Genomic DNA, 50,999 nt, shown 5'->3' on the forward strand with positions numbered 1-50,999 from the left:
AAAACTCTGGAGGAATGGCATGAAAAGAGGTTGAACAACAGGTTCAGCAACTGAGGCCAAGGCCCACTATGGCCTGAAGAAATTTACTCGTAGATGTTAGTTTTGATTGAAGATAACTATATGTAAGTTAGCATCTGGAGGTAATACTAGTAATTTACTAAAGTGCCGGTTGATCAATGGAAAGTTGCAACATGTAACTAAATGAAGCACCTAACTACTAGGACGCAAATATTTTTCATAAGCAAAAAACCAGTCTGCTGGAGCATGACAGCACATCTACTTGTCTAGTTTTTTCTTTCCAATTTAGATAATATAAAAAGAAGACGCGCCGGTGCACTCCTCTCCTCTCATCTTCTCCCCCGCCGCATCAACACATCAAAGAATATACGATTCTCGTTGGGATTTTTTTGATCAAAACTTTAGATTGAATTGAAATACCGCGTCCAAAATCGCATGTACAAGTAGCAGCACAGTCAACAATAATGACACTGCATCGGATTCCTCTTTATTAGCATGGGCAGGATTGATTTGGATTCCCAAGAAGAATGTCTCCTGTTGCTGCGACAGAACTTGCTTGCTTGCCCAGTTGGCAGCAATGGCGACCAGCCATCGATCCTTCCCTTCCTGCAGGCTACTGCTAGTAGATGCTCTCTGCTACGGCTGCCGTACGTACGTATACGGTATGGTGTACGTGTATGTGTCAGAATCTTGAGGAGCGGAGGCCGATGGCTGCGGCTGCTTCCCGTGTCCGGAGGAGATGGTCGGCGGCGAGCTGCAGGGAGAAGAGGGAGTTGACGGGGCGGTGGTCGGAGAATCGCGACTCCCCCCGCGCGTACCGCAGCTGCTCCATCCCGGACCCGCGCCACAGTATTCGGTCACACCTGCAATGTCCAATACTCCAATCCATCACACCGTCAACGTCAACTAACCTAATTAACCTGACTTATTCTCTCCTGTTCCATTTTACAATATATTCAACCATATTTTTAATAAGACAAATGATTAAACATAAATTTAAAAGTTAATAACATTACATAAAAAAGTAATCGAATGTAGTGTTATACGTGTCCAGATTCAATTTGAATCGGATAGGAACACAACAGAGGTAATACCATTCTTAACTTAATTGACTGGCATCTGCAACAGTGACACAAGGACTGCTCACCATGGGCTCTTTGCTACTCGATCCCCACTCTCATCAGTTAATTACTGGAACTTAAACTAATGCTACTAGTAATATACTCTATTACTGTCACATCTATTCAAAATACAACCATTTCTTCGCCGTTTAGCACAGAATAAGAAAATGTTAAAATGTTCTCTTTTAAGTCGCTTCAGTTGTCTACTTTTTAAATTTTGAACTAAATTGATTATCTTTCTAAGTATCTGATTGCCTCTAAAATCGTTGAAATGATTAAAGTTATATGAATCGATGTAGAAATACTTATATTATGATATAAAATTTAAATCCTAAAAATACTTATATTTTGGGACAGAGGGATAGTGTGTTACTCAAATTCAGTTCAATGCAGAGCATAATCTATCCTATCCAGTAGTCCTGAATATTCCCAGTTCTGTACTGAATAGGAATATTGTTTGGCCTCAGTTTGTAGAATGTTTATTCTTAAAGTACTATAATAATTTCGAGAAGAGACTTAATTAAGGTGTTGCAATAGTGACCAAAACATGCATGTCTATCGTAGTACTATATAAATGGGATGGATTAAGTCAAAACCGTGCATGATCTAGCTACAAACAACAAATACACTGTAGGAATCAATCAGGATATGCATGTGCCTGCAGGCTACATCAGACAGTCACATGAACGGCTGAATGATGCATTGCATTCAGCCCAGCCCTAGTGGTAGCTGATCATCTCAATGCATGCATCTTAGTTCTTCTCATGCATGTTTGGATCGTACGTGATCGACCATGTGATCTCTAGCTAACTCCTAACTGATCGCTACATTACCTAGCTGCATGTCTCCTAGGCAAGGGTGATTGTTTGGATTTTGTAGGAAAGATAATTTTTATATATGTGTTTTTAGCGATCTAAAAACAATCTATAATAAAAAAAAACCATAAAATCAACTATAAATTTAAAATTTAAAATTTAGCTTATAAGTATAAGTAGAACGGAAAAGACGAGGCTGTTAGTCTCTTGTCCGAAGAGTAATTTGTTTCCTAGTATAGGAGTATTTACATACCATGCCGGGGTGCGTTTCTTGTCACGATGAGACTTGCCGGAGGCGAAGGTGACGGCGGCGGCGTAGGTGTCGGAGTCGGCGAGGTACTTGTACGTCGGCGGGAAGCTGATGCGCCCTTCCTCCCATCCGCCGAACACGCGCCCTTCTCTCTGCTCCACTCTCAGCTGCACCATATCCATATGCAACCACCACAAATCTCTGAATTTTGCACACATCACATCTGAACTTTTGTGTTCTTGGCGTATGCCTCTGATCGATCTAACTGTTCATTACAGAAAAAAGAAGGAGAGATTTTGCACCTGATCTTTCTCCAGCAATGCTTGCCAGTCGTTCCGGTCGAGCAGCTCCTGCGTGCCGCCGCAGCCACTGCCCGTCAGCCGGTAATTCAGGTCCCCGAGCCATATGATCTTGCTGCAATCACGCGGTTAAAAATCATTCAGAAAACGAAAATCATGCATGATCATGTCAGAGAAGCAAGTATAGTTTCTGTCAGACGCGCGCCGACGTCTCTTACTCGTGCTCCAAGATGGTCTCCGGCGGCGACAGCCGGTGGTGCGGCCGCCGCGTGAACCGCGTCCTCCGGAGGATCTCCACCACGTCGCTGTTCCTCCGCACCTCGTCACCGTCCTTCTCGCCGGACGCCAGGTGCGTGCACACGAAGCACATCGTCGTGCTCCCTTGCAGCGTCAGGCTTATCGAGATGGACCCCTTCACAAACCATGTGTGCAAATTCGATCATGTCTATGAACTAGTCTGCAATAAATTGCAATTTGCAGCTCGTAATCTGATTTACCTTGTTCCCCATGTACCCCATGATGCCCCTGCCAACACAAGACACCCTGAGGCTTGTGATGCATGGCATGAGGTCAGCCCGGACCCACACGCAGAGGAAGATGCCCACCATCTGCTTGCTGGCAGCTAGCCGGTAGCCATGGCTCGCCGGCCTCCGGTGGGCTGCGGCATCGCCCATCTCCTCCTCGCTGCTCGATTCCGGGTTCGAGGTTGACGGTTCGCTGTCATCGTCAAGCTCTGATACCATGCTAAGTCTGTCCTCCATTGCTAGCAAGTCCGAGAAGCTGACCCTGTCCTTCTGGGTCAGCTCGGGGCTTGCTCCGGTGGCATACCGGTAATTGTTGGGGAAACTATGGCTTGTTGCGGAGGAGGAATGGTTCAGAGTTTGGCGAATGAGGTCGAGCCACTTGTCAGCGGGCCCCTTGTCCTCTGCCCCAAGGACATTTCCGGCATTCAATGGCACTATTTCCTGAAAGCTGTGGCGTGATGGTAAAGAAATTTTAGGATAATCAAGCTTCAGGGTTACTACATAGACATGCTAATTAGTAAAATCCTTTCAGTGTCATAGCTGTTGGTCAAATGGAAATGCATCATTATGTCACTGTTTCATGGAGCAGTTTCAGCTTGTTTAAGTTGATCAAGGCATATGTCAGGGCTTTGAAGGAAGCAAATTACTCCTACTAGTAATAGTTTTTGTATATTTACATCTCCAATGTACTGCACTCATGGGCTCTGAACTATGAAGAAGGTGAATAGGTGATGGAATAACCATGATTAGGTCCAGAAATCCAAACACTGAAACCCATGGCCATAGCTGAAGCTATGCTAACCTACAGCTCCAGGTGACCGCTCCTACAACACCATGCCATAATTCTGCTCAGTGCAGTACAGTATGGGTTTACACTGAAATCCATACCACTCTACCAAACTCCTATGACCTGCTAGCACACTTCAAGCAGTATTGCATTGCACTCCCATCTTCAGAAGTCAGTACTGCATCACAATTTGTCCTAGCAGTTTCAGAAAACAGTGTGCTGCATCTAGAACCCAAGGTGACTAAACAAACTTATTTGCAGTGAATTAGGAATTTTGGATTGCAGACAAGATATCTCTGATATATACAGCTAGGTGAGTGAATACCCAAGAACGTAGATGTGAGCAGGGGAGGATGCAGGGTGCTGGTCCAGGAGCCAGTTTGAGATGTCCAGCCCTTGATGCGGTGTTCGTCCTCCCACGTTCCACGTCCCCACAAACATCCTGCATATTTATACGTACATTTAGACATAATTGGTCGCATCCGTATTAGTATATGCGATGTACAAGTAGAGTACAATACACGCATGCAGCACCATCATTAAGACATTAACTAGACTAGACTGATCAGCTAATAGCTTGAGTTGGAGTACAAAACTGTCCACTGATGCAGCTAGCTAGCCACTGTGTACTGTCCCCAGATTAAACAACCAAGAAAGCCACGAGTTGCCAGCCCCAAAATATTCCCAATGTTATCCACTAATTCGAGCTAGTTAACCGATCGATTGGTTTGGACTGAACTCGATCGACATACAGTCTCTGAACAAGTAGCAGTATGTATTCGTGCTAGTCGGCTCACCTAAGCTCCTTGGGAGGTTGACACGACGAACATGGCGGGTGTGAGCCATACCGGGCAGGAGGTCTCAGATTTTCAGAGCTCTCCACCAGCCAACCACCTGTACATGAACCAGCAAAAAGATCACTAAAAAAACCGAGAGAAAGAAAAAGAAACAAACCAAATTGAACCTCAGTGACAGACATATGATTTTCTTTTCATCTTAATTTTACTCCATCCTAAGACTTTCAGAGAGGTTGCAAGCTGTGCGTGCAGATGCTCTGCAAAAGCTCAGAGTTGGACTCGTGAAGCAGACGTGGAGAAACAGTAACTATGCCGTCTCTTTTTGACACTTTTGGAACACAAAGATTATTAAAGAGGAGAGCAGTTCTGAAGTTGTTATTGTACTAGCAAAGCAGCAGCAGCAGCAGTTGTGTAGTACTGCTTGCAAAGTTGCAATGTACCTGACAAATCTCTTCCAGACAGAAGGCTGCCATCTTTGTCCGAGCAGCTCTTTCTCCTCTCTTGCCTCCCTTGGCCAAAGCTCTCCTCTGAATGAACCCATCAGATTAGCACTGAATTTTCAGAGGGAAGATGATGGTTAATAGTTTATGGATCTTTGTTTCGGAGATGACAGCTTACTGATGCAGCAGTCTGAATGGAACTTCTCGTTCTTCAGGTTGAGCCATTTCTTCACCACCGTCTTCGTCCTTGGCCACGACGATGACTGCGCCAAAATATGAAATAGAAACCGCTGTAAATTTTTTTCTCCGAGGAGAAAGATGAAGGAACTGATGCTGCAATTGATCAAAGCTCCAACCTTTGGGAATCTTGCATTGCCTTTCCTCATGTTTCTTCTCTCTCCCTGCCAGACGCGGACACGAGACACACATACACAGATAAGCTAAAGAGAAGGAGGGTCATGTGAAATGACGAGGGGCTTGTCTGAATAAAATAGTGCAGACAAGCATAAATAAAAGAGTTAGATCTCCCCATTGATCGCTCTTTAGTTGTAAAGTATAGTACTCATGTTATAAAGTGTTTGGTTGTTATATCAGCAGTAATCTATTCAATGCAGGGGAAGTAATGCTAATAACTAAACCAGCAGCTTCATTGAAAAAAATATAACTAAATTAAGCACCTTGCTCAGCTGGAACTCGAAGACTAAGTTAGGCTCAGCTCAAGAAGAAGAGAAGAGAAGAGAAGCAAAGAGAAAAGGAAGAAGAGAACTGAAACGGACGGTGCAGCAGTGCACATCTGCCAATCAGAAATGGGAGCTGAAATCTGCATGGCATTAAGAAACTAAGCATGAGAAGAGAGGGTCAAAAGGCAAGTAGGCAGGCATCTGTATTCTGTGCCCATTGATAGATAGGTGCCTGCCCGACTCCAAACTCCTCGTGGGAGAAACCAAGATTGCGACTTTGCGAGGAGAAAAGGAAGCCAAAAAGGACGCATCTTTTTGCAGTTTGCACGATGATCTGCGCGATAATCCTACGAGGCTATAGCTAGCTCATGGATAGGTATGCTGATTATTGCAGCATGACAACGAAAGAAGAAGATGAGATACAGAGAAAGGCAGGAACAACTGTTAATGGCGCAAGAAATAGTGTGACACTTACTCGGAGTACGGCAAACGAATTAAGCAGCAACAGCAGCTAGCAGTTGTTCTTAATTAGTTTCCTTGAGTCCCTGAGCTCGCATCAATGGCGGAAGAGAGAGTAGAGAGGTTAGTGAGCTTTTTGTTGATTGGTAATGGGGGTTGGGAGAATGAAGAAGGGTGGCTTGGCTTAGGAGAAGATGGGTTGATGGTTAGGAAGAGGAACGGTGGTGACAACTAGAGTGGGGGTGGGGAACTGCCTTCTGCCTTTGTAGGTAGGGTGTGCCTTGCCTGCCATCCGGGCCCACGCTGTTCTTGGTCTCCTCTTTGTCTCTCTGCTGGATGGGCCCACCACAGAATACTGTGGTCAAAGAAAAAGTTCCCAACCAAAAAAAAATTTGTGCTCTTCTTGTTAAGTTGACACTCTGAACATTGGTAGGACTTGTGAAGACAAAAATGTAAATAGCATTGTCGCCTCTCCAAACTGTTGCAATCTGAAGCTCATTTTCAATGTATGATTGTATGACCTTTGCCGGGATTTTGGTAAGAATTTGACCATCGGTTTGGAGGATCTTCGAAGAAAAATTTGAAGAGATTGAATTGTTTCCTTAAAAAATGTATACAATTCATGCGAAGAGCGCCTTAGTTTAGGTTTTGCTAAAATCTCTCTTAAAAGAAAGAATCTTTTGGGGAGGAGGGATAAATCCGCTTACAAGTTGTCAGATAAATGCCACATATTTAATAACATATATTTTATTCAGTTTTTTTATTTGATGTCTTTGATTTTTTATTTGCATATGATCTTTTATGTTATTAAATCATAAAAAATAGTTATAGAACTATAGAATTTTTTTTAAATAAAATGAAAGATCGTCAACGGTGCCCAGTTAAAAAAAGTGGAGGAAGTATAAACCAAAAATAGAGCTTTTTTTCCACCCTTAAGGAAGTAACATGATGTAACATTTTTTTCTATGGTAAAAATACTCCCAAAAATAAGAAAAGGAAAACAAACTCATCTATCGAAAATTCAGGTTTAACAGTAATTAACATGCAGAGTCGGGTCGTGAGAGTTGCTTGCAATTTGCAGGCACAGAGCTAGTCAGCGTACAGGCTTGCATGCCGACGTACGCAGGCAGCGTTGACCGGTCAGGCTACGGACACGGGACACGTCACTTTTTATCATCCAGCGTGGCACGCGACGTTGACTGTACCTGCCTTGTTTTAATTTTGCAATGGGTCTGGCTATATGTCAGTGGAATAATTTTTTTATTGTACACTGTCATAATGCAAACCCACCTAAAAAAAGTCAATCTTACTGAATGTTTTGCAATTCAATCCATGCATCATACTACTTGCTGCTGTCCGGCTTCGATTCAAACTTTGCAAACCGCTTTTCATCACAGTTTATTTATAATTTAAGAACCTTCTCCAAACAAACCTATACCAGCTAGGTTTTACTGAATTTGAAAACTAAAACCCATTTTTACCATGTGACTGGGGGTGAAGGGATCGAATATATACTTATTTTGCTCATCTAGTTTTCTAACTTGAGAATAAATATGGATAAACTATGACTACTAGCTAGCCACTTATGGTCAGTCGATTCGATGACAGCTAATTCATCTCTGCCTAAATATGATGCATGTGAGGTCACTGATCTGTGATCAGCTCGATCGATAATATCAGTGATTGATCAAAGTCAGACGAGCTAAGCTACCTCGTATCAGTTGGTAGTGAGGCAGTAGTAGCCTAGTAGCATTAGACTAGTTAGTAGCGACGTGCTTGCCACTAATACCGCATAACACATCATGTCTGCTTAGTACAATTAGGCCTGATTCAATTTCCAAAAATTTTCACATTTACCCGTCACGTCAAATCTTTTAACATATATATAGAGCATCAAATACAGTTTAAAAATATCTAATTGCACAGTTTCAAAGAAATTTACAAGACAAACATTTTGAGTCTAATTAGTTCACGATTAACCATCACTGCTACAACAACTTACATATGCTAATGCTAATGATAGATCAATTAGGCTTAAAAAACTCGTGTCGTGATTTGCTGACGCCCTGCGTAATTAGTCATCGAAATAGTCTTCTGACATTCGGTTAAACATCCAATGTGACAATTAACCTAAAAATTTTCGCGAACTAAACACGCCCTTAATAAGTTTCTTAATATGGTCATTAGATCAGATGAAATTGACATTACAGATTCATTAACCTCTCAGACGGCCGTCTCGCTGAATATAATTACTTAGTAATTTACACCCCTCTTAATCAGGATTCAGGAAAGATATACACTACATACTGAACTTTCAGATATATCTTTTAGCTGACGATCGATATGAATGGTGCTTTTTTCTTCAGTTCGTGTCCCTCTTTGCAGCACTTTTACATTAGTTAAAACGTTGGGGAGGCTGTGGCGCTCAACTCCGTGCCAACATGATGATAACATACATTAACAGAACTTGTTTAATTAATTACTAGAGGAGTATAATTAAGACCAGATTCATGTCATCAAGCAGGTAAGTATATTCCTTTGTGCTATAGCTAGCTAGCATGCTTGGTTCATGTTCATCGATCGATTGGTCGTGCAGAGGAGCTGTGCAGTGCCTGCGTCCGGAATTGATCTGCCGGTAGGGACGCCGTGGAACACCATCTGCATGCATGCATAGCCGGATGATGGATTATCACCACATCTCTGATGCCTTGTCGATGACAATTGACAGCATATAAAAGTAACAGATGTAAAAATTTAGTATCTCGAGATACGGTGTACTTATAAGGTACTATAATTTTACACTAAAATTTTTAATACTTTAAGTTATTTTTCAAAAATAATAAAAAACAATCACTGGTTAAGGAGACTCGTTCTCGTTTCAATACAAGTATAGCATATCAATGTATCAACAATCATTGATTGGCTAGGACACGGGTTAGTCATCCATCATCTATGTTACGGTTACCATGTGGTTATAACATATTGTGTCTCCTTATTAAAAGAGTTTTTTTATCCTACTTATAAAAATACATCAAGATTACATATTTTCAGGGTAAAAAATTAGTATCTTAAGGTATCGTAATTTTGTATTAAATTTTTTTACCTAAAAGTATTTTTCAAGGATGGTAAAAAAGTCAGTGCATTAGGATTAAACCTTTGAATCAACGCTGTTAATAAATATCATGACTCCGTATCATCGTCATGTTTGGATTTTCTATCGCGTGCTTTCTTATTTGTAATCAATGTTAAATATAGGGCCGATTTCATAACGCGATATTCGGGAGCCGGCCGGTCGGCAATATAAACCGTATGCTGAACTTCAAAAGGAAAAAAAAAACTGCATGCTGCTCGGTGGATCGACCAATTCAGACGACATTGCTGTACTGTAATCCTAGTTATAACGATAGGTGGTGGACAGAATGATACACAAGTAACCGCGATCAATCAATCTCACCTGACCTGTATCGAGATGCAGAGTCGACTTGACTGTATTGACAGCAGCACAATACAATCGAGTAGTATATGTACTGATTTTGAGCAAAGCTATGGCTGTGTTTTACGACCGAAACATAGCAACTTTTTACTGATTGAAATGGCATCTCCTGCTCACTTTAGAATGTCTGAAACCTCACACTCCTGTGTGACAGGAGGGAGCAGCTGCTCTTGGCGTACAAAAGCATGAACACCTTCTCTACCGTGTTGCTGTCAGTACATACAGTGCACCATCTTTCAGACAGTTGACAACTTCACGTGATGTTCACCGAAAAGCTTAGCAGATCACATCGCACAAACCATGCCCAGAACGCATGATGCATGCAAACGACGAACACGCAGGAAAGGCTGATCTCGCGTATCAGAGATAATGCCCTTTTTAATCTGCTTCGTCCTCTGGGGGATTAAGAAACAGATTAGGCTCTGCCACGTGCCAACGCCGTGCTTAATTGAAGGATTAGGTGGCTAATACCCCCTCTTTATTCCTAGTTAATTAAGTACTCATTAGTAGTATCAGCTAGCCAGCTTCTCCTCAACCACACTGACCAAATCACCTGCATTTTGCTGGTGATGGGTCATGCTATTGCTGCTGCCTTTCGTCAATTCTTCATGCCAATTGCTTGTTAGTTTGCTAGTCACTAATCCATATGCATAAATCAACAAACTATAGTGTTAATCCCCATTACTTTAGTTTGCATCACTCATGTGGGCTAATGATAGGGAATGTAGCAGCAGTGTAATGTGTCCTTATGGCACAAATCTGCAGAAAAGGAAGAAAAGGATGTTTTGAGTGTGCAGACAACAACTTGTTTTCAGTTCAGTGATTAGTTGTCAACTCATGGCACCCCAGGGCAAATGCCCCCACAACTAATGATCCTTTTTTTTTTCTTCTCAGTGGTGTTGATGAGTTCTTCTAACCATCATTTGAAATGACAGCCTATGTGGGAGGAACTTTTCAGAGAAAGCTGGGAATCAAATGCTCCATCAGTTACTAGTCAATTATATATTTTTAAATATGGGCGTTTTACTTGTAGTATTACACTACCAGTAGAAAAATGATATTTTTGTAATTTGTTAATTACTTGATTAGCAGTATTTTGTAATTTTGTTTGTTTGCAATAAAGATTACAATAAAAAAGGACAATATTGCCCCTTTAAATTTCTACTACACCTAATATTATTGATAGTATAATTTAATCACAACCGTCAGATAAAAATAGAACAACAGTATGGATTAAATTTTACTACCAATAAAATACACCCGAGTCCACCACTTTAAATGTATATATGTGGAACATGAAAACTACCCAACAAGCTCCATGACAAGAAGGTTTCTGGATGATGGCGACCACATTATTCAGTGGAAAACATACATAGCTACCACCACTCCCAAGTCCCAACCCATTTAGTGGACTTTAATGGGAAACTGATGGGAAATTAACTACTTCTTTCTAATGATTAGTGCAACTAATTAAGGAGCCCAATACATGGTACATGACTGCTAGCTAGTAATTCATCAGCAGTCACCCTTCATTAATTTCAGCATGCAACTAATTGTTAAGTTGCATGCAGTGTGCTACAATTATTTCTATTTAATTGCACGAAGATTCGAGCTCAATACCTCTAGTTTTGATACCATGTTATAAGTTTTATGTATTAATCAATTGTATAAAAAACCTAAGCTGATAGGGAAAGATGAACGATTCACTTTATACACTTTAACACTGGACCAGTGTGCCATCGGAAGAATGTACAGGTTCATTGGCTGATGGTGCTGATATACACATAGCTAGATAGCTGACACATGCATACATTTAATCCGAAGTAATAATATAGAAAAGCAGGCAGTCCAGGGTCCAGGTAATTTGGAGGTGGTGGCTGGCTTCCAAGAAACCAGCAAACAAATCATGCATGATTTGTTAATAAACAGATATCAGATGGAGTCATCAGCTAGTTATTAATTCATTAATTAACTGCTAGCGACTGTGCTGTAATGTGAAACTATACAACGGCTTTCAATAATGAATTGGCCGGCTCACATGCTAATCAACTTTTGCGATGGCGAGTTGTGCTGCTTAATTAATTAGCTGCAGGGTTTAAATTAGCTTAATTAACCATGCATGGCGATACATGAACACCTGATCATCAAGGTAGCATGCATGATAGCTGGTCGGCGTGGTGCACGCGGGCGGTGTGTTAAAATAAATCTCTGAATGTTTCAGTCATCTTCGTCACTACTCTTGTTTCTTATTAACTAATTAATAACTAGCTACTTAATTATCGATCTGTCCTGATTTGCCTTTTCAGTTTGTAATTAAGGTTAGCCTTTTGCTATGAAAAAGATGAGCTGAAGAGATCGATCGGGGTTGGTTAGTTGAGCATTTGATTAATCTTGATCCTCTTGCTGTGTCCATCGGAAGCATCGACACATCTCCCAGCAGCAATATATATCTGAACATGTGAGCATCGTGTCGCAATTATTCCCCTGTCGCCTGAGTTTGTACTTACAGAATTAGCATGTCTTCAGACATTCTATATAATGTAATTTTCGACTACACAGATACATACACATATATGTGTTTGAGCAAATTATACTTTGCACCATGTTTCATTACATGTTAAACCTTCATTTCGATAAATCTGTAGACTATACATAAGTAGAGTTGAGTGGTGTGTTTGGGATCATTGATGTATACTTACAAAATCGTTCGGCATGATCTAAATCATAACGATATGAAAATAAAAAAAGGTTTAAATGTGGTAAAAGTAAAACTGCAGTAATTAAATGCTATCCAAACTATAATTTTATGTTTTATTTTTATCGGTTGCACGAGAGATGGACAATGACATCACCGTGCATGCACACCCCACACGTATGCCGCTCAAGCAGGCGTCTAGCAACAGTAAATATGTGATCTCACTAAAATACTTATTAACAACGCGACCACATACTCGTAATATTTATAGACACGAGTATTTAAATGCTGATAGATCCATACACTTGTCACATTAGTTAGGAACAAATGTTTACTAGTATAACGCAAAATTTTCAGCTCAAACTTGAGAACATGAAATCCTACGACGAAGTTCTTGGAAATACGGGCACTATTAGTATGTTTTTTTATAATTTCCCTTAACGTGCTAAAATGAGCCATTGTAATTTCTACCACGAGTAGCAGGAGATAGGAATATAAAATAAAAAAAGAATGGAAGAAAAAAAAAGAATAAAATAGGAAGGCCAAGGCCTGGGCCTGAATCTGGACTAAAGCAGTAAAGGAGCAGGGTGATCCAGCCTATATAAGGAATAAGTCCACTTGAGATCCCTCAACTTATCATCCAGTCTATTTTTCATCCTTGGATCGCAAAACCGGATATAATCGATCCTTGAACTATCAAAACCGGCGCAGAAGAGGTCCCTTAGCGGTTTTGAAGGTGGTTTTGGCTGACTTGGCGCCTATATGGCTAGTTTGATTAAGTTTCTGTCCCACGTGGCATTGACATGACACTTACGTGGCAATTATATATAAAAAAACAGTGGGCCCACCTGTCAGCTACACACAAAAAATAATTTAAAAATGACAGGCCCACGTATGCCCACAGTTAGCTACCCAAAAGAAATAAATATCGTGAGGCCCACGTGGGCCCCACATGTTATTCCTTCTCCCCTCTCAGCTGACAGTTGGGCTAACTATATTTTTGATATATAATTTTCACGTAAGCGTCATGTCAATACGACGTGGAATGGAGAGCTAATCAAACTAGCCATATTAGCGCCAAGTCAGCCAAAACTACCTTCAAAACCATCGAGGGACCTATTTTTACCGGTTTTGATAGTTCAGGGACCAGTTGTATCCGGTTTTACGGTCCAAGGACGAAAAACAGACTACGCGATAAGTTGAGGGACCTTGGACTTATTCCCTATATAATATTCTCGGCCCATTTGTTCTGGCTTCTATGTTGGGCCGAAAAGTCCGACAAAAGGGGCTACATGAGCCCATTATTTTGGCCCATGTAGGTGCCAAACAGTAGTTGGGTCAATTGAGATGATGGGCTGGTAGCACCGACGGGAAGCCAAGATGGGCTTTAAAAGCCCAATTTGGATCTTTTTTTTTTAATAAAAAACTTACAAGAGCCCTGGTTTTTATGAATATTTTTGAATTTTGAATTTTATTTATTAAATAATTTATAAATTTAATTTTGTATTTCAAAAATCATAAAATTAACCTCCTGCAGCCCTCTAGAAGGACGGAAAGCTGGCGTGGCAAATGGTCACTCGACCACAAGGGATGGCCAGCAACGACGGGCGGAAATGGGCTGCAAAAATGTCGCGCGCATCTGGGAATTTTTCGATTAAACCCCAGTTTCAAAACTACAGTAGCTGTTAACAAAGCTGAAGCTTGAGGGAAAAAAACAGATTTGCACTTTTACTTCACATATTTCATGGTTACGAGGGGAAATCGATTCTAATTCATCGAAGGACTGTTAAAAAAAATCATCGAGGGGGTGTCCACTTGTTTTCGCATGTTATCTAAATTATTATGATTCTTTTTAAAAAATTAACAAGCTATATTAATATGTGATATATCTCTTCACAACCATACACAAACAAAATCATACTCTATAGGAGTAATTTTCTTGTATTGCATGCATGCACAAGAACAATGTACATTTGGTACTACTTCCCTTTGTTGGTTAATGTATTTATGGTAGGAAAGAAAATACTTTTTTGAAAAAAATAATCTATGAAAATTGAATGGCTAGGATTTGTCATAGTTGAGGTAATTAAGATGGAGCAGTGGAGCACCCCAAAACATTCAGGTCAAAGACGACGCGCCCGGTGCATCCTGGTCTTGCATGCACTCCGGCGAGGCGGCGAGGAGGCATCAACCCAAGACGCATCCTGGTCAAAGACGCACGCTGTTCAGCCAAATATGTGATTAATTAATCTGCTCGATCTACCCAGGGATATTCGTAAAGATTCTTGATTTGGATTCTCACACAGCCTCGTTTATAGAGACGAATTGATGCATGCATGAACATGAGTGATTGCCAGTGTGCATTAGGGTTAAGAGTGAGATCAATGAGCTCTAAATCAACTTGTATTAAGTTAATTACTCCCAAGCAGTAATTAATTAACGCCTCAAAGTTGCCAGCTTTAGGGTTAGCTAGGGGCGGTTCAATGGGAGGCTGGATACCATCATATCATATTCTTCTCTAGCTAGCTAGCTAGTTGATTACACTAGCTAACTGCTGTTCCATTTCTTACTACCGTACTAATTAACACGCTGACCCCCTCCTGCAAAAAACGGCGACGAAACTAGCATATTATGTTCAGTACGCTCTGCATATAAAAATATGCGATAAATTTCATTAGTTTGACTTTTGAGTACTGACACAAACTTTCAAAATTAAATAATATTTAAGCTGCTTTTCTAATCACACAGTTTTGAGCACTGAATTAACATATATACTTATGGGGTATGGGATGCACGCATTCAGATTCACCAGAGCACCTAGAGAGTATATATGCAGCTATGTTTATCTGAAAATCTACGTGCTGAGAACACTGATTCTATAGGCGCTGATCGATGATTGCATCTAATTAAGTGCATGCATATCTATATGCTTCAGCTTAATCTTGGTGCTCTAATTAATTAACGTTCCCTTTGCTTCACCAATAATTCTACACATATCATATCATTTGCTCTCTGATGTGAGCAAACGATCATTTGATAAGAGCAACTTGTTCTTGTACTATACTTACTGCAATAACCAAGAACACATCAGACACATGGGATTAAATAAATATAGGTTTAGTCTTTTGATCTTTTTTGTCTCTGCGTGTGATACTGACTTGGCAAAGCTAGCTAGCTAGCTTAGCAACCCAGCCGCTGCAGTTTTCCTCATATACATGCCGTGTGGATGATGATACTAATTAATCTAGAATATATAAGTACTACACACTGCATAGTATATAGCAAGAGAGTTTCATTGGAATTTTGCTTCTGGATTAACGCTTGTTTTCAGCAAGAGGTGATTATACACATGACAACCACCACCGTTTAATTTACAATTCAAGCTTGCAGATTCGCTCTGGTAGTGCTCCTGATTGGAGGTGAATGACACAGAATCGCTGCTTCTATTAATCAATAGAGTTTTGCTGCTTCAGAAAATTAACAAAGGATGCTAGCTAACTTTAATTGCATGTCAAAGATGTGCTCAACTTACCTCATCAATCAATCATACATCTGTATATATGTAAACACCCTTTTAATACATGCAGTTAGCTAGCTATAGGAATAAGTAACTTCCAAAGTACAGTATAAAATTCTTCTAAATAATAAGTACAATGTGTGGAAGTAATTAAATCTCCTACATGATTTCCTTAATTAATTGAAAGTTTAGGTTCTAGACAAACTAAATGAATGCATAATTGACAAAATAAAGAAAAAAAATGAACGCTCTAATTAATGCAGAAATGACTAAAATAAGATGAAACTTATGATTATATATGTAAATACATCCACGGTTGAGAATGTCGTCATAGTTTGATACCATCGGCGAGTAGCTGCGTATATGCACTGGTGTCATCAATATACATGAATCTTCAACGCAAAATGCAGCTGATCACAAGTTGCAGATTTTATAAGAACAAAATCGTTTTGTTTTTTGTTACAGTCCTAATCGCCACATAAGACAGTTGCTGTATTATTGAATTGATGTGCAGATCGAGTTTAACTTAACCATGAGAACAGCTACAAGTCCGCAACTGCTGCGCCTGCAAAGTGACGACCTAACTGCTTAGCTAGTCTACTAGTAGTAGCTTGTGTGATTGCCTCACCTGAACCCAATTTGGTGATTAAGAAAAATGCCATTCTGCCGTCCAATACACTGACACCACATGTAATGTCCTTGATCCAATCTTTTATTTCTGTTTGACAAAATTGTATATATGCACAAGTACTGAGCAGTTTATAGGAAGATCAGTTTAGAGATGAATCTAGGGTGCATTGACCCACTGCTATTCTGTTCCTGTCTAGGTTCAGAGATGAATTTTAGCCTTCATTAGGATTCACATGGACCAATAATATACTTTGTTTTTTGGGCAAGTGTGTATACCCCTGTTGCTCAATATAAGGATGGGGAGCAACATTATCTCCATTTCAAGTGGTCATATCATGGCTGAGGTTTGGCAATGCAATTATAAGATCAAGCTTATGGTTCTTTTCAAGTCCAGTTGGAGTATTTATATTTAGCTACAGTAATCATTGTTAAATTGTTGGAGAAAACAACATGTATCTAAATGTTGTCAGTGAGAATATACAGTATATGGGATAGGTGAATCACTACCTTAACTAATCTGCTTACAGTCTCTACAAGTAAAGTTTCTTTGTTAACAGGAAACAATTTTAAACTCCTAAGGGGATGTTCCTTCGTCTATTACATGCTATCTAAATAGTTATAATATTTTAAAATAGAAAAAATAGATTAATATGAGACATGTCGCTCCATAAAATGGCAAGTTCAAATATGACTCCAACAAATTATAACACAAATAAAAAATATTTCTGTGAATATGTTTATACTATTCAGAGTTCACTTGTTATTTTTAATTACAAATTATAGAAGTCATATTTGAATTTTGGGTGATATATCTCGTATTTTTTAAAAATATTTTAAGGACTACTTCAATAATACCCACTCATTTCCTAAATGTTTGACGCCATTGACTTTTTTATACATGTTTTACTATTCGTCTTATTCAAAAAATTTACATAATTATTAATTATTTTTATATCATTTCATTTATATTTAAATATACTTTTATGCATATATATAGCTTTACATATTTGACAAAATTTTTTGAATAAGACGGATAGTCAAATGTTTATAAAAAAATCAACGATGTCAAATATTTAGAAATGGGATAATATGTAATAGATGAGACAACGTCCTTTGTGAGTTTATAATCCACTCCCCTTAGTTGATGACAACTACATGGAAAAAATATATAAGTACTGTAGCCTTTTTCATGAGAAAGCTATTCTAAAAAGTAGATATGTATATCTTCGATGGTGACGTCAAGCATCAGAATTTCCTTCCTCTTGGCAACATTATACTTAGAATCTACACTTGGCTATGTAAATTAGCTTGGACAAGAATATACCACTACTAGAATTAAGGGTCAACATGACATGCATGGAGTGAGTAGACACTGAAAAAGTGAAAACCACAAGCTCTATACATAGCTTACTCATATCAGATAGTTAATTACATTAGGCCACTTGGTCAAAGGGTTTTGATCACAAATGGCAGGAACCAGGAGGTAAATTATCTCGATGTAATCCCCTCCAAATTAACCCCAAAGCACAGCATCTGATCATTGGCACCCAAAACGTGTGCCATGCTCTGTGTTTTGTTGCATTAGGCATTAATCTACCGCTACAAAATGTGGATTTCTCAACCAGAAAAAGCAAAATGAAAAGAGAAAAAAGTAGTAAAAGAAACTGCACCAAGATGAATTGGTGCATAGGTATTGTACTATTATGTATCCGGCAAAAATCCGGCAAGAAGAGTTGGATCGGATCGAGCTAGTAGCCGACGCAGTCAACGGCCATGGCTCCGGTATCCAAGAACTGGTGGAACGTGATCCCGGCGGTGACATTGTGGCCGCACTCGGAGTCGTCGTCGCCGGCGTCATCGCACGGTGGGTGGTTCAGGTCGAGCCAGAGGCCGCGCTTGATGCCGCTGCCGTCGTCGTCGCTGTGGTCGTCGGGCTTCTTGTCGACGGCGATCGCCCGCGGCATGCCGCCCGTCATGGCGCGGTGGCGCCTCATGTGGCCTCCGAGAGCCTGGCCAATGGCGAACTCGAGGCCGCAGATGGAGCAGCCGTGCAGCTTGGGCTTGGCGAGCGAGAGGTCGCCGTCGGCGCCGTCCAGCCTCGGCTTCTTGTGGCTGGCGCGGTGGCCGCCGAGCGCCTGGAACGACGGGAACACGCGGTTGCACGTCTTGCAGACGAACGCGCGCTCCGGCGCGCGGTCACTGCGCACGGCGGCGGCGGCGGCGGCGAGCGGCAGCTGCACCGGCAGCGGCAGAGCCACCGCCTGCTCCTGATGCTGCCCGTGCGACATGAGCATCAGCACGCGCGCCATCTCGCCGTCATCGAATGCAAACCGCTTCATGATCCAACCAACAAAATATTTTTACTTAACTTACTTACTGTACGTATCCGATCGATCTCTGAAGCAAGCAAGCAAGCTGAGATGTATGATTCTCCAATGGAGGAGAAGAACATCAAGGTGCAGTATTTATAGGCTGGATGGATATCTCTCTCACTGTGATGAATATTGCAAACATAAACTAATTGACCAATGGCAGTAGTAACCAGTTGCAGACTAAACAAATCACAAGTTGCCCCTTGTGAGAAGCCAAGAACCGGTTTACCTTTTGCTTTGATTCGTTGCAGGGAAAGAGTCAGTAGTCAGTGAGAGGAATATCATACTAAACTATGCTAATGCCACACTGATCCTGATCCTGAAATGCAAAGTGCAATGCATATAGGACTAGGAGTATGCATCATCTGCTGCACGGGGGTGAGGAAGATCATTGGACAAGCAGGAGACCGTAGACGGCGTCGAGTTTTCGCCGTGCCGACAGCTGTTGCTTGGATCGATGCAGGCGTCGGACTCACCTCGGGATCGGACAGTTTTTTCGGGTCGTTTCAGAGCCTCGTTGACTTGATTTATGCGTCCCTTGGTTCATGGAGGACAAAAAGAAAAAAGTCTGACCTGTTCATGCATGCAGTTCATCAGTGTCTGTACTTTGTAGATTCTGGGTGGTCAACTTCTGAATTCTTTTCTGAAGGAAACACTGTCTTGTCAAGATTCAAGATGCAGAAAGTTGGTAGAACTAGATCAAGTAGTAAGCACATGTTTCTAATATAGTCCCACAAACGCATGCGAGTTTCGGTAATTAGCAGTAGAATCTTACATAAAGCGTGGTAGACTGTCAACAAGACAACAGTAGCTACATTTCAGAAAGCAAAACAGACGGCGTTAGGAGTTCAGGATGATGGTAAAACTGATTAAGCCACCATTTGAAATATTTGACAGTGGTAGAATCTGACAGGAGTAGTACTAAGATAAGATATATTTAGATAATGATACATGCAGTGCTTTGTTTGTGCCTTGTGAGGATATCTTCTTTTTTTCCCATCAACTGTATTTTTATACGATGGTCCATTGGACTACTTGTTGAAATCCTGCAGAGCTTACCTCTGACAGTTCAGTTTGATTACAGTTTTTCTCTTGTACTTGGAAAGTAGAGGTGTTTTTGGTGCTAATCAGGACCGTACTTTGCAAGGACCAGAGATAAACTCGTTTGATTATGGCTAGACAATGCATCTTCGTGATGATGATAACCTAACCTGCTTGCTTGTTGAAATGATTTTTTTAGACAATGTTTGCTTGATGAATGATGATGAGCTCATGAAACGTCTCATGGCTAATCCAAATGGCGCCCGGAACAGTATCTTGCATCTAATCCGATACCTTTTGCACCTTGCTCACTGTGCTGCTGCTGATGGCAGTATCAGGATTCAGAAATGACTCTTCCTATTTGCAGCTGATTGATACTTCGTCAGCTCGAACAGCCAGCTTAAACAAACATCCAGTAGTGGTAGATGAAGCTGAAACTCGACGAAGACAATACCTGTTCAATAAGAAAATTATGCATGTTAAATATAAACAGTTCCTGTCTATAATTGGTTAGGCATTGCTTGCATAGGCACTGCACTTGTCTACTGGACTGAACTGATCAATTATTGCTGCTTGATGTAAGCAGAAAAGGAAGTTGGGGGCAAGTTATTGCATTGTTTACTTCTGCTTTCTGCAACTTGCATCAGAAGTGCTTGCTGTTTAATGATGGATTATGGTTTAGAAGAGTTTATGTCTTCTAAAATTGTTCCACACAATGGCAGCGTTTGATGGGGATCAAATGGAATCTTGCTACTGTACTGTTGACATTTACATGAAAAAAAAAATCAGACAGGAGAGAATATTAGGTCAAGATCCCGGTTAATTGGATCAAACTCCATGTGTGTATCTGACTGCAACTCTGAGCTCTACAAGAAGTATCACTTGAAGCTTAGATTAAAAATGTCTCAATGGCAAGCATGTCAGTAGAGACTGGAACATTCAGAAAACTTACTAGTAGTTACATAGAGATGAGAAAAAAAAAAGGCTCATCAGTTTGCTGCATCTCATCATGTTAGCTGATCATACAAGGAGAACAAACAATTTGCAAAGGCCGGCCAGTTGGCCAAGGTGGTCCTTTGTGCAGCCTGAAGCAACATAATCCTTTCTGTTCGCGGCGATACGATCAAGCCAATATAGAAAACAGGAGGAACAACTGTTCAGTCAGTTGCTCTAAAAGATTCATGGAGCTTGGTGTGCACAGATTGACCCACAGCATGATGTCCTTTGGCCAGAGACACAGTTGAACAATTTGCAGTTTTTGCCAAGAACCTACCATCCAGCAACTGCAGATGATTGGTGCTTGGGAGTTCAACTTGTCCCAGCAACTTCATCTCATTGGTGCAGCAACCCTAATCAGTATGAACTTATCAGAGGGGACAAGTCATGAGCATGACTCATAAGCATGATTATAAGTAGCCTTTGTGTCACTTTCACTCCGACGCTGCATCTTGCCTTGCGCCTGCCATTCTCCGCATAAAAGATCAAGAATAGAAGTTTGCTTCATTGTTTGCCTGGAGATTCAGCAACAGTTGCATCAGGAATCTCAAAAACCTGCCGTCATGTCAAACCTATGCAAAGATTATTTATCCTTGCATAGGCTTTGCTACCCAATACTCAGTTCTTGCTTGTATTGACTTACTTGCTAGTTATTTATGCGTGCTTCTTGCTACTACAGTATCAAAGCACAAGTCTGATTCCTTGTGCAGCTTGTTTCTTTTATCACTTCCTGAATCATGCTGAGCACAGCACATCTTTAAATTACCCATTAGAGAAGCAATTAACACTACATCAAACATGTCAACCATCATTTCTGAAGGAGAAAAATATCCCTGAGAGATGGTAAGAAACTGCCAACCTGTTTCGGTTTGCTGCATCTTCTTTCTGTATATCTTTTATCTGCATATGCGGTGTGCCGTCCACCGAATGCACGGGAGGGAATCTCTGAGGGAACACTATTTAGCTAATGCTGATTCAAAAGTTTATTAGTGACATGATATCATATTAGGAGCTTTCGTCAGAGTGTTGAAACTACGATTTCAGTTTTCCAAAAGGCAGTATATTCATTCATCTTTGGTGATTCAGGGGGCAGATTATGCATCTCATGCTGCTTAAGAGCCAGCATCTATAGCTTAATTAATTTTATACCAGAAGAGGAGATTAGAAACCAGGACACCTACTCCTGAATTTCTAGAACTCAACAGCTGATTTCCAGATGTCCTGAAAAATAAAGAACTCATGCGAAAACGCAAACCAGAAAACAATGACCAGTAATCAGTTGACACTGGTTATGATTCAGCTTTGCTTGCCATGTTTTATCCACTTGTCTCTTGTGGTGCGGTTCTAGGTTGCTCCAAATATAAAAGAAGAGTGGAATAAATTCTAAAGCAATCGTGAATGCTGTAATTTAGTGGTGCTAGTAGAGCATAGTGCTGTGACGCTGCTACCCATCAATGCAATATACAGCTTTATGATCCGTTGGAAATATCTGATTAGTACTAACCACAATTGTAATGGAGAGGAAAGATCTGCAAGTGGATCATTACAGGAGTAGATGACAGTAGTGAGCAATGACGGAAGAATTTTGCATTCAGTACCTGGACAGAGCAGTATTCTTGCTCCATGATATAAACCCTCTTTCTGAAAATTTTGCACCTTTGATCTTTGACATCGGAATCCCTCTCTGTACGAAACAAAACTGCAGAAATTTCATCGCAGCAGGTTTAGGTTCATCAATTCATGACAACAGCAAGAAGAAATCGTGTGATCATTTGTCATTGTTTTTGCTTCTTCCTTGCCATGATTAAACAACCTGCATGCAGCTGTCACAGGTCATCACGAAAATGGATGAAGCAAAGCCTGCTTTTGAGAAAGAGTTAAGTCACTGTCAGAGACAAAGAACACGAACGGGTTGCTGCGTTCAGTGATGGAACTCACCAGTGCAGTTGGGATCTCGGAGGTAATCAGCTTGCTTCGGCGAGCAACCAGCCGGCTTTGCATCTGTGTATTCGTGCATGCACCTCTGGATTTCTTTAGGGTTTTGGTCGCATTCTCCACGTAGGTCGCCACCACTCTGACGCAGACTGCTCTGGACTGAATCTTAATGAATTCAGGATCTGGCTCTCAATCAGTAGCAGACAATGAATCCAAAGTGCAGTAGCAGTAGTGCTACAGGATGTCAGCACACACACACACACACAAAAAGAGCTAGTGCTGATCGAATCAGATTGGTAGTGAGCTGGGGACAAGATGTTGCTAGCATTTTAGCAGGGTGAATCTTAAGGGTTACTATAATAATGTAGTATATTACTAAAAATTTCTATTCTTCTATAATAATTGGGCAGCACTAGTAAGTTTGCTGTGCTGACATGGAATTCTGATTATACTAGAGAAATTGGGGCTGGGCTGCACTGTTTACCTGGCCTGGGATGAGTAGTATGAACTGGCTCCATATCTGGCTTATTTTCTTTTTGATATAATTCATAACTTGCACAGTTGGTCATGTTTATTCAATGGCACAGATAATTCTTGGGACAAAGCTGGGATTAAAAAAAAATGCAGAGCACATAGATTGAATGATGATTGATTCATTTTCTCTATAGGATATCAGAATTCAATTTTAACAAAGGTAAAAGAAGGATGAAAATAAGTGTCTATTGCATACTGAATTGCCTGCAAAAATGTTTCTGAATCACATCCTCTATTGCTTCCATGAATATAACTCAGGTCCAATGAAGGACGCTTAACTATTGCTACAAAGTTCCATACAGGAACAAAATCATTTGATCTAGGTAGTTTTGTTTGGGCATTCCGATGAGAGATGGCCAGCGATGCCACATACATAACATGTCCGCCTCTTCTTTTTCTTTGCAGGCACAGATTTTGAGTCATCACTAGCCTTATTTCCATCGGATGGAGCTGAAGGAACAGCACTTGAACCCTCATAAGGTTTCTCCATGTCAGAATTGACTACAGCAACTTTGTTGGGGCAAGCTGATGAGAGATGACCAGGACTGCCGCATTCATAGCATTTCCGCCTCTTCTTGGAGGTTGCTGAATTTGATTCTTCACCTATTTTATTTTCCTCAGGCGTGATAGATGGTGCAGACTTTGTCTCATCATCAGCCCCCTTGTCAATAGAAACAGCATCTTCAGCCTTCTTGTTTGGGCAAGCCGATGAGAGATGGCCAGGAATGCCACATTCATAGCATGTCCGTCTTTTCTTTGACGATAATGTGGCTGAGTCAACATTAGCCTTCTTTCCATCAGAAATGGCTTCAGAGGCGCTCTTATTAGGGCAAAAAGAAGAGATATGACCAGGCGCGCCACATTCATAACATGTCCGTATCTTATTCTTTGATGAATCTGGATTTGCATTGCCATTGAGCTTCTGATTGTCCTTCTTGGGAACAGCACATCTAATTCTGACTGGCCGTCCCTTAATTGCCATCTGATCAAGCTTCATGGCAACAGCAAGAGATGTACCATCAGAAAAATCCACATGTGCATAGCCTTTGAAATCACCTGTCTCCTTGTCTATTCCGAATCGGATGGATGAGATTTTGCAATCAGAAAAGAACCTCTTCAGGTCATCTTCTGTTATGTCCCATGCCAGGTTTCCAACATAAACTCTATTGTATCCTTCTATCATCTTTGGAGCAAAATCTTCCTTTTCACGGTTAGATTTGTAAGGTTGAATTTTCAAATAAAATCCTCCCCTGAAGTAGTCAACAAGAATGTCATCGCTTATGGTGAAAACAAAAGGAAAGAGAAAAGTTCAGAAGGAAATGCGCTTACATATCTGCACCATCAAGAGCCAATGCCCGATGTGCAGCAGCATCAGTCTGAAAAAGGATAATCAGTCAGGTTAAAATACAGAGAAAATGGCAAAAGCATGCTGCCACAGAAGTCATGTGCATGATTGGCAGTAACAGATTTCAAGGAGCACCCAGTGCTTTCATTAAGATGGTTTTGATCCATCATATGAAATTAAACTAAAACAGCATATTTGGCCTAAAACAATGTTATAAGATGACAATGAGATGCAATGGTACCATATTAGTTACTACAAGAATACAGAGAGGAATTCCTTACATGATTCTGAAACAAATTAAGAATGTCTACACCAGTGCTACAAGCAAGTGAAATTGCATTGGAATGTAGTTAGTTTGAGCAAACTCTCCCACTACCATCATAACTATGTGCATTGAGAATTCACCGAATTAGCAATTATCTTAAGTTCTCTGTTACATTCGTGAGTTGACATCATTACTAGAACATGAAAAAATGGACTAAATAAAACAAGACAGGTTTTGGAGCTGACCTTAAATGTGAGAATGGCAATGCCCCTGAATTTCCCACTCTTGGGAAATGTCATACAGTCCAGTGCTGTGATGCTGCCACATGCTTCAAAGAAGCTTCTTATGTCATCCTCAGAAGAATAGTATGGGATGCCACCAACATACACCTTCTTTGCATTTTCCTCACTAAAACAAGGGTGTAATACATTACACAGCTAATTTGAAAAAGTCCAAAAAACAGCAAGCAGTAAAATAGGACGATCTCATTTCATAAAAAAGTGATGACAATACCACCGCAAAGCAAGTACCTTTTAAACTCCATAGCAAGCAATTTACAGCTCTGTTTCAGAGTTAAAAAAGAAAAGGGCTGGGCTTTTTAAAGTATCTACTTTATAAACAGACTGGTTTGATGATAACCAATCCAAATGGCCACATTATTTCTTCTGAATTGTGAAACTGCCTATACTGAAGTCATGACAAATCAAAACAACGCAAAACAAGGTAGAACCACTAGATCTCCACATAAACTTGTATACCATTCTATGCAAACAATCACATCATATCAACATGTTATGTTACTATCTTACGTTTCCACAAGAACGATATATTAACTATTAACAACACTCCTATTAGACTGTACACATGCTCACATTCACATCCGACCGACATGCTATCCTATCTTCTCTTAAATTTTTGACGAGAACGGCATCTTACTATCAACATTAGGGCCTCATCCTTTCGCTTTTACTTACGCTTACAAGCCAAAATTTGAATTTTGGGTTTTTTATCGTAGTTTATTTTTAAGTCTTTGCTTTTAGATTGCTACGAACACATATATAAAATTGTTATTCAGAATTTATTTTGCTTTTGCATCGAATATGCAGATGACCCTGTTAATCTACATTACATGTCACAAATCAAAGAATGAACTGGAATACGAAAGCACCAGTCTTTGAAGCACCGATTACTCACCTCTCCTGTGCCAAGAAGGGATCGTCAGATCGAACTGCATGGTCACCTACTTGCTGCAGCTCCTGGTTCTTCACCTTGGGCTTGCGTTTCTCAACCACCTTTTGGTTCTTCGCCTTGGTCGCTCCGTCTGGTCCCGGAGCCTGCTCCCCCTCCGCCACCGCGGCCTCTTCCTCACCCTCTGCTTCCGCCTCCTCACACTCCGGTTCCACCTGTACTTTGCCCGCCGCCGCCGCCGCCTCCATCAATCTCCTAATCCTCCTCTTCTCCTTCTTCTCCTTCCTCCTCTCCTCCCTCCTCAGATCCACCTCCCTCCTGAACTGCTCCTCCGACTGCCTTTTCCGCCTCTGCACAGGCTCCTTCACCTTCTTGGGGCGCTTCGGGCGGGGCCGCTTGGACTTGGAGGAGACGAGCCCATCCTCTGGGGACCCCACCTCCGCCACCGCCTCAGCATCTCCTCCGGGAACGACCTTGCGGAGCTTCTGCTTCAGCTTCTTGCGCGCGAGCACCATGGCTGCTGCTGCGGCGGCGGCGGCGGCGGCGGTTGCGAGGTTTTCTCCTCTGCCTCTCTGCTTCTAATGGGCCGAGGCCTTACGCTGCCGATTTGATACCTGAGGCCCATAATATTTGAGCCGGCACAGTATTTGTATGCGGCCCATTAAAGTTGGCCCGGAGATGAAACTGGCCTTCCTAGTTGGGCCTAAACTGTGAGGCCCATTTAGGTTGGGCCGGAAGTTTTGTGGCCCATCGTTCGGGTCCGGTGAAGCGTAGCGTCGCCGCCATCGAAGCGCCACGGAGCGGCAAAACCCTAGGGCGGGGGGACGATGGCCGGGAAGGCGGCGGCGACGGCGGCGGCGGAGACGGCGGCGAGGGTTTACCCGTGGAGGGACAAGCTTGCCAAGTACAAGGGGGAGCTGACCAAGGGGGTGTGGGGGTACTGGGAGCTCGGCGCCTGGAAGCCGCTCGGTATCAGCGCCCGCAAGCGCGCGCGCCTCCGCAAGGAGGTCCTCCTCGCCGGCGAGGACTGGACCTACGACCCTCCCCGCGGCGAGATGCGCACCAAGCGCAAGGGCCACAAGTGCGACCGCATCGCCGCCGAGAAGTACGCGCGCATCCCCCTGGATCCCTCCTCTCCAGTTGCTTGGTTGCGCTCTCTGCTCATGCTTAAATTTTGTTGTTTTTTTCCAGGCGTGCCAACACGGTTGAGCTCATGAAGAAGATGCCCCAGATGCTCCTTGACTACAAGGTTTGCTTCCTCGTCTTACCTGTTCATTTCATTCTGCACACAACGCATTGCTGTTAGCAATCCCCATGTATAGCTCTGCGTGCATTGCCCAGCTGATGGCTGCAGTTTTGGTGTATTGTTTTATCCTCCAATTTGTTGCTCGCGGTATTTGTCATAATCTTTTTATGTACAAAGATATAACCTCGATACTGTCTCAGTGTCAGCCTCGATCGCAATACCACAAAGTACAAATTAATTCCTTGGGGTTCTTTCATCTAATATAAGCTAGATATGAGATTCATTGTTCGAGTACCTGTTATGTATGGTTTGTCTAACATCAGGGCCTCCTTATTTTCTTGTATAACCACATGATGTTAATTGCTTCTGACCTATACACTGTATTGAGATGCTGTTTGGTATGGTTTGTCTTAGATAAAGGCCTGCCAGGCCTAGCTTGATTTCTCAATTTGTCTTAAATGCAAAAATTGTTTGGGGTCTGATTTTAGACCTTACAAAAGAAACCTAGAGATTGTTTTGTAATAATAACTAGCTTGTATTAGCATAACGAAACACAATTACTGTTATTTTTGTGCCTGATCAGTTGTAAGCGTAACCAGAAGAACCTGGACACAAAAAATTTCAATCTTTTACAGTAAAAGGCTATCTATTTATGCACTAACCCAGAAGGCTCCTCAGACCCCTAGGGTGCAGCTGCAGCTGCAGCTGGGTCATGCAGATCCTTGATACCTGGCTTATCATCTATCATAATACTTGATACTCCACAGACCTGGCTTATCATCTACTCCATCTCCAAATACTTAAGTTAAGCATAGGCTCCATCTCCGAATTTTTTTTAAAAAAACATTTAATATCAGATCAGCATAGTTCAAATACCTAAGTTAGTCATAAGCTTCACCTCCAAATAGAAAATTAAACTTCTGGAAGTAGCTTTGCGGTGCTGAAAGATTATTAGAGTTTATGCTGTCTAATACTTGAATGGGCCCTATTAGCTACTCCCTCCGTCCCGTATTATAAGAATTTTGACTTTTTGTTTGTAATGTTTAACCACTCGTTTTATTCAAAAAATTTTGAAAATATTATTTGTTATGTTTATTATTTTCTTTATTATTAAAAGTAGTTTAATTATTATTTATAAATTTTTATATTTGCACTAAATTTTTGAATAAGACGAATGGTTAAAAGTTACAAGTGAATAGTCAGAATCCCATATATACTGTGACGGAGGTAGTAGCTTATAATATTAACATTAAGTTTCCCAAACAGTCCACCTCAGGGTTGACAGCTGAGCCGTTGTTTGCATTGGCCAGGAATTTCAACTCAAATCCTGGTTCATTGATGTCCAAACAAGGCCTATGCTAGTAGACAGTTTCTTAATGAGAAATTTTACAGTACTTGACAAAGTACCGGTAGGTACCAAATTTTACATTAAAATTATCATACCTTGAGGTACATAGGCCGCTTTCGTTTTGGTTTGTTTTGGGGTAAGTTATCCGGCACGGAAAACGTAGTAATAGATTAGTACATGATTAATTAATTATTAATTATAAAGAATTAAAAAATAGGTTAATATGGTATTTTAAAGCAACTGTTCTATAGAAAATTTTCGGAAAAACACACCGTTTAGCAATTCGGGAAGCATGCACGTGAAAAATGGGGGAATCTGGGTAGGTAGGAGGGACAGCCGAACATGGCCATAGTACCTGGAGGTACCAAACTTTGCACTAGAAAATGTGGTAAGGCCTGGTACATACCATCTCAAAGACTATAAAAATACCCTTTTCTTGATAATTGCTTTCATGCATGGATTACTAATAGGTTTAGGGGATCCTGTTTTCCAGGACTCGATTAGTTCAGTCAAAGTGTTTCTGAGCTGGTATTTTCAAGACTAATTACTGTGATGATTGTCCTAGCAACAATTTACTGCATACAACCATGGCATGCAAATATATCTAACTGGCTGTTGTTTTGCTGTGTCTGCTTGATTTTTTATTTCTTCAGAAACGGAGATGGGAGAAAAAGATGAAAGAAGAGGAGGGTGGAAAGAGCTGAGCTCCAGGGGCTCAATAAAGATGCTGCTCTTCCTAAATAAGGCTGAATTTGATGTAGTGGGTTCAAATGATGGCCGGAGGTGATCTGTTTCTTTCCCTAGTTGGCCACTGGCTTTCCTGTTGCCTAAGGCACTTTGTAGTGCAGATATTTGATTGCTTCTATAGTTCCCAACACTTGGGTCAATGAATCATGATCCTAGCGAAGCCCAACTTCCACTGAGCAGGCTTACTGTTATGGATCAAATTATAAGCACACTTCTGTTGATTCTGTTTCGCTACGGAAGATGTTTTGTAATGTCAGGAGCTCCAATAGTACTTAACCTTTGCCATTGATGACTCAGGAACTGTGGCCATTGCAGATAAAACTTGTAGTTTCCAGAATCCAGTAGTGTGCTGCCCAGTTGCTCCAATGTGATTCCCACAACTGCTACGCTGCCCATTACCTTTGCATCGTCAAGTTGCACTGGCTCCTCCATTTTTTGTTTGACCTTTGGCCTGTTTAGATCTGTAGCTGCCTTTGGATGTGTTGTGCTGGCACAGGAAAGCAAATCAAGCAGTAGGGACAGGCGTGTACATGAGACGGCACGTTTTTGGCAGATGGAAAGGCAAAGGGGTACCTGTGCAAAGTGGCAATGGCACCCAGCATTTCTCTGCTACTGCTGGGTAGCCTATCACTACTATCTATCTATCTTTGTTCTTGGCCTGGCTTTCCAGGGACCAAAAGGTCAGCCATCCCCATGCACGCACGCATGGGACAAGATCCTTCCGGCTCGAATTGTTCTACTTCCTGTGAAACTCTTGCATTCTTTTATGCGTAAGCCTAAGTTCTGTTTCTGGTGAAATTCCTGTTGCCATTTGAAATGTCTTTTTTTTCTTTTGGTTTTTTCTGAAAGATAATGCTGCCATTTGTATCATTGTATGTAGGCTCAATTATTTACGGAATCAAGTTCTGTTTCATGCGAAATTCGCGCGAGTTTTGTACCTGTGCTAGCTAGTTGGACATTTGATAAGGCTGTATCTTTATAGTAACAGTGAGATGTGCTCTACTGCAGAAGCGTGCTGTGTGCATTGTGCTGTTCTACCTGCTGATTGATGTGTTGAATAGGGATATGTGAGGATAGGCTTCGATTGATCGGCCCCATCCAATGATAATCCCATGAACACTATGTTGCAGCACTCTTATAAAGCTCCAATAAGCGACAAAGTTAAGTCAAATGCCCCCAATCATGGAAAATTTTACATCGCCATATTTTTACTTCTGCTTATGCTTATAAACCAAAATTTAAATTTAAACCTTAAATTTAGAGTTAAGTTTGAAGGTTTTTGTTGTAGTTTATTTTTAAATGGGTAAGAACACATATATAACAGTTTGATTCATAACTTTTTTTAATATGATATGTGGATTTTTTCTTGAAAAAGCGAAAAGATGACGTCCTTGAGCAAACAATGTTACTTTCTTGTATTGCGCGTGCTTATACATTTCAAAATGAACAAATCACACTCAAAATCCCGGCAAGAAAAGCGAGCTCAGGCAAAATCTTAGCGAGTATTAGAGCCAAATCGAATGGATTGAATAATCTAGGGATAAGAATAATATGGTGTCGATTAAGCCATCTTGATGATATAAAGAAGAGATGAGGCCAATCCAACATGCTTGGTGCTGTCCATCTCACCTTTCCCTGACTTTCACGTCAGCAAATTCTATCTCCAGATGCTACCTTCTTCTCTAAGTAAAAATTCTCCTCCTATTTTAATCAGAGTCAATTAGGGTTAACCATGAGACACGAAACATGTATATAGCCTTGTGCAGTTTTTCCATAATTCAACAATTAGAGGAGCCACTCAAACAAATTGATGTGCTAACTAAGACTAAATGTTTCACTCCAACCAAGCTCAACTAGTCATATATAAATTCATTGAGACTTAATTTGCTCTTGCTTTTCTTATCCCAGGATCAACTTGCATCGATGATAGTGTTGTGCACTGTCTTGTAATATTGCTGATGTAGGTGTTAACACTCCTATCTTTTAGCTTTTGCTTATACTTATTAGCCAAAATTTAAATTTTCAACATTAAATTTTAAAGCTAATTTTAGAGTTTTTTTATGGTAGTTTATTTTTTAGCATTTGTTTTTAGATCACTAAAAATACATACATACAAATTTTAATAATAAATTATTTTTCGTTTATAAATATATCGTTTGACTTTTTTATTCAGAAAAACAAAAAGATGACCCAAGAGTTGGCCTCCCCTTGACATGACAAAAGCTATAGGTGAACAAAAAATACTAAACTCTTTTGAACCGGCAGGCTTCGATCGATATGGCTAGCGAGGAGGACAAGTATGTGTCATAGATCGTGCCGTGCATTAAGTTGCAATTTGAACCGTACGTTGCACGACGTCTGCACTGCCATCCACAGCACTTATCCCGTCGATTTAACCTTTCTTGGGAGGAATGATGAAAAGCCATATAGCATAGCTTAACAGTAACCCTGAGAAATTGATCAATATATCATACCACTTCCAAGCAAAAGGAATTGACATAGATAGAGAACTGTATTATTTTTATGGAGATAATTCGCGAAAGAGTTGGTGGAGTCGAGCACTGAGTATACCACTGTGGTTAACTAAGAGCCAGAACAATATGCAATGCTATCTTTAAAGAAATGCCTTGGCTGTAATTTCTTTTAAGCAAAGGGTAGAATAAATTTTATTATCTAAAAAGATCTTTAGGGAAATGTTAATTAAATGATGCACTAAGTATATGGCTGTTTACATGCCTTGTTAGTGGGTGACATATTTACAAACGAAAATAATTCGTAAATACAACTTTTATATAAATATTTTAGCAATATAAAAGCCAATCCCCAATGCTAGAAAATATAATTCTTTGAAAAAAAATCTCAAAATTGACTTCAAATTTAAGGTTGAAGATTCAAATTTTGGTTTATAGGTATAAGCATACCGAAAAATAAAAGGTGAAATATACTGTTTTGTTTCTTTCAAAAATGTTTTGGGACCTATTTCTACATGGCTAGATGACAGATCCACGGCCAATTTCCATAGTATTTATAGGTAAGTTGTTGTGTATGGCCTGGTTGATGTTTGGAGCAATTTTTTTTCCATTAAGTAACCAAATTTTTTGGGAGCTATAGATAATTTTATTTGTCTTAAGGTAGAATTACATATAATATATAACGCTAACTTTTTGTTTCTAAAATACAATTATCCTGTAGCAGTGAAATTACAAACAATATATTACAGATCATACACCATGACCAACTATATAAATTCCCCCATTCCTAATATTAACGTGACAATAATATTGGTGGACATTGGTCAACATGGTGGTCGCTGGTTTTAGTTTTGGGAGATTTGCTCCGGTCTAACAAAAAGTATGTCGAGGTATCAAATCGTTTTTCACCATTGCATCTAGCTGAGTATATGTGCTCCAACGATCAGAAACGATTTGGTACCACGAGTTACCGGTATCTCGAGGTATTTTTTGTTACTTTTTGTTGGACTGAAACGAATCTCTAGTTTTGGTACGATAGATTAACCATTTATCTTTGAGGCACTAAGTGAGAGAGAGTCATCTAAGAACAATAATGATTTAAAGTAGATAGTGGTGTACACCTTTTTGTGCGATAACGTTGGGTAGAATGTATACCACTAATAGCAAGATTGGGTGGTAGACCACCACGGCGACACTACTTTGGCTTTTAATTCCCAAATGACATGTCCCCACACTCCACACATCTCTCAAAAGAAAACAAGATCACTGTTAATTAGGCTCTAACCAATGGCTGCAGATTGTTCATTATATATGCTGGATGTCATTGCAAATTGCTACTCCGTCCTCTCTTCCTTTTTATAATTTTTTCTTCCGACATTGAAGTGAAACTAACTAAAAGTGCAAGTTTGTTTAAAACCATCTATATGTTGGCTATACTGATGCTAGAGTCGTTTTATTAAAAAAAATATATAGATATAGTCTCCTTGTTAGTAGTACACATACTTGTATGCAAGGATGAAAGTAACCATCAAATTCATATATATCCCAGATTCCATGAATGACCAATATGAAATGTCTATTTCTTGTCTATGAACTACCGGTTTGAAATTGATCAATTTTCAGAAGTTTTTCTAGTGTGTATAAAAAGATTGCATACATGAAACATAATATTAGATATATTGTTAAAAAGCTTTTAGAATATTATATTGTAACTTTACAATGCCTACTAAAATAAAGTGGTAAAGTATATGTATAACTTATATTTTAAACTACTTGAAAAATCAATATAGAGTATATAGTAGTATAAAATGACAAAGTATATAACATATATCTAAAAATTTTAGAAAAAAGAAAGTCAAATACAAAGTCAATTTCAAGTTATAATCAACACAAAATACTTATATTCTTTTTTTATCTCAACTTTTGCATGTTATTCCAGATATCTTATATGTATATGATGCATGCAAGAGTGCATGATGCATGCTTGCACCTATCCTTTCTTTTGGTCAATCATCAATAGAGAACAAGTTCTCCCATTCCTTTTTCCTTCAAAAGAGAAGCAAGGATATCCTTAAGAATTGCAACATGTGGATTAATTAACATAAATACACAGAGATGCACTTGCTAGCTATCTATCATCTAGAAGGCGCCAAGAGAATCATGCAAGACATGTAATTAAGGGGATATTTATCTCATATTGACTTTCACAAAACCATATCTCTACAGGGTTTGAAAGGAGCGAGGCAGAGCATTGGAAAAGATCAAAGACACTAGTTAGAGATACCGATTTAAAGCAAAATTAAAAACAAAAGATGCTCAAAACAATGGAGCTAAAAAAAAGGTGACCTTCACAATAGCTGAGCTTTAATTTTCTCTAGAAAACAAAATGTGTCGAGGAAAGCAAGATTGTTTTAAGGTGATTCTTAATGCAAGAGTTTGTTACGTGGTTTCGAAAAGTGTCATGTTATGTAAGGACATTTTATTTGATGAATAAAACTAAGTCTCCCATTACGAGGTTTCGTTTCACAGTTTCATATATTAGTAGACCATTTAAATGTGGCATCTAAATGACCAATTGGAGTTGATAAAATATTCTGAGATGAAACATAAACCCTCTTAATGAAAGTTTCACATGGTTCTCAACGTGTTACAAACGGTGAACACTAGTTTCATTTTGATAAAACTGTCTGTATCTCTCTCCTTATAAATACTTTACCATATCACCATACTAGCTTAGGCGACATCTCATTTAATTAGAATGGAACCTCTACGAAACTCCCATTGAGAGTGAGCTACCGAAATTTCAACGTGAATATGTTGCACACTAAATAGGAGGGAAAAACAACAACAAAAAGTTGGTCTGGACCAGTTCGTCTTGGCATTACATTGAGGCGACAAATGTGAAGCCCCCTACACTGAAACAAGAAAGAAGAATGGGTAGCTGAACACGTATGACAGCAACAATACGACTGCAGATAGTTGCAGCTGGGAGATACGACAAATTAAGCAAGCAAACGAACAAACAAATTTATATTGGGATTTGGGAGGGAAATACAAGTGTCACATTGGGGAATTGAAGGGTCAGAAATGGCATGCACAGAGCTTCGAAGCTCAAATTAAAGCTAGCCATGGATCCATGCAGCGATGGATGGATCGCCATCATGGATTCACTCCAGCTAGCCAGCTCGTCGATCGTTGCAATCATGGAGGGATCGATCGATAGCTGCCATGGCATGTCCGCCATGTACATGCACTAGCTAGCTGCAGACATCACGGCGCACTGATCGATGGAGATGAGATGATACAGACGGCATGCACTTGGCACTTGCTTCATATTATTCCACTAGCTATAGCTCACTTGTATCTGTCGATCTCTGAACAATTGTCCATGTCCGCTTGTCCTCTTCCACCTCTATATATATCCTAAGTGGCCACTACAGAGCCTCCATTATTAGCCATAGCAAAGCTAAACTCATTGCAAGTCGTATATCCTTTCCAGTTCCTTCTTCTTCTTTTTTTCACAGCTCACAATATTCAGAGTTAGTGCCTTTCTTCTCTTCTTCTTCTTCTTCTTCTTCGTCATCATCTTCTTCAGTTGAGGATGGTGGGCAAGAAGGCGAAGACGGCGATGGCGGAGGTGGAGGTGGAGGAGGAGGTGATGATGGTGTCCGGCGGCGGCGGAGGCGGTAACAAGAAGAAGAATATGAGTGGTGATGATGTAAGTAGGATGAGGAAGGGGCCATGGACGGAGCAGGAGGACGTCCAACTGGTATGGTTCGTGCGCTTGTTCGGGGAACGTCGTTGGGATTTCTTAGCAAAGGTCTCAGGTTTGCGCGGTGGCGGGTGACCTGCACTGCATGCCTCTCTCTCCCCCGATCGAGCGACCGCTTCTAATTTCTCTTCAATTAATTTCTAGCTTGTTCATTTCATTTCATTAATCTCTTCTTCCTCCTCCATCTTCTCATACGCGCATGCAACACCGGACCAGACATGCATAATCCCATCTCAGCTCACTCATGTATCTGATCCATCCATCCCCTCATCACATTTTTCAACATGTTTTTTTTTTAATCTGAAACTCTGAAATCATCTAGATAAAGGTTTGATTTTTATCTGAAACTCTGAATTGATCAAGATGCAATACATAAAGGTTTGATTTTTATCTGAAACTCCTGAATTGATCTATACGCATATACATAAAGGTTTGACTTTTATTTGAAACTCTGAATTGAGATCAAGATATTCATATATGTAATTACGCATAAAAATTTCATTTTTACTTGGGGGATGTGATCGATCGATCGATATATGAATTATATATGGTGATGATGCATGAGTGTTCAATCAATCAATTAAATTAGCGGCGATTGATGAAGGCGAGGTGTTGCATGCGCGAATTCAATTCGTAGATTAGGATTAGATTAGATTAGAGGCGATCGATCGTGGCAGGCAGGAGAGGCATGCGTGCATGCATGAGGACGCACGGGAAACTGAGGTGTTAACCATCTTCTTCTTCTTCCTCTTCCTCCTCCCTGCCTCTCTCTCCCTGGCACATGTTGGCCTTGGTGCTTGTACCTTTCAGGTCTGAAGCGCACAGGCAAGAGCTGCCGTCTCCGGTGGGTCAACTACCTGCACCCTGGCCTCAAGCGCGGCCGCATCACCGCCGACGAGGAGCGCCTCATCCTCCAGCTCCACGCGCAGTGGGGCAGCCGCTGGTCACGCATCGCCCGAAGCCTCCCCGGCCGCACCGACAACGAGATCAAGAACTTCTGGAGGACGCACATGAGGAAGATGGCGCAGGAGGCCAAGAAGAAGAAGACGCCTGCTTCGTCGGCGGCGCCGACCTCGTCGTCCGGGTCCTTGTTGTCGTCGTCGTCGCTCACCTCCTCCTGCTCCGCCTCGGCCTCGGCCTCTTCCAACAACGGGACGGTCACGACGGCTACGACGACGACGACGACGACGACTTCCTCGGCACTCACCAGGGCGCTGCAAGAAAGCAACAGCGGCGGCGACGACGACGCCGTCGACCAGCTGGTGGCGGCCACCACGCCGGCGAGCCACCACCACCACCAGCAGCAGGAGGAGCAGATGGACTACACCATGGACCAGCTGTGGAACGAGATCGCTGCGGCCGAAGCCGAGAGCTGGGCAGCTGGCTGCGGTGGCCACGACGCCGCCGCGGCGGCGATGGCCTCGCCGGTCTGGGATCAATACTGCACCGACGACTACTCGCTGTGGAGGATCGACGACGAGGAGTACTACAAGAAGATGCTCGATGCCTCACAATAGCACTCAAAGCAAAACAACGCCCGAGATTAATTTCTTGATCGATCTGCTCTTGTTTTAGCTTAGCTGACGACGACGACTAGCTCTGATGAACTCGATCTATATTTGCCTTTGGTTGCATGCACTGCATATCCTTGCATCTGTCTACTGTAATTACATGTTGATGCACGTATTATGCATTGCCTGTCAGACCCTGCTGTTATCTAGCTTGATCAGTCAGCATGCCTAGCTTTGTGTACATGTAGGAGAGAGAGAGAGTATTAGTAGTTCAGACTGATGAGATCAAGTGCTATATGTATATTGCTTTCCTGGTATATGTAAGTATGTATATATGTTATGTATGCTTTTATGCCATTCAGTGTAAGCAGTGAATATTTGTCACCTGTTTAATCTGGTAATTAAAAACCTATGACTGATTTTTACCTTGTATTTATACTGCAGTTTTGCAGTGTTTCAGATCTTGGCAGAGTGATTAACAGAGTTTGAAATATTTGGAGAAGTGATTATAAGAGTTTAAGATAAGTGCCGGTGAAAAGCTAGCATACCATATTTCAGTTTTACCGAAATAAAGTTAAAATTAAATTCATGCAATTAATTATATAGTCTCTGTAATCTGCATATGAATGAAGAAACCATTCAAAATAAATCTCTATGTGTAGAGCTGATTTCAGGGGATTTTTTTGCCGATGATCCACCAATTAAAGTCTCATAATAAAACTTCCCCTAAATCACATGAGGAGGTAATTCAATGGTGATTAGTTGTGCAATTCTGTTCACAATCAAGTAAAGTATCAAACAAGCACTCATAGTACTGCCATTAGATCATGTGAAAATTGCTTCTATATATCCCAAGAAACACATATAAAAGAATCTTGACTCTCTACCATGAACAATGAGAGAGCATAATGTACAGCATGCAACATACACATATATAGAACATATATAGAGAATCTTCACCCAAAAATAATAAACATATATTCCAAGATACCAGCAAGCAATCACGGTATAGTGCATGGCGGCAGTGGTTTCATGGGAATCTAATAATACAAACTCTCCAAGCAGCTAGCATTGGAGAGACACACAAGAGTCAAGAGATCAGTACTAACTGAAAAAGATATATGCCTCAGATCAAGAGGCCATGAGCAAGCAGCAGGGAAGGAGAAGAAGATTAATTAGGGGATAATAATCCATCACCATATATGCATCCCCAATATTATGCCATGTTGTGTGTGCATGTCCCTTTCCAGCTTTTCCTCACATCTAATTACCTTTCCATCCCTCCAATAGTCTAAACCACATCTCATACCACAGCTAGCTGTTTTAATCTCACTGTCACTAGCTACCAGTGTTTAATTGGTGATCTACACCGTTCATGGGCAACAGGCAAAAAAAAATTGCTACGCGCACTAGCAATTTCGGTCGCTTTTATATATAGTAGGCATATCTTCGTCTTATTCAAATTTTTTTTGTCAAATATGTAAAACTATAAATATACATAAAATTATATTTAACAATAAATAAAATGATATAAAAATAATTAATAAATATGTAAATTTTTTGAATAAAACGAGTAGTCAAACGTGTATAAAAAAAGTCAAAGACGTCAAACATTTAGTAGTAGTTTGTAACTGTGACACACCCTCAATCTATTGGAAGATATATATAAGTACATCAAGATTATTTAAACATTAGAACTTTGACTAACAATTAGTCTAATCATATGTATTTTTAAGAGATACAAAAATAATCATTGAATTCATGCTTGGATGTAATTTCATATAATGTTGGTTCCGCCATAGATAATAATATAATTTAGGAGAAATTGACCGTCGACGTTTGATGTTAGAGATGTGCGCCAAGTCAAACTTTACCAAATATTTTCGAACGGAGAGAGTATTTGTGACTTCTCTTCTTTGGCGGATTATGGTTTCATAGCTTTTGAAAATTGATCAAAATTGCATATTTGATAACAGCTAGCTGGAATATTGTAACATATAGAATCTAAGCTGAAGCCATAAAGACAATTCCTGCATGGCCTAAAAATCCATTTAATGTGTAGCTCAAGCATAGCATTTTCTAATGCAAATCTCACACAATTAACAAGGCGCCAAGTTTCCACCTAATCAATAGCCATATCAAGAGCTTCCCATTAAAATTCTCCACTGACAGATTGTTACTGTCGAGTACTCACTGAGAGCAATTTCAAGCCTGCCCTATGAGTTTCATCTTGGAGCTAGGTGTAGGTGTAGCTCTAGCATATGTCCACGGGTGATCGATGCAACTTGCAAGAAAGGAAAAATGCCAAGTGGCTTTGGTGATAAGGGATGAATTAATTGAATAAAAATTCATGGTGGAAAAGGTGGTGATAAGGGGGCAGGGCCTTTCTTTTCTCCTTTTGCACCCACTTTATGCTCCTAATTCTGATTAACCTAGCATTATCTCTGTGATTTGTTTACACCACTAGTGGTTAACCCCAATGGTGTTAATTAGCTAGCTAGTGACATAGTGGTGTCAGTAACCCCACACAAGATCAGTGAGCTCACCTCCGTTAATTATGTTCCCCACTGTCCACTAATTTGTTAATTTTGCCATCAAATTCTCCAATTTTTTTTGTGTTCTTGGGGAGTAACATCCAATATAATGCATTGATATTTTTCTGATGGCCCCTGGTAGAGAGAGCAAGAATCATGCATGCCTGCCCTTGTTTCTCTAGATCTTACCGGTACATCAAAAAGTAGGGCTAGCGTTATTTTTTTTTTGTGGGAGGAAACATATGTCACATAAAGCTGAATATTCTTGGGTTATTATTCAACAAATGTACACAGATTCTTTTAGTTGTTGCAGCTGAATAAATTCTCTCTCTACGCGTTTATAGACTTTTCCATCATATCCTCCCTTGTTGCTGCTTTCTGTTACTGAAAGATGACATGAACGATGACCTTACTTGTACTTACCTGTTTATTCTTGAAATATTATGGCTAGCTGTGTTCGTTCCACCTAATCAACCGCATTTTCTTTTCTTGAATTTTGTTTGTACGTATCTCAATCTGTTAAACTGTGTGTTTTGTAAAGGTTTTTATTGAAAAACTCATTATCTTATATTTTTAAAGCAATTTTTTACTTTATAATAGTTAATTCTATTATTTATATTTTTATATAGGTACAATAATTTGTGATACAGGAGGGCACAGCAAGTGACATTGTTATAGATACATATGTTGGATTTCTTTTATGTTCTCTTCTTAAGATTAAATGAGTAGCTACTAGCAGAGTTATTGCCCTTGTGTCTTTTTAGTTTTTAGAAAAAGAGATAATGATAGATCACGACGGATATAGCTGACATCAGGGAGCAAATTAAAGAGGGTCCATGACTCAAACAGATTAATTATCTCATCCTGGGTCTGTGGATTGCATAGTAAGATGAGATGCATATATCCATGAGCCATCACTGCTAAAGCATATATAGTGTGGTCGATCAGGTTTCAGGTCATCTTATCTTTGCCGGTGTGTCGTTTGCCACATTTACGCACTTGAGATCAGATAACCATATATTTCCTGCACTTGCAGCAGTGTATCTGTAGAGAGAGAGAGAGAGAGAGAGAGAGAGATCAAGTTGGATGAAGCTGTGAATAAGGAGTAATCCGCTCACATCACTAATAAAAATTCAGTTTTGGCGATTATATATATAGCTCGATCGCATTTTTTTTTTGTTTGGATTTTTCAGCAATGGTTGGTCGGTTCTTCTTTCAACTTTCAACTTTGCCATTGAATTCTTTGGACTGAGCAACTCAGAAATTCAGCCAGGGGTTCAGGAAAACACATTGGCAGAATGTTTCTAAATTGAGGATTATACTTATCACTTACTAATTACTATTAAGAGGCGGCATGTTTCCTAGACTCATCTTTTCTTTTTTTTCTTATACTTATAAGCTAAATTTGATTATTTTTTAAACTTAAATTTAGAGTTCTTTCATTGTCGTTTATTTTTTTTAACATTTGCTTTTAGATCACTTAGCACACACATGTATAAAAGTTTTATTCACAAATTATTTTTATTTATAAATATTTTGTTTTTTTCCTCAAAAGCCAAACGATGAACAAACTATAAATATAAACAAAAGGTAGTTTTGATTATTGAGCACGATTGCATTTGCGATTCGGATTCTGCAACAATAATTGCCTATCCATCCCTCATGGGCTGGGCTCAATTGGCAACCAACTACTTGCCTATGCACTAGAATTCGACAGTCAAATCCAAACATTCTTGATAGGCCTAGGTCCTGAATACAACTTTGGAAAAAAATCATGTTTAGGCATTTAGCTGGCTCTTTTGTTTACCTCCCCTATAAAATACTGGGCTTGATTGAAATGTTACGAACGATCATTATTCTTGTTTCTTTTTTCTGTAAGTTTCCAATGGAACGCTAGCTCAGATTTATATTTGTGGAGTACTTTCTCCGTCTCAAAATAAACCAATCTTTTACTTTTTACCTATAATATTTGACTCTTCGTCTTGCTTAAAAAAATTTACAATTAATATTTTTGTTTTTATTAGATGATAAATCATGAATAGTACTTTACGTGTAACTATTTTTTTTTGAAAAGTTTTCAAATAAGACGGATGGTTAAAAGCTGGACACGGATGGTCAAAAGTTAGCCTAATTTAGGGACGGAGGGAGTATGCAGCATAACACTTTAGGACGTGTTTGGTTTGTAGGAATTTTAACACGTAGGAATATGAAATGTGGAGAAATATGAATGCATGCACACATTAGTCCATAGTATTAGGTTGCAGTGAATGTAAAATTTTCTTTGATTTTTCTATACAACTTGTAGGATTTTTTTTTTGATTTTTCTATACTTCATTGCTACGAACCAAATGACACTCATAAGAATTACTCCTTATTACTTAGTAATCCAAATCATGTATTTTTCCTCAAAATGAATAGGCCCTTAGGGTCTACTGGTTTGAAAGAGAATTTTACGAATTTTTTAGAGAAATTAAACTATTTCTCATAAAAATAAAATATTCATGTGCTCCAAAGGAGCTCTTAGAGATTTCATATTTTTCACACATGTAAAAAAGCACAATTCCTGTTTCAGAGATGTCAGCATCCAAACCTACCTAGTTTGGTAAGCCAATGCCTTCAGTACCAAAGCTTTCAGCTTTAGCATCTCCAAACTATATTTCTAGAGAGGAATCTATCGGATCATTAGCTTATCATACCCCCTCACACATCCTATATATTAATTCTGTGCACTAAAATATCACAGTTTCTTACATGTTAAATCCAATCCAATTGCCACTTAGACTCCATTATAGGGTGAAAACTCCATTGTTTTCAGTGAAAACTATCTAGAAGATGCTTTACAATCATATTAATTTATTTTCAAGTTTACAATAGCTAATACTTAATTAATTATTTGCTAATGAAATATCTTGGTTTACATGATCATCTCCTTTTTCCATCGCCTTCGGACTCACCCTTAGGCTAGACGCATGGATGGTATATTTTGCATAGAGTATTTTTCTAATTTGACGAAATTTTAAGTTAAGGAACACTGATGAAATCTCACAGTTCTGCAAATTTCAGAGATGAGGGGGGGGGGGGGGGACCCTGAATAAAAAGAGACGAAACTAAAAAGTGGTAGCAGTACACCATTCTAGGGTTTATGGTGATCAGATCACTCGTTTTGCCCTTCTTTGCTCTTACTGATTTCTCTTGGTGACAAACTGACAATAGAGAAAGTTAACCTCATCGGAGAGGAATCAAAGCATTGCAGATTCTTACATTTTCTGAATCGTTTTTCGTGATCAATTCATGAACATAAAAACGTGGATTGATCCAGAACTCTAGCTGAGCCAGATGTGTGCTGTTACATATATAGTGACATTGAGACTTGCAAGCGAAAGCCTGAATGGATTGGGCCGAATTAAGTTGCTGTGCTCGAGTCACTCAGAATTGCAGAAGGCCTGTGTAGACTTTCAGGTCCAGATTACAAGATCCACTAATTCCTCTTGGCTTCACCGATTACAGGTGCAGTCCACATCCAGATGAGTGAATGCACACCAAAATTCAGGCCCAGTCTGAATCTTCTTCTGTTTCTTTCTTTAGAGCTTATTTAGTTCGTGAAAATTTTTTGGTTGTGGCTCAGTTTAGATTTAAAAAAATTTAGATCAAGGGTTACGTCGAACGTTTAACCACGTTTAACCAGATGGTGGATGGAGTTTTTGGATACAGATGAAAAAACGAATTTTATGGCTTGCTTGGAAACCGCAATTAAGACGAATTTTTGAGTCTAATTAATCCGTCATTCGCACATGTAGGTTACTATAACTCTTATGACTAATCATGTACTAATTAGGCTTAATATTCGTCTCACGATTTTTCCCGTAAATATGTAATTTGTTTTTATTTTCATCCATATTCAATGCTATATTTAGATGTCGAAAGTTTCGATATTTTTAAGAAAATTTACGGTTTTGACGTGCCCGTACTTTTTACCTTATCTATCAACGTCGATGTGGATGGATTGACAGGTGGATGGAGACCTTTACCTGACGCCAGACAAACAACCGAAAATTGACAGATTGAACTTTTAAAATTTGAAAATAAATCACGCCAAAAAACTATTTTCAAAAATCAATTGTTCGCTCAACACCAACTAGCTAGATTACGTGATGCCGGAATCCTTACTGAGCTGGTTATGTCTTTTTCATTACACGAAAGCTTTGTGAACGGGCAATTGTAGTGTATATATATACTCCCTCTCTGTGAGTATATACTTGTCACCAATCACTATCATATTTGGACTTTGATCATTTTTTGCATTTTTTTTGTAAATAGCTAAATACGTAGGAGCTTTCTATGTTATCGCAGTATACTACATACTAACCATAAATGTTAAACTTTGTTTTATCATATTCTAGTTATTTAAAAGTTATTAGTAGTAGTGATTAAAGTTACAACGGTACTCATCAACGGTGATAAGTATTCAGAAATGAAACGAAGGGGTATACGTTAGTAACGTTGCACGCAGACCTGCACACGGGTGTGTGCCCCGGACCTGATCACAGCACACAAGCGGAAAACCAAGTTCCCTAAAATTTCAACACGTTTAAAATTTGATCATTAATGTCCCCTAAGATATTTCGATCCAACTTTCAAAAATTGTATGGCTAAATTCGCCATTAAATTAAAATTAGCTTCAAATGAAACCACAACTTTACTCCCTCTGCTTCAACTTAATTCACTTGTCGTTCTAGCCAATCTGGCACTACGATATTGATAGGCAAACATGAAATTAAGCCTACAACGTTTAATAATTAATATGCATCAATCAGAAAATCTCGTATATAGGCACGCTTACCTGGAAAAATCAGGACCCTACATGGCGAGAAGAATAGACAAACCCTACATGTTTATGCTCTCATACAACAGGAAACACAAACTTCATATGTAGCTGTATCATTTATATGAGATTTAACGGTATCTATTATTTCTGCTGAGTGAGAGCATAAACAGGTATAGATGTGTTTATGCACCTTGGACATGAAGGGAGTAACATCTAGTAGTATGATATAATTTTCCCATACATACACACACGTATATCAATTTGACAATATTGGAGTTGGACAGAAAATCATGGGGTCAACCGGCTAGACAAATATTTCACAATTCAAACGTTTGACAATTTATCCTATTTTTATGCAGTAGCAATATATAAAAGTGAATAGTTTTCAAAAGTGGTCACTATATCTTACATGTTGATTTAAATTTCACTACACGATTCTTTACCGCATTAAAATCATTGATAATTAAATATATCGTCACCTTCACTGCAATCTCTTGAAATTAATCTATCTTCAATTTTGTTTTGTAGGTTAATCTGAATAAGTTTCATCATAGAAAATTAATGTTTTCTCCGTGGTATCAATCGCCAGTTAATATATAGACCACGACCTCTGTTGGCACGAACTTAACGCTCGACAGATGTTTTGGAGACAGTTATACATCGATCAGATCGATCGCTGCTGATGGAGGTACGTATAATTAACCTGATAGATCACGACACATATATACACACGATAAATTAAATCAGCTAATCATTATTTATATAGCTATAGTGTGCGTACATGCATGCATGTGTACTATATATATGTGTACGTCTCAATGCATGTATATATCATCGATTGATCGATCTGCAGGCAACAGCACATGCTCCTGCACTGCATATATATATATATATGATGTATGTACATAAGTGTACACATCATATCATCGATTAATGATCCATGCATCAGTGTCGATCTCGAGTCCATACCGGCCATTCCTATTCTCATGTGGTCCTCCCTCTCTCATCTTTAAGTTTGTTCCAAACCAAAGTCTTTTAATTTTGAATGAAACTAGCATATTGTCCATACGTTACAACAGTATTTCATTAAAAAAATCATTAGCATGTTATGAAAGTAGAGTTGGTGATAGAGCACGTGGCAGATTCACCATCATCACTGCTCATTTTCATAGGAGTACACATTACAGAAAAATATAACAATATTTCTAACCAAAAATAAATAAACACGCTGCAAAAGTATATTTAATGGAACTAATTTGGTGTTGTGGATGTTTATATATTTTTCAATAAATTTAGCTAAACTCAAAGACATCTGAATAAGAAGAAACCAAAGTAACTTATAATATAAATCGGACCAGTAGACAGCTCCAATGTGCTGCTGATCAATCCATGTCGCATATTCATTAACCTAGACTAGAGTGGACGGCGCGCGTTGCGCACCCTGCCAGCGCATCTGTAATTAGGACAACAAATCATCACTTTCCCAATTGGGAAGATTTTATATATTAATCAATATTTATAAATATATTTAATCTACGAACAATATTCGCATATCAAAATGTAATATTGATAACAGTATAACATAGTTTTTATTTGAGTAAATGTTGGATAAAAACATATAATTTTTTATGTGCTTGCATCTACTCTTCTCAGGTCAGAGCGTGATCGAAACCATTGTTTCAAAAGCTTGTATAGAAAGTAAAAATGGGGCCATATGGTTCTTCAAATCGATCGAATTGATGTTTCAATGATCACTGTGGCTGCCTTTCCTGGAGGAATCTGGGATTCTTCGCTTGCTGATGTATAGTTATTAACATTTGCCATCTTATCCTGGAAGCAAGAAAAAACATGTAATGATCTAAAGTGACAATTGGTAATGACATCGCATATAAAGTAGTAGCAATCTGTGTTAATCATATGCATAAATGTGCAAAACCAGGCTACAAGCCATATTTGTACTAAAGATAGGTAGGTATTTATACTAAACCAATTTTATGATCGAACTATAAAAGAATATAAATCAAATAAAGTCGATAACAAAATAGTGTCACTGTGCAAAACCAGCCACACAAAAGAAAACCAGCTAAGAAATGTTTTAGGTTGGTATGAATGACATGTCAGAAGGGGAGAACTTAGATAAGATGCCAGATCAAGCAAATTAGCATTAAATCTTACTAAAGGCTGATGAAATAGATATGTATACTACCCTTTAAAACATAAATGTATATAGACTAATATTTCAAGTTTATTACATGACATTTTAGTGAGAATTGAGCAAATCTATAGAACAAAAGAATTCGGAAGAATGAGATGTCGTAGAGCTTATACTCTCAGAATACTTTTATTAATATATGCTTGGAAATAAGCACTTGACTTTACAAACAGAAATACATACTGACTTCCTATAAGTCACTAAATGAGCATAATGGACCATGCCCTGCTATCTAAAGTTTGAATGGCAATTTTGGAAAGTTTCAGAAGGTCAATTGATTGTTTATGAAGTAGAAACGCCTCAAGCAATTTGGGAAAGTTCAATTTGGAAAAGTTTAAGAGGCAATAAGGTATGAAATCAAGTTCATGAATAATCTACCGAGTAGACAGCAGCAGCGTAGGCAGAATTCACTGGACTTACCGCAAGCTACAACCCACATCCACCCAGGTCAAGACAATTAAAAAAAAAATAAGGCCTTCCAATCTTGTATCAGTAGTATGTGTGATTCTGCAACTAAAATGAGTCAAATGAATTAGCTTCTAAGTAATGTAAGTTAAGATATTGTTCCATCCAAAAAAAAGATTGATTCCTGTAGGATAGCCAATAAATTTAACTAAAGTGTAAGCATCATGTGTATTTTAGAAATGCAGTTTTATCAGTTACCTCATGTAGTCCAGATTTATAAAAGTATAAGAATAAGCTGGAGCCAGGAAAAATCATGCAGCATAAATTGTGATGAAGACAACCTAAAACCAACCATCTTAACAATAGGGTTGCACAATAACAAACCTACAACAGATTAAATGCCCAGAAATAAATATCATTCATAACAAATCAATAAGTCTGTAAACATATAATAGGAATGCAGAGTAATAAATTGATAAACATCTGTAGTAAAATAGTACCTCACCATTGTGGGCAACGATAGCAAAGATCATTAATTGATGATTGCTAGTTTACCTGGAACAAATAACAAAAATCATATTGATTAGGAAATTAGACACATATTTCAACTGTTGTGTGTGTTATGCTACCATGGCATGTAAAACGATCATATATTTCTAACATCGAAGTAAGCTTGATGTGGTAGTGTGCAACAAAATTAGCAGAAACAACAGACTGTTTGTTTTATTCAGTAAAATGCGGATAATAGCACACAGATTAGTCCATCACACAAACACAGATTTCAGGTGGTACCACAACGTAAATAATAAAAGGGTCCCTTCATAAATTTTGTTTATCCATAAATAAGTGGAAATCGATGCAATCTATTTACCTGATATGACACTGTCATAACAACAATCAATGGTAGAATCAGTACATGGTTGACCTTTTGCAGTACCTATCCTTCTGCATTGGAGGAGAGAATGGATGAGCTTGCGCCAAAGCATCGACCATTCCTGGGCATCCACGTCGTCAAGCGCGGCGAGTCAGGGTCGGCCATCAGCAGGTGAGGCAACGGGCGGGCGATGCGTCGGGGGCGGGGTAGTTGTCGGGCGGAGAGGCGGCGGTCGGCCGGCGTAGAGGCGATGGGCGGATGGCGCGTCGAGGGGGGTCGTTGTCGGGCTGACGTTGCGCAGGGTGGCCGGTGCGGCGTGGGCAGCGAGTCGGGGGGAGGGGGGCGGCCGAGACGGTGGCCGGCCGGCGCGCCGGGGGTGGGGATGGTGCATAGGCCACTCCCTCGGCTGGAATCGACGCCGGATGGGGGTGGATGGCACGGGATGAGGATGCGCCGATGCCGGCACGAGCGGAGCCAGACACGGAGGCGCCGCAAGCAGGAGGCGGTGTGGGGGAGGAGGGAGGGAGGCCTTGAGATGGCTAGGGTTTTTGAAATATATACTTTTCAGAAAGGTCCCTGTCATTTATGTTTTTAAGACCCGCGGTCCTACTATCGGAATTTTCTCTCCTTCACATAGGATATTCTATTTTTTAGAGGGTCTATAAGTAAATATACAGAAAGTGAGGATGTACTCATGGGGACCAATAACAAATAACCAGCAACTTATAAGAAATTAGCAACTACGATAAGGGCTTTTTTGCAAAATGGCCAGAAAAAGGCTGGGGTGGCGTGTCGGCCTCCGCCAATGGCCACGCCAGCGCAAATTGCTCCGGAGGCCTCAAAATCCCGTTGCTTTTAAATAACCAGCGACTTATAAGAAATTAGCAACTACGATAAGGACTTTTTTGCAAAATGGCCGGAAAAAGGCTGGGGGTGGCGTGTCGGCCTCCGCCGGTGGCCACGCCAGCGCGAATTGCTCCGGAGGCCTCAAAATCCCGCTGCTTTAAAGTATTGTAATATGTAGCTACATACATGCATGCATCCTAGCAGCTAGCTTTCAATTCAGGTGAGAATAACGTATGTATGATCCGGATGCTTCATTATTCAATTATGTATTCATGCAATAATGCAGTGGCCTGTGACATGAAAGACGCACATATAAATGCTACCAGCAAACATTTCATCGACGGAGTAGAGGTTGTCTTTTTAGTTAACATACTCATCTCAAGATCGAGACGGAAATTAACTAATAAACAATTAATAATATTGAGCTAACTAGTTTTGTACACAAAACACGATCTTATCTTTTTTTTCTCGAACGTATAAAAGATTTGCACGTCAATATATATATTAGAAGAAAAATAATTTTTCTACACAAGACACGAAACCAAACCGACCTCATTCAGGGACCCTAGGTACAAAGCTCGGAACGAACTTCGGCGAACAGACGTAGAGCTAAATGCGACAATCACAAGGAAAGAGAGAGGGAAGGAAAAGGCAGTAAAACTACTCTCCTAAAAGACCACCAAAGACCGCTGCCCCAACGGCTGACCACAGTTAACTTGTGCTTCCGAGCGGATGAACTTAAATATCACTTAAAGAGAGGACGGAGCGGAAACACAATCTAATAGATGGAGTTTATCTGATCATAGGGGCTAATGTGAGCGTGCTATGCACATCTCTGTTTGTATCGTGTTTCGTCCAATAAATAAATAAATAAATATTGGTTGTGATAGTTATTTGAGAAAATTTCTTAGTAGATAAGGAAAAGATTATGATTACAGAGAAAACATTAATTAGCTTGGACAGAGACGATCGAGTGAGACGTGCAGCCGTCATGTATCCTATAGGCATCAATGAAGCATGGATAATTCAAACGAATAATTGGATATAGATAATCATTTGCTAATGTCTATCGAAATGCATGGTCGTATGGTACGTACACATACATACGTATAACGTATATATACACATCTAGCTAGCGTACGTACGTATAAAAGTGCAGGTGCAATATTTGTGGTCCAGTACGTGCTACTACTAGACATGCGACGTGCAGGGGATCGTGAGAAGAAGGAATAATTAATAATTAGTCGACGTGACACCTTATCCAAAAACTAAATGCATGTGTTATGCGTATCTAGATATATATCTGCCTGATATTAATTTAATTTTGTTATTGTACAGCGTTAATTTGTCGTAGTCTCTCTGAAATGAACATATGTATACACTATTAATTGTACTGCTTAGCCAGCTACCCTTGTCCTTCTATTTCTGCTTATAAGTCAAATTTTAAAATTTTCAACCTTAAATTTAAAGCTAATTTTAGGGTTTTTGTTTTCACCGGTGTTTATTCTCTAACTTTGACTTATAGAGCGCTAAAAATATATATATAAATTTTATTCGCAAATTATTTTTCGTTTATAAATATATCGGTTGGTTTTTTTTCATAAACTTTCCTGGGACAAACCTTGTCCCATCAACCCCCCCTAGCCTGCCTATACATATCTCTGTATGCAACATGCGTACGCACAAGAAGATTAGAATGTGAATATATATGTGACTGTAAGTTATCCGGAACTAAATAAGTAACCAATATACATTTTCTGGGTACAAACCATGTGAGGCAAGAAGCTTGGTACAGATCTAAAACGATTGTGTTAGTACAAGAAAATCAAAAGCACAACTACTTTAATTATAAGAGACAAGGAAAGAAAAGTAAGTAGCGATAAAGCGAAAGATAAAAGGGTGACGCTGCCGGGGTCTGACTGTTGATGCTCAGTCACGATTCACGAATTAATCCTAACCATTGACCCTCACATATCAATTAAGCGCCCAACTTAATTAGTACCCTGA

General features: G+C 39.7%; 5 protein-coding genes across 5 annotated transcripts; 2 read left to right on the forward strand and 3 right to left on the reverse strand.

Moving 5' to 3' along the window:
* Positions 1–444: 444 nt before the first annotated feature.
* LOC102713365 (type I inositol polyphosphate 5-phosphatase 8-like) lies at positions 445–6,286 on the reverse strand. Its single transcript, XM_040524521.1, has 11 exons — positions 6,207–6,286; positions 5,408–5,452; positions 5,230–5,314; positions 5,052–5,138; positions 4,612–4,708; positions 4,140–4,256; positions 3,001–3,475; positions 2,722–2,915; positions 2,507–2,618; positions 2,208–2,371; positions 445–881 (listed from the first exon to the last, which is right to left on the reverse strand). The coding sequence occupies exons 2-11, from the start codon at positions 5,435–5,437 to the stop codon at positions 701–703; spliced, it is 1,542 nt and encodes a 513-aa protein (XP_040380455.1). The 5' UTR covers positions 5,438–5,452; positions 6,207–6,286; the 3' UTR covers positions 445–700.
* Positions 6,287–17,924: 11,638 nt separating this feature from the next.
* On the reverse strand, positions 17,925–18,868 carry LOC102713636 (zinc finger protein ZAT12-like). The gene has a single exon (XM_040524618.1). The coding sequence runs from the start codon at positions 18,862–18,864 to the stop codon at positions 18,274–18,276; it is 591 nt and encodes a 196-aa protein (XP_040380552.1). The 5' UTR covers positions 18,865–18,868; the 3' UTR covers positions 17,925–18,273.
* A 4,619-nt stretch (positions 18,869–23,487) lies between these two features.
* LOC102719014 (RNA-binding protein 34) lies at positions 23,488–26,757 on the reverse strand. The gene is made up of 4 exons (XM_006653911.3): positions 26,208–26,757; positions 25,259–25,421; positions 24,733–24,779; positions 23,488–24,653 (listed from the first exon to the last, which is right to left on the reverse strand). Exons 1-4 carry the CDS (start codon positions 26,714–26,716, stop codon positions 23,723–23,725), a joined length of 1,650 nt encoding a protein of 549 aa, XP_006653974.1. The 5' UTR covers positions 26,717–26,757; the 3' UTR covers positions 23,488–23,722.
* A 218-nt stretch (positions 26,758–26,975) lies between these two features.
* Positions 26,976–30,352, forward strand: LOC102713910. The gene is made up of 3 exons (XM_006654855.3): positions 26,976–27,306; positions 27,393–27,450; positions 29,449–30,352. The coding sequence occupies exons 1-3, from the start codon at positions 27,029–27,031 to the stop codon at positions 29,497–29,499; spliced, it is 387 nt and encodes a 128-aa protein (XP_006654918.2). The 5' UTR covers positions 26,976–27,028; the 3' UTR covers positions 29,500–30,352.
* A 5,072-nt stretch (positions 30,353–35,424) lies between these two features.
* On the forward strand, positions 35,425–37,721 carry LOC102714188 (myb-related protein MYBAS2). The gene is made up of 2 exons (XM_015837875.2): positions 35,425–35,782; positions 36,596–37,721. Exons 1-2 carry the CDS (start codon positions 35,755–35,757, stop codon positions 37,300–37,302), a joined length of 735 nt encoding a protein of 244 aa, XP_015693361.2. The 5' UTR covers positions 35,425–35,754; the 3' UTR covers positions 37,303–37,721.
* Positions 37,722–50,999: the final 13,278 nt, after the last annotated feature.

Source organism: Oryza brachyantha, chromosome 5 (genome assembly GCF_000231095.2).
Source record: "Oryza brachyantha chromosome 5, ObraRS2, whole genome shotgun sequence".
Lineage (NCBI taxonomy): Eukaryota > Viridiplantae > Streptophyta > Magnoliopsida > Poales > Poaceae > Oryza > Oryza brachyantha.

What these genes read in the sequence shown, in the direction of transcription:
- LOC102714188 (XM_015837875.2), top strand. Translation starts at nt 35,755, where the DNA reads ATGGACGGAGCAGGAGGACGTCCAACTG. An exon ending in AGCAGGAGGACGTCCAACTG is followed by an intron (nt 35,783 to 36,595) that starts GTATGGTTCGTG and finishes TGTACCTTTCAG; the next exon opens with GTCTGAAGCGCACAGGCAAG.
- LOC102713910 (XM_006654855.3), top strand. Translation starts at nt 27,029, where the DNA reads ATGGCCGGGAAGGCGGCGGCGACGGCGGCGGCGGAGACGGCGGCGAGG. An exon ending in GACCGCATCGCCGCCGAGAA is followed by an intron (nt 27,307 to 27,392) that starts GTACGCGCGCAT and finishes GTTTTTTTCCAG; the next exon opens with GCGTGCCAACACGGTTGAGC. An exon ending in AGATGCTCCTTGACTACAAG is followed by an intron (nt 27,451 to 29,448) that starts GTTTGCTTCCTC and finishes TTATTTCTTCAG; the next exon opens with AAACGGAGATGGGAGAAAAA.
- LOC102719014 (XM_006653911.3), bottom strand. Translation starts at nt 26,716, where the DNA reads ATGGTGCTCGCGCGCAAGAAGCTGAAGCAGAAGCTCCGCAAGGTCGTT. An exon ending in CCCTTCTTGGCACAGGAGAG is followed by an intron (nt 25,422 to 26,207) that starts GTGAGTAATCGG and finishes CCCTTGTTTTAG; the next exon opens with TGAGGAAAATGCAAAGAAGG. An exon ending in TTGCCATTCTCACATTTAAG is followed by an intron (nt 24,780 to 25,258) that starts GTCAGCTCCAAA and finishes ATCCTTTTTCAG; the next exon opens with ACTGATGCTGCTGCACATCG.
- LOC102713636 (XM_040524618.1), bottom strand. Translation starts at nt 18,864, where the DNA reads ATGAAGCGGTTTGCATTCGATGACGGCGAGATGGCGCGCGTGCTGATG.
- LOC102713365 (XM_040524521.1), bottom strand. Translation starts at nt 5,437, where the DNA reads ATGAGGAAAGGCAATGCAAGATTCCCAAAG. An exon ending in GCTCACATCTACGTTCTTGG is followed by an intron (nt 3,476 to 4,139) that starts GTATTCACTCAC and finishes ATCACGCCACAG; the next exon opens with CTTTCAGGAAATAGTGCCAT. An exon ending in AAGAAACGCACCCCGGCATG is followed by an intron (nt 882 to 2,207) that starts GTATGTAAATAC and finishes TGGACATTGCAG; the next exon opens with GTGTGACCGAATACTGTGGC.